This window comes from Muntiacus reevesi, chromosome 2, assembly GCF_963930625.1.
Source record: "Muntiacus reevesi chromosome 2, mMunRee1.1, whole genome shotgun sequence".
Taxonomy (NCBI): domain Eukaryota; kingdom Metazoa; phylum Chordata; class Mammalia; order Artiodactyla; family Cervidae; genus Muntiacus; species Muntiacus reevesi.
In genome coordinates this window covers 266,667,398-266,721,121 of record NC_089250.1, presented here as the reverse complement: position 1 = coordinate 266,721,121, position 53,724 = coordinate 266,667,398, and the positions used below count along the sequence as shown (strand labels likewise).

The 53,724-nt window shown below is 54.0% G+C and overlaps 2 protein-coding genes, 1 long non-coding RNA gene and 1 other non-coding gene across 6 annotated transcripts; all 4 read right to left on the bottom strand.

Annotated features, from left to right (window-relative positions):
* Positions 1 to 5,447: 5,447 nt before the first annotated feature.
* LOC136161500 (uncharacterized) lies at positions 5,448 to 9,507 on the bottom strand. The gene is made up of 6 exons (XR_010661736.1): positions 9,375 to 9,507; positions 7,615 to 7,639; positions 7,435 to 7,488; positions 7,174 to 7,248; positions 6,983 to 7,081; positions 5,448 to 5,846 (listed from the first exon to the last, which is right to left on the bottom strand). It is a non-coding gene; the product is annotated as an uncharacterized lncRNA (long non-coding RNA).
* A 13,740-nt stretch (positions 9,508 to 23,247) lies between these two features.
* NOP53 (NOP53 ribosome biogenesis factor) lies at positions 23,248 to 31,674 on the bottom strand. Of its 3 annotated transcripts, none has more exons than XM_065926408.1 (13): positions 31,444 to 31,674; positions 30,948 to 31,012; positions 29,245 to 29,353; positions 28,443 to 28,642; positions 28,003 to 28,073; positions 26,814 to 26,909; positions 25,482 to 25,586; positions 25,201 to 25,401; positions 24,706 to 24,881; positions 24,428 to 24,494; positions 23,722 to 23,798; positions 23,545 to 23,626; positions 23,248 to 23,307 (listed from the first exon to the last, which is right to left on the bottom strand). In XM_065926408.1, the coding sequence occupies exons 1-12, from the start codon at positions 31,665 to 31,667 to the stop codon at positions 23,566 to 23,568; spliced, it is 1,452 nt and encodes a 483-aa protein (XP_065782480.1). In that variant the 5' UTR covers positions 31,668 to 31,674; the 3' UTR covers positions 23,248 to 23,307; positions 23,545 to 23,565. The 3 variants fall into 3 exon arrangements, with proteins under 3 accessions (XP_065782480.1, XP_065782478.1, XP_065782479.1); XM_065926406.1 differs by having other exon boundaries at positions 23,570 to 23,626; XM_065926407.1 differs by having other exon boundaries at positions 23,248 to 23,626.
* LOC136162330 (small nucleolar RNA SNORD23) lies at positions 24,280 to 24,389 on the bottom strand. The gene has a single exon (XR_010662131.1). It is a non-coding gene; the product is annotated as a small nucleolar RNA SNORD23 (small nucleolar RNA).
* Positions 31,675 to 33,945: 2,271 nt separating the features above from the next.
* Positions 33,946 to 52,525, bottom strand: EHD2 (EH domain containing 2). Its single transcript, XM_065926405.1, has 6 exons — positions 52,396 to 52,525; positions 49,739 to 50,197; positions 49,110 to 49,207; positions 44,211 to 44,623; positions 38,574 to 38,738; positions 33,946 to 35,768 (listed from the first exon to the last, which is right to left on the bottom strand). The coding sequence occupies exons 2-6, from the start codon at positions 50,140 to 50,142 to the stop codon at positions 35,217 to 35,219; spliced, it is 1,632 nt and encodes a 543-aa protein (XP_065782477.1). The 5' UTR covers positions 50,143 to 50,197; positions 52,396 to 52,525; the 3' UTR covers positions 33,946 to 35,216.
* Between the last annotated feature and the right edge of the window lie 1,199 nt (positions 52,526 to 53,724).

The following is a 53,724-nucleotide window of genomic DNA, read 5'->3' as shown; positions in this document are numbered from 1 at the left end:
CTTGGATCGGGGAAGATTCCCCTGGAGGAAGACATGGTAACCCACTCCAGTATTCTTGCCTGGAGAATCCCATGGACAGAGGATCCTGGCGGGCTACAGTCCGTAGGGTCGAAAGGAGTCAGACACAACGGGAGCGAGTTACCACGCATGAAGCCACTATTCTACCACTGAGACAACCCCCCGGCCCCCATCCCCATGCTTTGCCTCCTCTGACTCACCCATTTCCCATCTCTCTGCCCTGTGGGCTTCCCTTCCTTCTCCCTCTTTCTGGCCTCTCTCCGGCCCCTTCAGGTCCCTGAACTCCTCCCCAGCAGGTTTCTTTGGCTTTGACCTAATCTGACTCACCACATGCCCCAACCCCTCAGGCCAGTCAGGCCAGCATCTGGGGAGTATGGACACAGGCATGATCAGAGGTGGGCTGAAGGGGACATGGGACTCACTGGCAGATGAAGCTCAAAAGTTTCTCAAACCCCCACTCACATCTTCCTGTGTTTCCTTGGTGACGAGGAGATTTCTGTTTCTGCAGTTGGTGCTGTTGGGGTCTCCGGGATCCCCTCCCCAACATAAGTCCCAGGGAGATCCTCTCAGGAAGGAAAGATGAAGCTGCCCAATCTCCTCTAGCCCTGACTGATCCTCTGACTCGGGCAGTGGACGGAGCACGGTGTAGATCTTCACAGACATACTTGGTTGCATTTGCATTTTTATTCAAAATTTCAGTACACTTATCTCCAAACTCATGCAGCTGGATACATTAAATATATATAGTTTTTGTAGGTCCATAAAAGAGGCTTATGAGGAGTTGATGTAATTCTAGTCCTTTGCACAGTGACTAGCGCACACTGCTTGAAACTCCAGACAATGTTTCTTTTCTCTCTCAGTTCCTCCATCCCCCTCTTGCTCACACCCTCTTCATTTATAGCTTCTCTTATTTATTCTTTAAATATGCAGCCAGTGACCCTGCAAAGGGCTTCCCAGGTGGTGCAAGTGCTAAAGAACCTGCCTGCCAATGCAGGAGACTGGGGTTCGATCCCTGGATCAGAAAGATCCCCCGGAGGAGGGTGTGGCAACCCATTCCAGTATGCCTGTCTGCAGAATCCCATGGACAGAGGAGCCTGGCGGGCTACTGTCCGTGGGGTCACAAAGAGTCGGGCATGACTTAGCATGCACGCACGCACAGCCATGCAAATACTGCTAACCGTCACAGCCAGGGAGCATGTCCTCTCTTAAAAGCTTCCCTCTCCCTCTGTTTCGTCCCATCCTACAGCCCTGTCCTGGTCCCATTTAGCAAATGCTCCAATCCTCTTATGCCGGGCCGGCCTCAGGAGAGCAGAGAGAAAAATTAGATCAGATTGGAGAGAGAGGGAAGGGAGTCATGTGACCGGTGACGGAGGCTGGGGGTGGGGGTGGACAGACATAACAGGATGGACGGCTCTGGGGGCTGCCAAGATGTAACAGAAGCTCCTCCCGCTTATCCAACAGACCCTGTTAGGGATCGATGCAGAAGCTGAAGAAACAGGGGCAGAGGACGGAGACCCAGAGGCAGAGGCACTGCTGATTGGAATGAGTTTCTCCCACTCACAGACATGGAGAGTTTCCCCCACTCATAGACGTGGGGGGTCTTGACCCCTGAGGGGCTGGAGATTTTGATATCTCTCATCTAGATTGCTAGGAGCACAGATTATCGTCTCTAAATATCATTTCCCTCTGGGAGTAACCCGAGTTTTGGCGTAAAGACTGGATCCAGGTCTGAGGCAGGAAAAAATGAAGGTGAACTGAGACCATCTCATCATAGAGAAAGCATAAAGCTCTCAGAGGTGACGGGGTTTCTGTCCAAATGCTCGGGGACCAGCCTGAAGAAACCGAAAGTGGGAAAGTGGGACCATTCAAGTGTCAAAAGAAGAACGTCCACAGCAGGTTGAAAGATGTCAGATATATGTAAAAACCCATAGGTTCATAATGGTCCCCAAAAATAGAAGGGGAAAAAAGAGAGAGAAATTGGTTGAAGCTCTGATTTAAACATTGCCATCTTGCCACCATGAGGCATAAACCAAGCACATGAAAACCCAAAAGCTAAAGAAAGGAAAACATGAAAATACAGAAAAGTTCTGGGAGACTTCCCTCGTGGTCCAGTGGATATGACTCCACTTTGCAATGCAAGGGACACCGGTTAGACCCCTGCTCCGGAAAGATCCCATATGCTACCCAGCAACAAAGCCCGTGCGCCGCAACTATGGAAGCCTGTGCACCTAGAGGACAAGGATCAGTAGCAAGAGAAGCTCCGCAATGAAAAGCCCACGCACTGCAACTCTGGAGTAGCCCCCATTTGCTGCAGCTAGAGAAAGTCCACCAAAAGCAAGGAAGACCCAGCACAACCAATAAATAAATGTATCTTTAAAAATAATAATAATAATAATAAAAGACTACAAGTTTCCAATTCAGGGGGTGTGGGCTCGATCCCTGGTCGGGGAACTAAGATCCTGCATGCCGTATGGCAAAAGAAAAAAAAAAGTGTCATGTCACCAAGCCTAACATGGTGATTCACTTTACAGCAAATCTCGTGGAAGTGATTCCACGAAGTGATTCTACAATGCATACGAGTGATCCGAAGGGATGTGGGAAGCTGCAATTCTCCGAAATGGCCACATGGTGTCGCTGTTGGAAAAGAATTCAGTGTTTCTCCTAGTTTGGGCTTCCAGAGACAATCCTGAATTTTTTTTCTTGAAGACGTGAATTGTCTTGGTTAAGCCACAATAGGGTCATGGTATTTTCTCCTCCACGCATAGGCAAAATCAAAAGGAGCCTGGTAGATATTTCCAGCGCTTACTATTTTTTCGGGCTCCCCTCCCTTTCCTGACCACCGTTCCCAGGTGTGTTCTACAGGTGGGTGGAGCTTGTGACCGTTCTGGCCAATGGGCTGTGACTAGAAGTGAAATGCGTGTCACTTCCTGGCCAAGGTCTTTAAGAGCTAGTGCGTCTTTCTTTCCCCAGCCATGCGGATTGAGGATGCCGTGGGTCCAGGTGCAACAACAGGAGAAGAGAATCTCTATCTGTCTAGATCTGCACTGTCCAATAAGATAGCCACGAGCCACCCTTGCCATGAATTTGAATGTCAGTTAAAATAAAGTAAAATAAAAACTCAGTTCCAGATTTGCCTGGTGGTCCACTGGCTAAGAATCTGCCTGCCAATGCAGGGGACCCAGGTTCAATCCCTGGTTTGGGAAGAGTTCACATGCCTCGGGGCAACTAAATCTGTGGGCCACAACTACTGATGCCTGCATGCCTAAAGCCCGTGCGCCGCAACAAGAGAAGTAAGCGCAATGGGAAGCCTGCGCCCCACAGCTAGGGAGTAGCCCCCACTCATCACAACTAGAGAAAGCTGGAGCACAGACATGAAGACACAGCACAGCCAGAAATAAATGAATTAATTAAAAATTCAGTTCCTCAGTCACATCCACCACCTTTCAAGCTCTCCATCGCACCACGTGGCATGTGCCCAGTGGCCACGGTGTGGAACAGAGCAGATACAGAGAAATTCCATCATCACAAAGACCTACCGGGGAAACGCTGCTCTAGGTCCCTGAATGGGTGCAGGGAGACACCTGCCCTGAAGATGGCTTTGCATGTACTAGGTTAACCCACTGAGATTTGCGTTTGGTTTTGTGTGTTTCCACGGAAGCATAACCCAGCCTGGCCTGACCCCCTAGATTTCTTGCTTAAACAAAGGACTTGAGAGTCTTGTGTTATTTAAATTACCAACTGGTGGGAAGCTGTGTCAGGGCTAAACCAAAGGCAGAGCTGAAGGTAACACCACGCAGGCTCCAGAGGGGTTAAGGTCAAGCTTCCTCGAGTCCTAGACCACCCACCTGCTTTAGATCTAAGCCGCCAGAATTTACTGAATTGTCAGAATTGTTACCGGTGAAGATGAGTGAGGGCTTTGCTTCTTGTTGGTGCTATTGATGGTTGTCATGGGAGTTTTTCCAGATGATACTGCGTATGGATCCATGGAGCACAGGTGCATTTGGCTCAGGGGGAGAAATGACTTCATTTCTGTCCTCCTAGAATGAGTGACATTTTTTTAGTTCATTGGGTTAGAATTATATTTGAAAAAAGTGCAGACTTTGTGGCCACCAAAAGCATTAAGATTTTCTTGAGGGAATCTTCTGGTGGTCCAGTGGCTACAACTTTGCGCTCCCAAGGCAGGGGGGCCCTAGTTCAACCCCCGGTCAGGGAACTAGATCCCACATGCTGCAACTAAGACCCAGTGCAGCCAAATAAACAAACAAAAGAAGAGTTCCTCAAACAAAAGGAAAAAAAAGTTCCTCAATTCTGAGTAAATCTAATGGTCTTCACATGACCTTCTGCCAGGAAAGTTCTTTTTTTAAAAATCATTGCTGTTGATCCAGCTGTTCCACTCCCATCTGCCCAAAGGAACTGAGAACTGGTGTTTAAACAAAAACTTGTACACAAAAGTTCACAGAAGTACTACTCACAGTAGCCAAGGAATATAAACAATGTAAATGTTCATCAATTTAGGTGGTGAAATGGGGGTCCAGAGTGGAAAATCATTCAGCCATAAAAACGAATGACGTGCCAATCATCACGACATGGATGAACCTTGAGAATATTATGCCAAGCAAAAGGAGCCGGACACAGACCACACAATGTTGTATTGCTCCATTTTTACGCAATCTCCCGATAGGGAAATCTACAGAAAGCAGATTAGTGGTTGCTCCCGGGCGGGGGGCGGCGGGGAGGAGTCGGTGCTGGGGACCAGAGGGGTGCTCAGTACTGGAGGGGTGCTCTAGAGTATGAGGGTTTCTCCTTGAAGTGGTGAAAATGTTCCAAAGTTGATCATGGTGGGTCTTCCCTCAAATTAAATTGAGGTTTGTACACAAGGACATCAGTGGCCCGACTCCCACATGAGAGATTTAAGAAGTGGGCCTGTGAGACTCCCAGGCCCTTCCCAGGGTCCTCACACTGGCAGGAGCACCAGGCCTCCCAAGGTCCAGGCTCAGACCTGATGTGGTTACGTCTGCCTCACTCCACTGGCCAGAGCAAGTCATGGGATCACACTCAAAGCTAGGAGGTGAGGACAGCTCATCTCCCAGTGTGAGGACAGTAAAGGGGGCAAGGCAGACGTGAGGAGGGGTGAAACGTGAGGGACACGGTCCAACACACCACCCAGGACTTTTCTCCCAATCACTGCATTTACCTCCTGAACACAGGAACCAGGAACCCGCTTCACCCTGGAGGATGCACACCCGTGACGGCTCCAGGGAGCTCCAGCGGGCGTCTAGAGACCACCTCCACCTTGGCTGGAGGGACCACTGAGAAGTCCAACCCTGAGTTGGTCCTAGCTCCGTACTCCCAAGTCACTAATTTCCTGGAGTGGAGACCAGGGGGAGGAGGTTCCAGGAGCAAAATGGACACACGCAGACACAGGCCTGTTTTGTTAACCTCATCACCATTTATTGAGTTGTGAACTGTTGCCATCACTGCTGAAATCTGAGACTCACTCATCCTGATCCTCCTCTCAGCTTCCCCTTGAAAAGGAAGCCTGGAGAAGGATCACCCCAAACACCACGGGGTAGAAGGGAAGACAAGGGCCGGGTGGGGGGTGGGGGGAGATGCAGGGAGATGAGGGACGGGGAAGGCAGCAGGACCAGCGTGCGGGGACACACACGCACTCCCTCACACACACACACAGAGGCAAAGACCAGGGGTGTCCATCTCTGCTCCAACCGGCGGCCGGGAGAACATCAGGGAAGGACCAGGCGTCCAAGAGACATTTCAGTCCTTCCTGTCATGAAGCGTCTGCCGGGAGGGGCTGGGCCACAGTTACTGGTCTGTGCGGAGAAGAGGCGGGGAGGGGGGTTCAGACTACCGGGAGAGGCTGGATGAAAGCCAGTCACTTCCCTGCCCTTCATCTCTTAAGCTTTCCCTGTAATAAACTGTAACCAGGAGTGGAACAGCTCTGCTGTGTTCTGAGTCCTGCAAGAATCGCTGAGCCTGAGGGGGGGTTTCGGGGCTCCTGAAATTGCACTCAACCTGTGAACAAGAGTCACTCCTTCCCCTCTCTTTTATATGAATCCCATCTTGGCTTATCTTAGATAAAATCATCATTGGAGGACTTCTCCAGAATCCAAGCAAACCTCATGCTGGTTTAAGCAAACACCTTTGAGTGACTGACAGTCTGGAGGTGGCAAATGGTGTGTTTCTGCAAGGGATGTGCTCCATTTAAGAATTCAAGTCCCCCTCAAAGGGGCACCCCCTCCCTTCTGACAGCAACAGCCCACACGTAGCCAGCTCATGCTGCCCTGGAATTATGGAATTCTTTTTTTTTTCCTTTTTCTTTGTGTATCTTTTTTCTTTTTGGAATTATGCAATTCTTGATTTTTTTTGTGTAATTTGGGGAGACTCCCTCCTTTTCAGACCTGCATAGGAGGCAAGACATTCGTATTTTTGTACTGCATTAATTCAAATCTGCAGGTCAAATTTCCCACTGAAAGCGGCCTCATTCTGCTCCGGTGAGGATGACAACAAACAGAACTCGAGGTCAAAGCATTTGAGAACCAGGTTTCTGGTGCAAAGTGTGCTGGGGGCAGGGGGCTGGGTCCACAGGCTCCTGGGACAGACGCTCAGTTCTAGCACAGGTGGGGCGGGAACTGGCACTCAAGCTTAGACGGGGGTGGAAACTCCTTCCAGGATCTCAAAAGCCAGGAGTCAGAGCTTTGTTAGGGACTAGGTTAGTGACCAGGGCCCAGTTCTAGAGTAGGCTTGGGTTGGGGCCCATCTGGAACACAGAAGCTCGAACACTGAAAACCAGCCTCAGAAGATGCTGAAAAGCAGTGCTATGGTCCAGAGAACAAAGTGGAGATTGCTACCTGTTCTGGAATGTACTGGGCTGGAAACTAGTCCTTGGGTTTGGAGTCCACTGGGAACCAGGGGTCAGCTCTGTGGCCTCGGGCAGGGCCCCCCTCACCTTTGCCTTCAGGGCACATCAGGCCTGAGCCAAAGCAGCTTTGATGGCGGCCACCAGCTTCAGAAACTTGCTCTCCGTGTCCACGTAGCCATCGCCTCCCTGGAGAAGGGAGGACCAGGAGAGGGGTGGGCTGGGACCAACAGGCCAATCCCAGTCCCAACCCCCCAATGAGGCAGGATGGACAGACATACCTTCTTGGAGTGAACCAGCTTTCCTGCTACGAACACTTCAAAGAAGCCGGTGACCTGGGGAGTCCCCTCACCGCACTGGGGAGAAGGAAGAGACGCTGGAGGGGCGGAGACGCCACCTTGCGGACATCTGCCCCTTCCCAGGGAAGGGAGAACACGGGGGAAAGGGGGGGCTGACCAAACCACCCCCGCTGCCACCAGGGCTGAGGGACAGACAGACAGACAGGACCCACGTATGACCCCTTCCCCTTCCCCGAGACTCACGATGTCCAGACGGTTAGGGAACTCATCTTCTAACTTCTTCTTGAGCTGAAGATACTGGAAAGGGGTGGGTGGTCACACCAGGGCCCACAGGAGCCACGTGGGCGCCCCACCTCCCCCCACCCCGGGGCTAGCCCCCCTCCCCCACTTTCCAGGGAAGCCTCTTGGGACCACATCGCTTACCTTGGGCTTGTAGCCTCAAGCGCCACTGGTGGGAGCGTGTCCAAGAGAGTGGGTTCCGGGAGAGAAGGAGGGGGACAGTGGAGATCCGGGGAGGGGAGAGAGAAGGGGACAGCGGGGATCCGGGGATGGGAGGGGAGAGGCAAGGCAGGCAAGGAGACGGAGGCAAATGGGGGGAGGAAGCAGGAAGAGATGACGAGGGACGTGGATGATACGAGGAGGAGGAGACAGACACTCTCAAAAGAGGAAAGACAAGGGGGGCACACGGGGCGAGGCGGGGTGCAGCCCAGAGATGGGGAAGCACAGGAAGAGAGCCAGCCACACGAGGAAAATGCATAGAGCAAGGGAGACAAGAGACAGCATGGGGGGCGGTGCACAGAATCAGGGGCGACAAGGAGAGACCACAAGCGCGAGGCAGAGGGGAGAGGGAGGCAAAATGGGAGAGCCAGGTCAGGATGAGAGCTGCCCAACTGCAGCAGCCCCACCCACAGCAGGGAAATCATTAAGGCAGGATTCCCAAGGCCCTCCCAGGCCTGAGGGTGAGCGATAACCGCCTCCCCACCTCCCCACCTCCCCCCTCTGCAGACTATTTCGGGACCAGAGTCTGGTGCTCAGGCGAGGGGCGGGGAAGGGGAGGTGCCTCAACATGTCACTCTACCCTCTGCTTGACTCAGCGGGCAGGAACACTGCTCACTAACGCAGGGGCAGATCTGAACCTTTCAAACCCCCAGGCAGGGACCCTCCTCCCCCGCCCCAAACGGACATTTCAAACAGGACAGCCAACAGACCCAGGTGCGGGTTACCCGTGTGATCCGCCCTTGCCCCACTCCCAGCCTCGGTTTCCGCACTTGTAAAATGGAGCTAAAATCCCTGCCCAAGGAGTTTCTGGGAAAGGAAATTCAGGGAACATGTATTTATTAAGCGCCCACAAGACCAGCATGCCTGTGCAGGTCAGTACAATCCAAGGCGCCAGGGCTATGACACCGTCCAAGGGACGGAACACTTCCTGCCGAGCAGACACGTTTTCACCCTTAAAGCGGGCAATTAGATCAAATGTGTAACACCCAACACACCGCACTCCCTCCGCCATAACCATTAAGACGACAGGCTGGAGGGGTGGGAGGGAGGTTCAGGAGGGAGCGGACATATGCACACCTACGGCCAATTCATGGTGACATATGGCAGAAACCAATACAATATGGTAAAGCAATGATGTTACAATTTAAAATAAATTTTTAAAAAATCGTTCCCTCTACGGATGGGAAAAGTGGGGTCAGAAAACGAGGAGGGTTAATAGCAAAAAAGCATCCACCGTCTGGGTTTGAATCCTTGCCCAACCCAGGCCGGGACGATCTGGAACCTTCTGACTCTGGCCGGCCCCACCCGGGAGACCGAAGCGCCCAGGGAGGTCCTCTTGCATTACAAACCGACCCCCACCCTGAGCCCGGGAATCGGAGGGGGGGAGGGGTTAAAACGACACACACGTGTCTCAGTTCTACCTTTTAGGACCTGAGACGTCTAGAATGTCGCAAATTGGGGACGGGGGAGGGGGGGACCGAGAAATCAACGTCCTCTGTTTTCCGCCTCCTCCCACGCCCACCGCACCCACACGGAACCCTCCCTGGTGCAAGGCTCTCCAAGGGTCCTGCCCGCCACCCCACCCCCCCGCCGCGCACCCCCGACTCCCCCAGAGCCCAGCTCCGCCGGGACAGGGCGGGGCCCGGGCGGGATTCGAAGAGGGCACCTCTGGCCCGCGTGCTCACCAATAAACCACTCGGACGACTACCGCCATCGCTCCGGACCGCGGTGCCCGCTGCGGCGCGGACTCACGATCCGAACTCGGGCGCGGCAGGGCGACGTCTGGGCCCACGGCGGGGCGTGCGCACACAGCCTGGTTCCGCAGCGCGGACCAACGCCGGGGGAGGGGGGATGAGGCGAGGCCCCCGGGGCGGAGGCGACGGGCGCCCTGCCGCCCACCTCACTGAGCCCCCCACGCAAATCTCCCCCTCGCCTGCTGTGAGGCCAGGGAAAACCCCGGCAGAGGGGGTCCTCAGGAGAGCCCTCTGCGCACCCCGCTCCCGGGCCCCCCCTCCTCCGAGCCAGAATGGTACGGTCTCGTGGGGCGGGGGTTCAGGCCCAACCGCTACTGGTTGCAAACGGAATTGCAACTGACCTTGCTCGTTTCGCTGCGAGGACCTTGAGGGCGGCCTGAGAGCGAGAGGGGGCCGACTTCGAAAGGATTCGGGGTACACGTGGGCGGCCCCTGAAGCTGAGGTTTTTTTTTTCAATGAGCGGCCCGGCGAACCCGCTGCCTTATTAAATAAAGCCTGGCATCCAGACCCGGGCGCCGCCTGATCAGCACTGAAGTCCCCGCCTCGCCAACCCACGCACCCTTTTGCGCCTTCCAGACCTCTTCGAGGCAAGGGGTTCATGGAAAGTGCTAGAAGTTGGCAGCTGAGTTATAAGGGCTTAGAAAGCCGATGCATCTCTCTGAGCCTCAGTTTCCTCTTCCGGGCATGAATGCCTTCAGAGAATGTTTACCCATTTAACAAATACCTATTGGGTACCTTGCTGCAGTCAAAGGTTCTAAAGATACAGCTCAGTTCAGTCACTCAGTCATGTCCAACACTTTGCGACCCCAGGCTTCCCTATCCATCACCATCTCCTGGAGCTTGCTTAGACTCATGTCCATTCAGTCGGTGATGCCATCGGAAGATACAGCAATGAAAAAATAGCCAAAGTCCCTGCCCTCAGCCCTGCCCGAGCTCTTCCCGCCCCAGCTTCCGTCTTTGACCCCCTGATCGACACCTGCCGTGATCCTGATATCTCGGGGCTCGTGGCAGACTAGGTTCAATTCCCACCCCCCATTGCTGCCGGCTGTGTGATCTTAGTGGTCTTGGGCAGGTGTCAATATAACCACCCTATGATGCCGAGCAGTTAACACGCAGCCGGGCATAATCAGAGTCCCATAATCAGGTGTCTTTCAGGCTCCCAGGGTGCTCAGAACAAAAACCCAAGCCTTCAGAAGTCCCTGGTAGTCCAGCGATTAGAATTTCAGGCTTTTACTGTGGTGGCCAGGGTTCAGCCCCTAGTGGGGAAACTGGTATCTCCTAAGAGGAAGCTAAGATCATGGCATCTGATCCCATCACTTCATGGCAAATAGATGGGGAAACAGTGGAAATAGTGATAGACTTTATTTTTTGCAGGCTCCAAAATCACTGCAGATGGTGACTGCAGCCATGAAATTAAAAAAGACACTTGCTCCAGGAAGAAAAGTTATGATCAACCTGGACAGCATATTAAAGAGCAGAGACATTACTTTGCCAACAAAGGTCTGTCTAGTCAAACCTATGGTTTTTCCAGTAGTCATGTATGAATGTGAGAGTTGGACTATAAAGAAAGCTGAGTGCCAGAGAATTGATGCTTTTGAACTGTGGTGTTAGAGAAGACTCTTGAGAGTCCCTTGGACTGCACGGAGATCCAACCAGTCCATCCTAAAGGAAATCAGTCCTTTATATTCATTGGAAGGACTGATGCTGAAGCTGAAACTCCAATACTTTGGCCACCTGATGTGAAGACCTGACTCACTGGAAAAGACCCTGATGCTGGGAAAGATTGAAGGCAAGAGGAGAAGGGGACAACAGAGGATGAGATGGTTGGATGGCATCACTGACTCGATGGACATGAGTTTGAGTAAGTTCCGGGAGTTGGTGACGGACAGGGAAGCCTGGTGTGCTGCAGTCCATGGAGTCGCAAAGAGTCGGACGTGACCCAGTGACTGAACTGAACTGAAGGGGAAGCTTGGCCCCCCCCACCAAAAAAAAAAAAAAAAAAACTGCAACAAAATAACCCAAGACTTAGCATGCTTCACCCCTGATTGGTCCCATTATTCCCTCTGGTCCCTCTCAGTGCCCAGTCACAAGGAATCTTGGACCTCACCCACTCACTCACCTCTGGGCCTTTGCACAGCTATTTCTACCCTTCCCTGCTGCCTGATCCTGCTCATCCTCCAGGAATCAGTTCCAACATATTGTAGGAGAATTTTTGTGTCTCGGTAAACTGCCTTCTCCATATTATTAATACATCTGTTGCTGTTGTTCAATTGCTAAGTTATATGGTCACTCTTTGAGATCCCATGGGCTGCAGCACACAAGGCTTTCCTGTCCTTCACCATCTCCTGGAATTTGCTCAAACTCATGTGCATCAAGTAGGTGATGCCATCCAACCATCTGGTCCTCTGTCTCCCCCTTCTCCTCCTGCCTTCAATCTTTCCCAGCATCAGGGTCTTTTCCAATGAGTCAGGTCTTCACATCAGGTGGCCAAAGTATTGGAGTTTCAGCTTCAGCATCAGTCCTTCTAATGAATATTCAGGGTTGATTTCCTTTAGGACTGACTGGTTTGATTTCATTGCTGTTCAAGAGACTCTCAAGAGTCTTCTCAAGCACCACAGTTCGAAAGCATCGATCTTTTGGCACTCAGCCTTCTTTATGGTCCAACTCTCACATCCGTACATGACTACTGGACTGAGTTTGCTAATCATCACTGTCATCCCTAAGCACCAGAAACCAAGTGGCTTAAACCACATTTATCTCATGGTTCTAGAGGCCGGAAGTCAGCAATCAAGGTGTCAGCAGGATTGTTTTCTCCTGAATGCTGTGAGAAATAATCTGTTCCTGCTTCTCCCCTAGCTTCTGGTGTTTGATTGGCAGTCTTTGGTATTCCTTGGCTTATAAGCGCATCACCCAGTTTCTGCCTGCACGTTCATATGACACTCTCCCAGTGCGAATGTCTGGGTCTGTTTCCCCAGTTTGTAAGGACCCGGTTATTTTAGGTTAGGGCCCGCCCTATGCCAAATGACCTCCTCTTCACTCATTACATCTGCAACAACCCTATTTCCAAACAAGGTCACATTCTGAGCTGCTGGGGGTTAGGACTTCACAGATGAATTCTGGGTGGGAGATAATTCAAAATGTAACCAATCATTCAGAGTTACCTGATTCTATGGGGTCTGTTTTACAACTCCATAAACTGTAGGTAAGTGATGGCAACACAAGATATATCTTCTGTTTTTGTTTGCTTGTTCGTGTTTTTTTTTTATTTTTTTGGGGGGGGGGTGTTGCCGTGCCATGCAACTTGTGGGATCTTAGTCTTCCAACCAGGATGGAACTCGCGCCCCCTGCATTGGAAGCTCAGGGTCTCAACCACTGGATCACCAGGGAAATCCCACGATAAATCTTCTGTAGAGGTATGCACATAAATTCTGTCTGGAAGGAAAACCCTACCTCCCTTAGTCCATTTGGGTTGCTATGACCAGAATACTACAGGCTATATGCTTATAAACAACAGATATGTATTGCTCCCAGTTACAGAGGCTGGGAAGTCCAAGATCAAGCTGCCAGCATGGTTGAAGGAGGGCCTTCTCGTGGTTCATAGCTGGCACCTTCTCACTGTGACCTCACCAGGTGGAAGGGACTGGGGATCTCCCTGGAGCCTGTTTTCTAAGGGCACTAATCCCACTCACAAGGGCTCCACCTTCATGACTTCAGCACTTCCCAAAGACCCCACCTCCTCATACCATCACCTTTTGGGAACAGAGTTTCAACATATGAATTTGGGGGAAACACAAATTTTGAGACCATAAGCCCCCCCCGCCCGATATCTTGCCTCTACTTGCATTTTTGATTCACTATCTCTGATCTATAAATGCGTCCATTTTTTTTTAACTTTTTATTTTTTGGCCACACCCATCCAGGAATTGAACCTGCAACCCTGCACCAGAGGTGCGGAGTCTTAACCACTGGACTTCTAGGGAAGTCAGTGTGTCTGTTCCTTGAGTCTCCTCTGAACCAGTTGTAACACTTCACAGTGTTAAATGAAATCTTTAACACGTGTTCACTTTTAGATCTGTATGAGTCTTGGTTTCCCCGAAGTCTCTTCCCCAAGTCTTTTCTCCCCAGAATTATCTTCTAACAATGCTGTCCTCAAGGAAGCCCACCCACACCCCTCAGGCTGGCCAGGGTCCCTGTAGGGCTGCCGTATCACCACCCCAACCACTCTGGTTGTCCCCAGTCTGACATTCTCAAACACACAGCAAGTGGCTGGGCACACGGCAAGTGCCCAGAGGCTGTTCTGTTGACCGGACTTAAGGCTGAGAATTCGCCAGGGGCCTGAAGAATGAAGCACCCCCTCTCTGCCACTGAGAACAAAGAGGTCTCTGTCGCCAAGACGTGGGGGAGGCTGGAGGCATTAGTCATGGTTCTGGGGCTGGGAAACCATTCCTTGCTTGCTAACTCTCCCTCACACACACACGTGTACACACACACACACAAATGGTAACACACGGCTCTCACCCCCATCTGGCTAAAGCACTGCACATCCAGACAAACCACAGCCCAACCGGAGACGCAACACAGCACGCGCCTCTCTTCTGCTACACAACGACACAAAAACACACTAACTCTCAACACACAACAGCCCAGCCCATACCCAGCGGGATCACAGCATGAACACCTCCAATCGCACAACTCACAATGACTGCCACCTCTCCTCGGCCATGCGGCAGAACACACAACTGTACCCTGGACGCACAACGACACAACACGCCCATATCCAGCCAGAGCCACAACAGCCCACCCTGAGATCCTGCCCACGGGGACACATGATTATATATAGAGCAACACCGCTGGATTTGGTCACGGACGCTGATACACAACCGCACAGCTGCACACACACGCAGGATCATTAATGCCCCCCGACGTACGCAGACAGCAACAGACAGCTCCACCTGCTCCCAAGAGACAAAGGCACACAATTACACAGTGATGCAACAACACACGTCACCATGGCAGGGGCAAGACACACAATGAGACCATACAACCACAGTGCTACCCTGGGAGGCAGACTCCGGCACACAACTGTACAACCACACACACACACACATTAACTAACCCAATAAGCCAGCCCGACTCTCCCTGGGATGCGTCTGGACTTGAACACCATCGCACAACCACACACCACCCCAGGGACACAGTCAGGCAGAGACACTGCAGCCCAATTACACGGCGCAAGGCTCCCACCCACAGCCTCACAGTGACCCACACCCGAGCTCCGCAGGCCCGGGGTCACACAGTGAGCAGACATGGTCCCTGCCTTCTGGGACTCAACGTTATGTTCAAGGAGACAGACACAGGAAAACAGAAATAAACAGGGATTTCGAGAGGCTGTCGCGAGTGCTGGGAAGAAAAATAAAGCCAGGAAGGATGGTGGGGAGTTTCATAAACAGATCAGGGAAGGCAGCTCTGTTATTAATAAGGGCAGCCAGCCCTTGAATATACAATGACATAAAATCCTCCTTTGGGCCCTAAAAGGCAGGAACTGTGATCATCCCATTTTACAGATGGGCAAACTGAGGCACTTGGCTGAGGTCACACCAGGCCTTGTCTGACTGTGGAACCTGTGCTCTGAACCAGCTTCCTGCCAGCATGATGGATAAAAGCGGGGTGGGGACTTGTCAGGGACCTTGAAAGCTTCCCTGGTGACTCACACCGTAAAGAATATGCCTGCGATGCTGCAGACGCGGTTTCGATGCCTGAGTCCAAAAGTCCCCTGGAAAAGGGAATGGCTACCCACTCCAGTATTCTTGCCTAGAGAATCCCAAGGACAGAGGAGCCTGGCGGGTTACAGTCCATGAGGTCACAAAGAATCGGACACAACTGAGCGACTGATGCTGAAAGCTCCAAGGGGGTGAAGGAGGCCTGGACGTCTGAAAAGCCAGGAGATCCAGCCTCTGCCTCGTCCCTGTCCCAGGGAAGATGCTACCCGAGGCTCTGTGTCAGGGAGGGCTTCCTGGAGGAGGAGACTTCTGCCACACAGAGGTGGGAACTTGGCAGCGGGAAGAGCAGGATCTTCCACACCCGGGCCAAGCGGGGCATCATGCTGCACCCCACCTGCGTCTTTGCCAGCAGCCCCGACGTGTTGCACACGCAGGAGCAGGCAGCCAGGGGCGGCAACGGGAGCCGAGGGACCAGGAGCCCAGGCGGGGGTGGGAGAAGCCCTCTATCAGGGGAGCGGGGGGGCACAGTGATCTCGGGGTGCCCCTTGCCATCGGGGGTTACCCCTCACTCCTCCCCACACTCCGCCTTCCCTGGGGATGCTGACCGGGGACCCGCAGGTCCCAAGAGCCACACCTGGCTGGGTGGCCTTGGGGGGTTCACCCCGCTCCCCACATGGTGCTGGCTGCCCCAGCCTGGAGCTTGTCCCACGGCCTGGAGTATTAGTCGCTCAGTCGTGTCCGACTCTCTGCCACCCTGATGGACTGTAGCCCGCCAGGCTCCTCTAAAATCCCAGTTCATGGGATTCTCCAGGCAAGAACACCAGAGTGGTTGCTATTTCCTTCTCCAGGGGATCGTCCAGACCTAGGGACTGAATCTGTGTCATGCGTCTCCTGCACTGGCAGGCAGATTCTTGACCCCTTGAACCACCTGGGAAGCCCAGCAAGCTCCCCTGGCTTTTCACAAACAAAGCTGCTCTGTACTTTCATTACACACGTCTTTGCACGGCCGTAGGCTTTCCTCTGTCTGACACAAATACGTAGGTGTGAAATTCCTGGATCACAGAGGGGTATATGGTTCATTTTTTAAGGAAACTGCCAAACTGTTGTCCGTAGAGGTTGTAACATTTCATATTCCCACAAGCCGGGTGCCAGAGCTCTGGTTGCTTCATCCCCATCCTAACCCTCACCAGTATTTGGAAGACTCAGTTTTTTTTTTTTCATTTCAACATTCCAACGGGCCTGGGGAACTATCTCATTGTGTTAACTTTGCGTTTGTCGGAACTTTTCTGGTGGTTCGGTGCCTATGATTTTGAGCTCCCAATATAGGGGGCCTGTTTTCCATCCCTGGTCAGGAATTCCGTATGCCACATAACAGCTCACCTGCCACAACCAAAGATCCCGCCTGCCACAGTGAAGATCAAAGACCTGCAAGTGCAACTAAGACTCGGTGCAGTCAAATAAATAAATTTTTTTAAAAAAAGAAATGCTTTAAAAATTAAAATTGCATTTCCCTAAAGGTTAATGAAGACTTTCCATGCCCTTAGTTGCCAGTCTTTTCTGATGAAGTGTCTACTGCCTCAAATCTTTGGCCCATTTTTTATTGAGCTATTTGTCTTCTTATTAGATTGTAAGAATTCTTTATAGATTCCAGATATAAGTTTTTTTGTCAGATATCTGTCTTGGAAATATTTTCCCAGTCTGTGGCTTGCCTATTCACTTTTGCAACAGTGTCTTTTGAAGAGCAAAAGATTTTCATTTTGATGAAGTCCAAGGTACTTTTTTCTTTAATTATACTTCATGATTTGTGGCTATATAAGGTGTTCATATCAAACCTATGTACACGCTCAGTCGTGTCTGACTCTTTTTGCGACCCTGTGGACTGTAGCCCGCCTGTCTCCTCTGTCCATGGGATTTTTCAGGCGAGAATACTGGAGTGGGTTGACATTGTCTTCCTCCAGGGGTTCTCCCCCCAACCCAGGGATCAGACCCTCCTCTTGTGTGTCTCCTGCTTTGGTGGACGATTCTTAACCCATGAGCCTATATTTTCTTAAAGAAGATTAATGGTTTTAGCTCTGCTTTGGGGACTTAGGCTTTCTTTTTCTTATCTGGCTTCTTGTCTCGTTCAAATCCATCACTGCTAGTGGAGAGATACAGATAGCCTGACAGCAGGCGTCAAGGGGTGGGAGGTGGGCGCGACTGGAGCGCCAGAAACAATTACTAGCGTTAGAAAGGACTGCAGGCAAGATCCGCCCTCCCCGTGTATCAGGGAAACTGATAAGCATTTCCCTCCCCTAACCCTAAACTTTCCTGAAGTTACGAACCGCTCACTCTGCCTAGACTGCACAAGCAGTATGGTTTATGCTCCTGGTGTCTGCTTCCATTCTGGAAGTCTGGAATTTACGTACATGCTGGGTAGACTGTGCCTACGTGAACAGCCTCCCCCAAATTCTTGGGTGGGTCCTGAGTCTCTAACGCGCTTTTCTGCGCGGAAACGTCGAATGCACGTGGTCGCATTTTTGTTGCTAGGGAAACGTGCTGGGGCAGCCCTGCTGGGAGGAGCCAGAGGCAGGAGGCTCGCCTGTGGATTCCCCGGGACTCTCCCCTTTGATCCGCTGCGTGTCCTACTACATCTCCACAGTATTGACTATACTGTATCAACTCTATATTGACTCCTGTAAGACCTCCTAGCAAGTCGCTGAACCCGGGAGTGGTTTGGAGACCCTGACTCAACTGAAAACCCTGGGTCAGACCCAGATGGAGAGGGGGCGGTGCCTGAAAGAAAAAGTCTAAAATGCAAACTACACCATGCTGTTCGCTGTTCCATTGTGTGTGGGCTGCCAGGAATTGCTTTATGAAATTTAAATTCTATTGCACTGTGAGCAGAGTGGTGCAGCGGAAGCGTGCTGGGCCCATAACCCAGAGGTCGATGGATCGAAACCATTCTCTGCTAGCTGCAATGTTTTGGGGCTTCTCCGGTAGCTCAGCTGATGAAGAATCCGCCTGCAGTGCAGGAAACCCCAGTTCGATTCCTGGGTCAGGAAGGTCCTCTGGACAAGGGGTCGGCTATCCACTCCAGTATTCTTGGGCTCCCCAGGTGGCTCAGTCGGTAACAGAATCCGCCTGCAATGTGGGAGACCTGGGTTCTACCCCTGGGTTGGGAAGATCCCCTGAAGGAGGGCAGGGTAACCCACTCCAGTGTTCTTGCCTGGAGAATCCCCATGGACAGAGGAGCCTGGCGCGTTGCAGTCCTTGGGGGGTCTCAAACAGTCGGACACGACTGAGCGACGAAGCACAGCCCTAAGTGGGGAGAGATTGGGCATTTTTCATGGGTATGGGATATAATTAATGCAGATTCCAAATGCGTATTTCTAGCCCCTGAATGCTAGGTTTTTACATCCAACTGCCTACTCGACACAGCCAATTGGGCATCGAACGGGCACCAGCAATCTGAACTCCTGATTTGCCCACCCCACCTCTGCGCACCTCTTTGTCCCGTCTGCCCCCATCTTGAAATGACAACTCCAGACCAGGCAAAATAACTTGGAGCCCATTGGCTTTTTTCTTTGTAGGTCAGCCATTGATGGTGGCTTCACTCTCAAAATGTATCCTGGATGCACCCACCCCTCTGCACCCCGACCTGCTGGCGCTGATGGAGCGGCCACCACCTCCGGGCCGGACTCAGGGAGGCCTTGCTTTCTTTGTCTGTTCCCCACACGGCCGCCAGGGGGCGCCGGTCCGCAACCAGCGGCCGCTCACGCCTGGCTTCATCACCCACAGTCAGCGTCGCGGAGCAGAGACTGATGTTCCTCCCTCTTACCTTCTATCTTACACCCTCCTCACGACGCTCCAACTACACTGCGCTCCTTGCTTTCCGGGAACACGACCGACACACTGCCTCTTCAGAAGTTTTTTTTTTCTTTTGGGGAGGGGCGGTTGTGGGTTTTTTCCTTCATTAAAAAATCGAGGTTAAATTCACATCACATAAAATTAACCATCTTAGGCTGTAGGATTCAGTGGCATTTGGTACATTCACAGATACAATGATCTTTTCTTACAGGAAAGTCATCATTTCGTACAGGAAAGAATGGCGATGGGAGTTATGTGTTTTAACTGTGGTAAAACACACCCTAATCTAACCTTTATCCTTAGAAGAACTAGGAAGACTTCCCTGGTGGTCTAAGACTCTGCTCTCCGATGCAGGGGTCCCCGGTTCCAACCCTGGTTAGGGAACTAGATCCCACATGCCGCAACTAAGACCCTGTGCAGCTAAATACAAATATTGTAAAAATTAATAAACTGGTCAGAGTCATACTGTTTCCTTTCCCTATTTTATTTTATTTTTTTTTTTAACATTTATTACTTATTTGGCTCTGCCAGATCTTAACTGCAGCATGTGGGAACTAGTTCCCTGACCAGGGATCGAACCCAAGACTCCTGAACTGAGAGCCTGGAGTCTTTGCCACTGGGCCACCAGGGAAATCCCTCCTTTCCCTATTTTAACAGTTCTCTTAGACCTTAAGTGTATTCCCCTGATCATTAAAAATTCTCCCCAAAGATGGTGTTCTCTTAAATGGTGATGAAATATCCTGTTGTGTAGACATCCGACTTGTAAAGACCCGTTTCTATTGTCTACATTTAGAGTCAGTTTCTAATTTCAACTGTTTCTGTTTCCAGTTTTCCAAATAGCACAATGGCTGACATCTTTGCATCCATCGAGGCATCTCTGTCCACAATCTGAAATCCTTTTGAAAAAAAAAAAAATGTGGAAAAGCTGGGAAAAGTCTTAAGAAGAAAAAAGAATCTCCTGAAATTCCCCCAAGAGAGTCCCCCAAGAGACTCTGGGGTTAGTTCAGTGAACCGCAGCGTGGATGCGGGCAGATCCTGTTTGCTTTATTCCACAAAGAGCAGAACACAAGCGCATTCCGGTTATCACACAGGCTTCCGACCCTGGGTGACGGCCTCCCTCCCCCGAGGGGCCTGCCCGCCCCATAGCCATTACCACGCTTCCTTCCATTCTGCACAGCCCTCTGACCAACCTGTCTCTACATTATGTTTTTTCCCCCAAATTTCCGGTTGTTTCCTTCGAGCATGTTCCCAAGAGTGCAATCAGTGGGTCAAAAGGTAAGAACATGTATGAGGAGTTTTTGGCACAGATTACAAGTTTCCATACTTTTTTTTCCCCCAACCATTTTCGTTTTCCCTAACATTATTATAATAACCAAGACTCCTCTAGGGCTTACTCTGTCCCAGGCCCTTTTTCTAAGCACTCTTATGTACAGATTCCATCCTTGGAATAACCCACACTTGCAGACAGGGACTCGACACAAAGAGGTGAAGTAACCTTCATGAGGTCACACAGCTAGTAGGTAATGGAGCTGGGATTTGAAATCAGAAGCTGGCTCCCAAGTCCACCCTCCTAACCACAATTTAAGGCTGCTGCCTACAGGTGGGTTGTTTTTTTCTTTTTTTTTTTTTTTGCCACACTGGGTCTTAGTTGCAGCATGCAAACTATAGCACGTGGGATCTAGTTCCCTGACCCGGGATCGAAACCACGCCCCCTGCAGTGGCAGCGCGGAATCTAACTTACCAAACCACCAGTACAGTAGTGGGAAAGGATGGAGAGAAGTCCCTAGTAGCTAAAGCTTTAGAAGGCCAACTCACGGTCCCTCTGCAGTATCAGTATACTATCGTTTATTCAGTCAGCACCCAGCTGGTGGGTTAATTCCATTTTTATACCACAATCAGGCAGATACAGTTTCTGTGGTGCTGGAAGCTTTTTACAACTGGGGGGACTCACTGTAGGAAAAATAGCAAGTTACAAGTTCAAAAGGAGGTGTAGGACCTTGAAAGGGACTAGTGCAAGTAACTGGCCTCGAACCTAAGCTTCACCATCATGCTAAATCCTAATGTATTTTTTCCCAGTAATTATTAGGAAGATTTTCAGACAGTAAAGGCAAGCGAGTTTTCCCGGGACTGCCACCTAGATTCTACCATCACATTTCCCTGAGCTTGTTTGATGTCGAATCTAGATATCTATCCCTCCCTAATCTGTCCCCCACCCCCCTTTACTATTTTATTCTTTTCAAAAGGAGTTGCAGATCACAGGGCTGTCATTGCAGCTTGCAAATCATTTAACTAGAGTTCAGCATTTTCTTTTCTTTTAATGTAAAAACCAGAAGTGAAAATGTAATTCATGTGCAGGAAAACCCACAAATGTCTTCCCGGCCGACCCTGGTTGTTTTTTTTTGCACAGGCACACACACATTCCTGAGGACTCAGGACTCAGGACTTGGGGCCATTAAACAGCACTTCCTGACGACTCAGCATTTGCTCTGGGGTAGCTGGGACCACCGCACCCCGAAGGTGTCCCAGGATCTGGCAGATGCTCTGCTGGCCATCTATGGACATTAACAATCTCCTCCCTTCTTCCAGCAGTTTAGCTTCCTTCAGACTCGCTCCCCAGGATAGACTTACTGGGTCAAAAGGCTGGGGCTTAAGGCTTTACTAGACGTGGCTTTTGCTTTCACTTCAACTTACCCTCTTCTGACCCCTACTGCATATACGCACAAGAGTTGTTTTCTTGTCTGTACAACAGTCTTTTCTATTTTTAAGATGGCAGAAGGGGAGGAACAGCAGAAACAGTCCCTTAAATCATGATGTGGGGGGGAAGGAGGAGGCTCTGACGTTAGTCTCTCCCTTCAGCCATTTGTTTTATAAATTGCCTGCTCTATTTTTATAAGCATCTTGTCCTGGAGCAACCTGCCTTAAGTCTGTGGTTTTAAAAAAAAAAAAAAAACAACAAGAGAGGAAGACTAAAGGAAAACCAAAAAGCAATAAACATTTCTGGCAAGATACCATGCATGTCAAAATGAAGAGCCTGGGAGAAATGTCTGTAACATGTATGATAGTCTTCAGATCCCTAATAAACAAGCAGCTAACTACAAATAAACAACAGTCCAAGAGGAAGACAGTCCAAAGGTTTGGAGAGACATGGAAGAAATTGCCAGTGATCATTTGAAAAGATATTCAACCTCACTGGTAATCACAATAAACTGAAAATTCATGAGACCATTCAGTAATGGAGCTATGAGCAAGCAAGGGGGCTCCTCGGCTGTTGGAGGGCAAACTTCAGCACAGCCCACTCACAGCAATTTGGCTGAATCCAAACAACCCTTTAGGTACTATCCCTGCAGCCCAGAGATCCACTTGCAGGCACTTGTCCTATAAGCTCATCTGAAAAGGCACAGGTACACAGGTATCCCCTTCCAGCTTCACCAGGAGTGATATGGGGCTGGGTGAGTGGAATTCTATGCAGCTGTGAAAGACTAAAGATGCAGCCTACACAGATGCAGGAAAAAATTCCCCAACATGCGTATAGGGCAAATTATAGAACCACATAATATGATCCTATCCAAAATGCAGAAAAATGAAAGGACTTCTACTTTCTGATGCCCCTGTACATAATTTAATAGACTCACACAGGGTACATGATGGAGCCATTCACAGCAAACTGCAGAGACAGCTAGCTACCTGTGCAAAGGGGTTTGGAATGGACAGCAAAGGTCAAGGGCGAAAATTCACCCGTTCTCTGGTACTTTTATGAACCACAGTGACGACTTACAATGAGACCACAACGCTTTACTACTTGTAGAATAGATTTGAAAAAGTCCTTTACAGTGGAGGGGAAGGCGAGAGGATTAACCCCTACCAATGCCCATCAGTTTCCCCACTTTTAAAAGGAGGGCATTCCTGCCCTCCTGACTGGTGGCTGGACAAGGCGGGACAGGCAGGTGGCAAACGTCAGCTGCTGCTCCGGCCTGTGATGGGGGTGCCGTCAAGGTCTGCCTCCCCACCACTGGATGGCCACGCCCCGCGTCAGAAACCCAAGCGCAGCCGCCCACTCCGCAGGCCTGCCTCCTCTGCCCTTGCCTCTGCCGGCCGGGCCCCGCCCTAGCTTCCCACCGGGCCCCAGTGGAGACGACGGTCCTGCACCCACATCCCTGTGTGCTAAACGGGGCGGGCAGGGGGACAGCTGCCCCCAGGAGGGAGACGAGTCATGAGTCACACGCAGCGAGGCCCAAGGAGCTGGTCAGAAGGTGCTTTATTGGGGGGTGGGGGCTCCGGCGTGTCTCAGCAGCTACAACCTGGGGACAGAGGGGAGGCTGAGGGAGGGCCAGGGGAGGGGGCCCGACACCCTTGTCCACGTGACACCCTTCTTCCAGTGTGGCCCTCCCACGTCCCCTGGGGCGCCCTCCCTGCCCCGATCCTGGGGTCCGGTGGCTCTGGCGGGCCAAGCCTCTCCTGGGCTTGGCCAAGGCAGCATTGCTCCACCCCAGCCACAGCGACTGGGTCTGGGACGGGCCCTGGGACTGGCTGGAGACCCTTGGGGAGAGGGGAGCCACTCACTGGATCTCTCGGAACGCCCGCTTCTCCACCAGTTTCACTTTGTACTTGCGCTTGAACCTGGAGGAGGGAGGAGACAGCAGTCAGCCAACCACCAGCCCATCCCTCGCGGGAAGGTCCCGGATGCCCGCCCCCACCGTGGCGCCGGCTCTTACTTGGCTCGCTCCCGAGGCTCGATCATGTTCCTCCTCTGGAAGCTCTTGAACCGGTCACGGAGGATGTTGCCCTCAGGCTGCGAGACACGGAGAGGCCTCAGCGGGCGCCTGGCAGAAACCCTTGGGCCCTGACCTCTCCACGGGGGTCAGTGGGGGTCAGCCTTGCAGTTCCCCCGTGAGCCAAGGCACCCAGTCTGGCCTCGTGTACACCAGGGCCTCGGCCTGCTCCTGAGCTCGTGGGGTGACAGGTACTGACCCGCGGACCAGCCCTGAAGAGGCGGCTGGAGAAGTGGGAATGGGCGGGTCCGGCAGGACCACACAGGGCCCGTGGCCTTGCGGGGAGCTGGGCTTCCGGGGGGGTGGGGGGGACCAGGGAGCCACAGCAGCTTCTGAGCGAGGGAAGAACAGACTCTGCTCTGAGCTTTAGAGAGACCCCTGTGGGGCCGAAGACATGGAGGGTGGGGCTGGGGGACCAGGCACAGCCCAGGAGGAAAGACCTTCTGAGGATCCCAGGCTCCGACCATCGCATCACCCAGCCCGTCACCCTGGGGGACCCCGTGCCCTCAGCCCCCAGGCAGTAGCCCAACCGGCCCCGCCTGGGGCAGCCGTGATGTCGCCCACAGTCCCTGGCGGACACGGGGAGCAAGGATGGGTATCATCACTGGGCACAGGCGTCTCCCCTCCAGCACTCTAGCCGGACAAGTACCTTCAGGGTCCTGAGCGAGTCAGAGAGCTCCGAGCTGAGCTGCACGTCGATGTCGGGGTCCTGGTACCTGGAGATATGGGGCAGGGTGTCCAGGAGGTCAGCAGGGCCTAAGGCCGCTCCCAGGAACAGCAGGCCCAGCAGTGAGGGTTACAGAACCTGGGGCTTTGGGGAAAGAGGGTCTCCCGGGAGGAGCCCAGGCTGAGCAAAAGTAGGAAAGCGCCCGCCAAGGGGTGGGGACCCCTCCCGGCCTCCCGGGGAGTACCCAGGCCGGGCCTCACTTGAGCCGCCCCAGCCGCCGGGGCTTATCAGCCTCTGCTAGCCGCTTTGCCTGCCGCCGCTCCCGCCGCCGGGCCAGCTCCGCCAGCCGCCGCGCCACCTGCGCCTTGATCCCGCGCAGCCTGAAGAGCTCCTGGTGCCGGAGGCGGGCGGCCCGCACCGCGGCCTGCTGCGTCCTCTGCGGGGACAGCGGGGTCAGGGGCCCGGCCAGACGCCACCCGCCCTGGCCACCCACTGCCATGTCACAGGCCTGTCTCCACGGTGACTGTTCCCTGAGCCCACCCATATGTCTCTACGGCTCACACACCCTTCCCCAGCTTCACCCCAAACATCAGCCCCACGGGGGCCGGGGCTTGACTAGAATGTTCCCCACTGTGTCCTCCGAGAGGAGGTTGGGAACTAGTCCTCCGCTGACCAAGTGGCTTCAGGGACCCCAAACAGCCCTGAGAGACAGGCTGTGGGCCTCGGAGAGGCAGGCCTGGGCCCGCGGTGCTCACCAGCATCCGGGCGGCCTTCTCCCGCCGCCGCTGCTGCTCTGTCTTCTTCTCCAGGGCAGCCGGGCGGCCGGGCGCGGGCGAGGCCTCCGCTCTTGCGGCCGGGTCTCCAGCCTCGGGCCCCTCGTCCTGGCCCTCGCCTGGTTCGCCCTCCCCGTCCGACTCCTCCAGCAGCCCCTGGCACATCTCCCGGAAGGCAGACTCCTGGGGAGAGGGGGCGGGTCAGGCGCTGAGCATGGGGCCGGCGGGTGGGGCGGGCGGGCTGCTGGCGGGTCTACGCTCACCTGGGTGGCGGCCTGCTCCGAGGCCGGCAGGGCCAGCTGCCGCTCCAGCTTCTCAGCTGCCTTCTCCCGCTGCAGTTCCACCTCATGGGCCGCCCAGAGCAGGTTCTGGGAGGGGGCGGGGATGCGGGTGAAGACCCAGATCTGGGGGGCCTCTCCCCGAGTCACAGACCTGGGCCTCCCATCTCCCACCTGCGCCCCCACCCTGGTATCCAGCACCCTGCGCTGGCTCCGACCCTCCTCCCAACCCTGGCCTCCCTGCAACATCCAAGGGGCTTCGAATCCTTAACCTCACACCTGCTCTGACCATTCTCTTCAAGGACGGTGTGCTCTTTATAAACTGCTACGCTGCACACCCATGAAGCCCCCAGTACACGGAAATTCCTAAGACAGGGCGGAGCGGGGGCTGTCCAAGGCCAAGGAAGACAGGGCACTGGGGGGGTGACGGCTGACCGGCATGAGACTTCTTTCCGGGGGGAAATGGTATAAAACTGACTGTGCGATGGCTGCACATCTCTGGATACACCTCACACCACTGAATTGTGCCCTACGAGCGGGCAAATCACAACCGCCTGGGAACCAGACCTCAATTATTTTTTTTAAAAAAACAAAGACCATCTGATCTCTCCGTGAGTAACAGCCTTAGCAAGCAGCCTCGTCCTCTGCGAGTTCAGCACGGGTTTGCTCCCAGAGACCCCACTCCCCAGGTGAGGGCCGCAGCTCCCGCCCCACTGGCTAGGAACCCATCTCCCAGTAAACGACCCTGGACGGCATTCACGGAGCACCAGTGTCCACTGGTGACCTGGGTTTCCCTTGGGAAATCTGTGCTCCCCGAAGGCAGGGGATTGTCCTCTTGGCCCGTGACACCCGTGCCTAACAGACACCTATGAAGCACACAGTGACTCTCGCGACCAGCTTCTCCTGTCGCTAAACTCCCTTTGCCAGTCCCCAAGGCTCATACGGTCACGTGGTTTGTTGCTAACAGTTGAAGGCTTCTTGTGTTTATGTCTGAAAGGTCTCCCATACCTCTGGGCTCTCACACACGCTGCTCCCTCTCTCTGGAACACTCCATCCTTTCTTACCACAGCAAGCTGCCCCCAGCCTCAGTGCTGATGCCTCCTCCTTCAAGAAGCCCTCCCTGATTCCCACGGCTGGATCCGATGCTCCCTCCGTGCCCCGCCCCCCCCCCCCCCCCCCCCCAGCCCTGGCCACTGTGGGACATCATAGTCCAGGAACAGGTCTGTCTGCCCGACAGAACTGTGAGCCCTGGGAGGACATGCTGACCCACTGGCCAAGCGCTGACCAAGGAGAGGCCTGGCGGGGCGGCCCGTGTACCTGGTGGTCCTCAAAGGCTGGGTTGTACGAGGCTCCCGCGGGCGTCACCTCCACGGCAGGCGCCTGGGAGGGCCTGGTGTGCAGATGCTGCGGCCGCTGGAGGAAGACAAGACCAAGGACGGGTGAGGCCCAGGAGTCCCACGACTCAAGCTCCCGCAGGCACCAGCACTGGGACCGCGGGTCCGGGAGGCAGCAGAGGCCTCAGCACAGCCCACAGCCTTCAAGCTGGGAGGGGCCTGTGGCATCTGAACGATGCAGAGAAGGGCTGGCACCCCGGGTACAGCATCCCCAGGACAAGCAGGGGCTCTGCTCGCCTTTCCTGAAAAGAGTCCCTGTCGTCCAAGTGGTAGAGGACACTTGCAAAGTCGTGCAGCAGTCATCAGGCCGCTACTGAAATCGGCAGCTGTGTTGGGCAGAGGGTACGAGGGGCCCTGTCAGCAGAGGGCACAGCCGACGAAGAGCCGACAGACCCTCAGAGCAGGCCTGAGGAGCCTGTGATAAAGGCGTATGGTTCCCGGCTCAGCTGAAACCTACTCGTGGGAACGGCACTCTGACACTCTAACAGGTCCCGGGGCACCCGAGCACCGGCTCAGCTCTGAGCAGAACCTCCCCAGCCAGATCCCCGTTTCCCTGCTCAGCTGGCTCCCACCCCAGCGAAAGCCTGGGGGTCACCAGGTTGCCCCTCCCCAGCCCCCACTGCCCACCAGGCTGGGTGCTTCCGCCTGAGGACTTCTCCTGGGTCACCCCCCATTCCTCTCCATGACAGGGTGCCTGCCCCACCACAACCCCACCTCCGCAGAGCACCCCATGACACCGCCGCTCTCCTATGCAGAAGCACTTGAGATAAAGCTCACAGCCTGAACTGGGCTCCCCGCTGCCTTCTCCTCCCAGCTAGCCCCATGGGCCTGCCCTCACCGGGAGGCTCCGCCCTTCCATCTCCAAAGGCTCCCTAGCTACCCCAAGACTCCAACCCATTTGCACGCAGCATCTTATTTCCCTGTGACGGTCTTCCCTCGTCTCCCTAAAAAGCGTCCCACCACTCTGCTACCTCCCTCGGAGGCAGCGGACTCGCGGCCTGGCTCCAGCCTGTGCGTTCATGGTCCCAGGATGCTCGGGCTCTGACATGGCATCTCTATGGCCCCATCCTCTGACCCCTAGCTCCAAGGACGCCCTGCTGATGAACTCTCACCTTCACGCCTTTCTTCTTGGTCTGCTCCAGGAAAAACTCATCCTGGCCCTCCAAGGGCTGGTCCAGAGGGTCTGCGGAGGCAGCGAGGGGCGGCTGCTGGGGCAACAACGTGGTCCCCAGGGGCTCCCTCCTAGCCCTCCTCCCTTCAGACAGATGGCACCAAAGTACTTATGCAAAGATAGCCAAGGAAGGGCTGATTCTCAGACCCCAAAGGGCTTCGAACGCCAGGGAAGAGAGCACGTGAACGGGGTCCAGAAAGGAGAAAAGACCCAAGGCCGAGGGACAGGCATCAGCCCGTTCCAGAAAGCAGAGCAGGAATGAGGACAGGGAGCCACTTCGACACACCAGACTATGCCGAAGACCCTCAGTGACACCCGCAGGGTGCCCCCCCGAGATCACTGCCCAACCCAAAGCGCTGGGCCTGGCGCAGGGACACTCACTGCCTTTGGCCCAGAGGTCGTAGAAGGGCCGCTGGACGGTGTCGTGGGGCCCAGGCTTGGCTCTGGCCGCTGGCGGGTTGAGGAGCCGGGCCTGAGCCCTGCGTACCTCCCCGGGCAGCTTGCCCTGCTTCGCCAGCCTCTCCCATAGCTGCTCCTTCCGCTTGAGCTTCCTGGCGTTGGGAACCTGGTGGGCGAGGACGCTGGGTGGGGGAGAAGCGGCACGGAGCGGTGGGTGAATTGGTCCCTGCCCCTCAGGCACCCCCAGTGTCTCCTCCCTCCTTAAGGGGCCTCCTCAGGCCCCTCCTACTCCTCACTTGGTCCAGCAGCTTCAGAGCCGGCCTCCCACACCTGTCTCCCTGCTGAGACCTGGGGGCCCTCGCCCGGCATGTCCCCAGGGACCTCACACAGCGCTTCAAAACCAACCTCAGTCTCCCTCCATCCCCTACCCCATCACTCACCCAGCCCCCTCCCACTCCTTCAGGGTCAGTCACTAAGCCCTGCCAGACCCTGCTCCTGACTGGGGCGCCCGCCTAGCCCTGCACTCTGGCCCCAAAGCCCTTGGGAAGGTCTAGGCTCTTCTTTGCCTGCCCCAGCCCAGCCCCAGCCTCGCTGCCTCTAGTCTGTCCTCCAAAGCCCCTAATCCAACCCCATCTTCCCCACCAGCACCCTTCACTTGTCACCCTCTTTCCCTAGAATTCCTTCAGGGCCAAGAAGTGAGTGGGGGCCCCACAGAAAGGCATGAGGCCAGACCTGGGGGTGGTGGGGGAGGGGAGGAGGGTCAGGGGGGTCAGGGGACACTCACTCTTTGGGAGCAGGGACCTTGGAGGTGTTCTCTAGGATGAGGTCGCTCCGGAGGGGCTTCTTGAGAAGCAGTGACCTCTTCTGGCTTTTGGTCCTCTTCCTGTTCAGCTCTAGGGGTGGCAGAGAGTCAACACTTCAGGCCTCCTCACTACCCAAGAGGGACTTCCTGCCCTTCCCACCCCACCTCCCCCCCACCCACTGGAGCCATCAGACCTGCAGGCCCCAGGCTTCCACCTGAGGAAAGAGGCCCCAAGGGCAGAGCCCAAGGGGCCCGAGCTGTGACCACCCACCACACCCATTTTCTGGGCCAGCTGGAGGCAGCCCTGTGCTGGGGACCCAGACCCACAGCCATGCAGACAAGGGGCTTCCTGAGGCAGCAGGAAAGTGGCCACAGAAACTTCAACACTAAAAATAAAGCAAGTGACGAGGTCACATGAGGCCCAGGGAGCTGGACTCAGGACGGACCCAAGACCATTGATTCTCAGCACAGGGTAATTTCCCGCCTTTACTTCTAAAGCATAATAAGAACTCCAGGGCAAAACATACTGGGACAGAATCTGTATCCTTCCATTTGCTACGAAACCTCACGAAAGTGACTTTGCTCCTATGCGGCCAAAACAAGATTGTTTAATGCCTACCCTAGGGGTCAGGTGAAGATATGATTACAGCTGACCACTGAACAACACGGATTTGAACTCATACCCAGATCTGCTTCAATACTAAATACTACAGGAATCCACAGATAGAACACCAAGAATAGGGAGTTGATCACAACCCCTGTACTGTTCAAGGGTCTGTTGCATTTCAAGATCCCAACAGCAGTGATCACCCATGAAAGCATGTAATCACTGTCATTGTTTAAAAAAAAAAACTAAGAATCTATAACTACTTCCTTGCCTGTTCACCAAGGCAGCTCCCTGCCTGACCCTTCAGTTCACAGAACAAATCTTCCTTCAGTAAAAGCCAACCTCTTTAATAACCCTTTCTTAGCTGCTCAAAGACTCCACCCACCCACCAAAGAGGGCCCTTCATCTTCCTTAGACCAGATCCCCTGACTGATCTCATACTTGCTCGCAAAAGGTACCCTCCTGTGACAGCAACCTGGTGTTTTGCTTATTACAGCTATTGGCTTTCCAATTAAAATGCACCTCTTAGTTTTTCTATCCTCTCCTTAAAGAAGGCCGCTTATTTGTTATCTTTCTAGGTATTGAGAGTAAACCCTATTACTCACTGACGCAAACCCTAACTTGCTTCTCCTCCATTTGTTTTAGCAGGTCCCAACCCTGTATTTTGACAAGTTAGAGCAAGCAGGCCAAGACAAGTTTCTTACCAACTCATTGATTTGATCCTTTTGTTCTCATTAAAGCACATCTTACTGACTAAAACAGGGCTGATTCCTTACAAGTCCTTAGTTTGCTTTTCTGCAAATTAACGGAGACCTCCTAAATTATGTCCTATCTACTCATCAAGGCAGATCCCTACTGGCTGCTTTTCCAGGCACTGAGATCTCTCTGAAACTTCAGAAAGAAAATGAGTTATTTAGATTAGTCTTTAGCTTGCTTTCTGCTCATTTCAGGTCCTCTTGTTTATAGCAGAGATCCTTTTCTGATGGTGTTTGCCATCCAAGCCACGCCGTTTTTTGGAGGCCAAGGTGGCCTAGGTAACGACTAATCGCCATACACCGCCACTGAAACCCTTCCTCACCTTTATCCTTGAAGCCAGTGTCCACGAAGAAAAGTTTCTCATCGGGGGCCTCTGATATCAAGCCACTGGGAGATGGAAATGCAGAATGTCAGCCATAGATGGGAGGGGGCTGCGGAAGGAGCAGGTTTAACCTCTCAGGCCCAGGTTTTCTTATGATGGTCATTCAACCACGCACTAACCGCCTGGAGTCCCCTTCAGGTGGGCGTCCCTCCGTCCAATTTGCAGAATTTAATACGTAAAACGCACTAAACTACGGTGGGTCACTGGACGCACTGACATCAGGAAAACTATTCGAGGTTTACCTGGGAGTCTCGTATCTGGTAACCTGATCAAGTCTCCCAGCCTCTCGCCCAGAGTCCCCGGGCCACCTGCTTGGGTTTCTACGGCTGTGCCCCAACAGGCGCTCCCAGCCCGCCGGAACTACCCCCAGGCAGCACGGCCTCCCAACCGTCCACACACAACCTGGTCCTGCTGCCGGAAGTCCGGCCCTACGCACCCGCTCGTGCGCTCCTGCAGCCGCACGTCCTCCAAGAACTGATCGACCTCCAGTCCCAGAGGCTCTTGAGCGAGCCGCCGCCAGCCTCGCTTCTTATTTCTTGGGCCTCGCCGCCGTCTCCTCAGCGCTGGATCCACTGACGTGGGTCGCAGCCCCAAGAAGCCGGTATCGGCCTCGCTTTTCGAGCACTGCTCACTACCACCACCATTACTTCCTGCCGCCATCTTGTTAAAGAAAGAACCAGGCCGCCGGCACCCGGAACTCCGGTTTGGGGCATGCGCGCGCCTAAATCCTGCCCCTTCTCGTGACGTACTTCCGTTGACCGCCATCTTGGTAGGGTGGCTGGAGCCACAAAGAGGCGTGAAGGCTGCCATCTTGGTAAAGGATAAATGGCTCCTCCCTCTCCTGCAGATTCGAGCTGGGCCCGGGTGGTAGGTTCCGGGTTCTAGCCCTAGGCGAAATACCTTTCCCGACAACCTACTTTTTTAATCTGAATGTTTTAATTTGCTGAATATTTTTTAAAAGTCTAGTTTAAAAAAAAAGATAAAAAATAAAAGTAGTTTTCTTTAAAAAGTAAAGTTAGATGGGACTTCCCTGGCTGTCCTGTGGTTAAGACTCTGCGCTTCCACTACGGGACGTAGCAGGGAACTTAAGATACCCCACATGCCCTGCTGTGCAGCCAAAAACAAAACAAACAAACTGTCAGGACAGATTCAGGACAAGGCACATTCCAATCTCAGAACGTTTGACCTGTCAATGTTCCAATTCTAGAATCTTGGAAATTGAAGAGCTTTCAGAAGTCGAGGTTGGGAGCACAGAACGTTATGCATGCCATACGCCAAATGTTAGCAACATAAAATATTAGAACCCTAGAATAGCAGGCTCAGAATACTGGTTCCTCTGCCTCATAGGTTATTCTGGAGATTAAGCAAAGTAATATATACAAAGCCGTTAAGATGGAGCTAAACGTTTGCTATTGTTACTGCCTTGCCCCTTGAGACTTCATCTTATAATTAACAAATCTAGTCTGTTTACTAATAAGGAAGGAAGCTCAGAGGCCCTGGGGCCCTGGCAAGCATCCATAGTGATCCAGAGCCTCATAAACGCACAGAGAGGGAAAACACCACTCTGGGATTCACACCGCAGAACCCGGCATGGGAAAGGTGACGGGCCCCCGGGTTGTGACCCTGGAGACCCGTTTACCCATCACCTGGGACTGGGAGGGGCGGGGGGCGGGGGGTGGCGGCAGTGTGAGAAGCGGGTTCAGGTTTTAAAACTTTTAATTTGCATATTAAAAAATTGTGCATTTCAATAATTAAAATAATTTGAACAACAACAAAAAAATGGCACTCTGATTAAACTGCATTTTACAGCCTGCAGAACACCTTGGACCAGCTTTTTACTCTAGATTTCACCGTCGTCCCACCCAGCTTCCTCCTTCACCAACATGCAAGTTCTTTTCCTTCCCTGCCAGCCACACAGGCAGATGGGAGAGCCAGGCGCGGCCTACGTTGTCAGTAGTTCTCCATTCTTTGATGTGAAAAGGGGCAGCACAGTCATTTAAACTCGATCCAACCTCTCTGCATCTTACAAACTTAAACAGCTAAAAGAAGTAAAATAAGAAGGCAATGCTTGTGGAATGTACAGTGCATACTGGCGGCGCACGCTTCATGACGACTCGCCTGCTTGCTTCTCCTGTTCAATCGTTTCTTTCGAAGGCAGTGGGTTTTTCTCTTGCGTTTCCGTTTTCTTCAATTTCGACTTATCGAACTTCTCAATCTCCGCCATATCGGGCTTGTCAGACGTTGTTGCAGAGGGCGCGGAACGAGCTGCGAACGAGTGAAGTCTGGTCTACGACTCGCCAGCCTAGCTCTCGAGCGTCCACCAGGGGGCGCCAGGAGCCGAGCCACTGGGCGCGCGTGGGCGGGGAAGGCGCGAGGACAGCGTGTCCCCGGGCGCCGTGGGTGTGGCCTGGGTGTGAGTTCGCGGAACCAGGAGCTGGGTCCGCTGCGTTGCGGAGGCTGAGCCCCCTGGTGTGAGCCAGCGCGTGCGCACACTTGGTGGTCCTGATGGGCAGCATCATCGCCTCTCCTCCGGGAGCCCGCTGGTGTTACTTGTCAAGAACTGTGTACCCAGGTTGTGTGGGTGGACGTTGGAGGAGGGCAGGGGTGCGCGCGCCCGCGCGCACACACACGCGCACGCCCCAGGGCTTGGTTCCCAGGCTCCCAAGGCAGGAGGTAGGAGGGAGGGATGTCCCAGAGGGAGGGTCCCAGAGTAACTTTTCTACGGAAAATATGTCGGTCTGGCCCCCAGCCCAGGCCTGAGTCATCAGGCTCCCGATGCATTGAGTCATGGCCTCCACCTCCGCCCCTGAGAGCTTGGAGGGGACCCCCTCCCCCCAGCCCCTGCACCGTGAGGTCCCGCCCAGGGCCCTCCTTCCCCGGGGGGTTTGGGCGGAGAGCGATCCCTGCCCTCATCCCATCGCTAGACAGCCAGACTCACTCTGGGAAAGAAGCCTTGGCTTTATTTGCACTGTGGGAACGCTATTCCGTTCACAGTCCCCTCCGGGGCATGGGGTGAGGGGTGATGGGCGTGGAAATCCCAGCGAGCTCCCTGGAGGGGGCGTCATCCCCATCTATTTCGCTCTTCGCCCCATCTTTTTCCGTGGGGTCCCCCACCAGGGTCAGGCACTAGTATGTGGTGAAGGCAGGGAAAGGTGTGTGTAGTGGGGGGTGAGAGTTCCTTTTAGGGGAGGGGAGGGAGGGCTGTAGCACCAAGAACCCCTCCCCCCACGACGTCCCTGAAAAGGGGACTAAAATGACATCCTGGGGCTTTCCTATCTGGCAGGGGCTCCACTTAAATATGGACGGTGGGCGGAGAGGCCGTGCCCCCCGCCGTCTGAAATGCAGACCATCAGTTGTGGGGAGCCTGGCGGGGGGGAGCAGGTAGCAGGCCAAACTTTCATTCCAGAGCAGGTGAGCCGCGGAGGACAGAAGGCCTCAGAGTGTGCGCGGGTCTGGGAGGAGCAGGCGTGGAGGGGGCTTTTCGTCCACGGAGGATCCTTGGTCAAGAAAGGGGTGTGGCCGGAGCTGGGGGGAGGGGCTGAGAGGGGTCCCGCGGAGGAAGGAAGTAGGAGGTTGCATCTCCCCGCTCTGAGCCCCGCCGTGGTCCCTAGGCCTGAGGACCTGATGGGGTGGAGGGGCCTTGCCCCAATGGGCAAGAGAAGTGGGGCGGTGGGGCCCCTGTGTTAGTCATTTCAACCAAGAGGCGGCTCACTTATGGGGATCGGCGAGGGGTCTTGCTCAGAACCAGGGATCAGACTGGTTGCGGCTGGGTGTGTGTCTGAGTGCGAGTGACCCTGGGGTGTGCCCTCTCCTGAGAATGTCAGCTCCATGAGAGCAGCAGATAAATGTGTCTGCTTTACTCCCCAGTGTCTAGAAAGAACCCTGAACACCGAAGGTGCTCAATAAATACGTGAATGAATGAGGCACGGATGGGTGCTTCTGTGTGTTAAGTGTCGGAATGATGTGCTAAGTGTAACGTGAGGGTAGAGGTGTGAAGGGTGGGCAGAGAAGCCTTGCCCCTCCCCTGGTCCCCACTGTCTGACAGTGAGGGGTGGGGGCAGCGGGACCCCCATCCTTACAGCTGGGAGAGTGGGCAGGCAGCGCGCTTGTGGGCCAGGGGTGGAGGTGTGTGTGCAGCCATCCGGAGCTGGGGAGCCACAGCAGGGCAAGAGGGAGGAACGGGCAGGCAAGGGTGGGGCGGGGGCTGGCTCACTCGGCCGAGCCCTTGTGGCGCCGCTTGGAAGGTGGCACCAGGCGGCGGGGCAGGTTGGTCGGCAGCCCGTGGCCCTCGAGCTTGGCCTCGATGAGGTGGCTGGCCAGGGCGAACTCCTCATCATCCAGCATGCCGTCGCGGTCAACATCACTCAGCTTCCAGATGCGGCCCAGCACGGAGTTGGGGAGCTTGGTACCCACCATCCAGGTCTTGGCCTTGGTGCCGCTCAGCTTGCCGTCGGCCGGCGCCAGGTTGTAGAAGATCTCATCATACTTGGACTTGTCCTTGGTCACCACCCACTCGGCGTCATCATCCGAGCCCTCCTCGCCGTCCTCCAGGGCCTCGTCGGGCCCCCGCTCCACGAAGGGACCCATGTGGGTGCCCTCGAAAGCGCCCCCCTGCACACCCACATCCGTGCTCTCCAGCTCCTCCTGCCGGAGCAGGGGCATGAGCTTGGCGATGTCGTGGGTCAGCATCTCATCCAGGGCCTCCAGCAGCTTCGGCTTCAACGAGTGGAACTTGGTGAAGTCATGAGCCATCAGCAGCTCCTGGTTGCAGGGAGGGGGGGGACACAGACAAGTCAGGAGGCACCATCCCCAAGCCCCCCAGCCCCGTGCTGGCTCCAGGACACTTGGGCAGCTCTTGATGGAGACGGACAGAAGTATCTGATTATGGGGGAACACCCCAATTCACCTGGGTACCCACCACTCAGAAGAGACTTGGCAGTGAGGTCCCATCGCCCCGTGACTCACTGGGCGAGAGGGAGAACAGGGACCTCTGACTCAGAGCAGCAGCTGTCCGCCAGCCAGTGGAGGAGGATTTCCACATGGTGACATGAGCTTTACCAGAGCACAGCCCTCGGCCCTGCCCACCCGCTACGGCACCCCAGCCGCCCAGCCAGCACCCCCGACCATCATGCAAGTTAAGAAAATGCAGTTCCTGCCACCCTGCTGGCTCTGTTACCCCACCACACAGAAAGGGTTAAGCAGCTTGCTCCCTATTTGGTGGTTTAGGTTTGGGATGGACAAGTCATCAGGAGATCCTGGGACCGCCCCCCCCCCACCCCCCACCCCGGAATCCTGGCCCCAGGCAAGAAGTCAGCTGGTGCAAGAGCTGAGCCGCTGCTGGGCGGAGTCTGTGGTCACCCTGCTTCTCACATGCGCTGTTGCCAAGTCAGTTGCACCAGGAGAGTCGCTGCAAAGACTGATCCACATTCTGGCGCCAGGTTAAATTTCCAGAGCCAAGGCACAAAGATCACAAGAGACCATAAAGAGACAGGGGTGTGGGGCCTTCCCTGGTGGGGCTCAGTGGTAAAGAATCTGTCTGCCAATGCCGGAGTCACGGGCGTGATCCCTGATCTGAGATGATCCCGCATGCCTCGGAGCACCTAAGCCCGAGTGCCACGCTGTTGAGCCTGTGCTCCAGAGCCCGAGAGCCGCAACTACTGAACCCAGGCGCAGCAACGACTGAAGCCAACATGCCGTGGAGCCTGTGCTCCGAAACAAGTCACCACAGCGAGAAGCCCACGCGCCACAACCAGAGTAATCCCCACTCACCACCATTAGAGAAAAGCCTAAGCAGCAACGAAGACCCAGCCCAGCCCGAAAAAAAAAAAAATCATAATGACAAAAAAGTGACAGGGGTGTGATGGTTGTGAGTGAGGAGGACTCCAAGGCCAGACTGCCCAGGTTCCAGCCCAGCTGTAACTTGGGAGCTGTGCATCCTCAGGAAAGTGACTTGACCTCTCTGGTTTCCCTGTCAGTTTTCAGATTTGTAAAACAGGTTGAGAACTAGCACTGCCCTCATTGGGAGGTGGCAAAGGCTAAATGAATTCCTCTGGATCAAGTGCTCAGTAAACATCAGTGTAATCTTCACGGCTGCTCTTTATTGAGTCCAGCAGCTCTCAGCCAGGGATGGTGGTATCCCCAAGGAGACAGTGGGCAATATCTGGAGATGTTTCTGACTGTCGTAATTCGGGAGTACTACTGACATCTAGCGAGTAGAGCCCAGGGATGCTGCTAAATCCAGGGGGCTGCAATGCACAAGACAGCCCCCTACAATGAAGAATTATCTAGTCCTAAATGTCAGTAGCTCAGAGGTTGAGAAACCTTGATCCAGCCCTAACTCAGTGCCAGATACTGTCCTGAGGAAGTCACTAACACCAGCCAATTCAGCATCCAGGGTAGATACAATCAGGATGATGTCCATTTTCCAGTTGAAGAAACTCAGGCTCAGGAAGGGTGAGTGACTTGCACAGGTTCACGGAGCTAGTCAGTGGCCAAGAGGAATTTCACTGTACTCTAATTCCTCAGTCTTGGAGTAGAAACATTGCAGACCCAAAGGTCACAGGCTTTGAGTATCACCCCAACACAGCCTCAAAGCAAAGCCTGGGCCAAGGGGCTAGTCCTCGCCTCCATGCCTGAGCTTGGACCTCTGTCCCCACGTCCACTGGTTGCTCCTGCCCCTGCTCACCTCCAGCGACTCTTCATTCACCCCAGGCTGCCACACCCAGACCCAGGGCTTTCCGAGTCACCGGCTAATCCTAGGCCTGAACAGGGGAGGAGCCTTCAGTGATCCCCCAATATCCATCTTCCCTTCCTCCTCACTATAGAATCCCCGAATGTTACCTGGGCACCTGGAGGAAAAACTACACTTCCCAGCTTCCCTTACAGCACTGTGGCCATGTGACTATGCTCTGGTCAACCAGAAGTCAGCACAAGCTGTGCTTGCAACTCCAGAATTACCCTATTCAATATAGTAGCCACATGTGGTTATTTAAATTAGTTAAAATTAAAACCTAAAAATTCAGGTTTAATGTGGCTAGTGCCCACTACATTGGACAGCAAAGCATAGAACATTTCCATCATCATAGAAAGTAGTATTGGATGGCACTGTTCTAAAAGTTGTTCTTAGAGAGATTGTACCATTAGCTCCCCCCTCCCCCACGTCTTGCTGGTTGGAATGCAGACACAATGGCTGGAGTTTCCACAGCCATTTTGTACCATGAGGGGTTCTTGGGCCTGGAGGCCAGGCATGGAGGAGAATGGGCCAGGCATGGACAGAAGAGAACTGGATCCCTGATTCTGTAAAGCACCAAACCAGCCCTGGACCATCTCCCAAGATATTTATGAAGGAGAAAAATAAACTTCTATCCTAATTAAGCCACTATTACTCTGGGTTTTCTCTTCACTCCCTTATCCTAACTCACACAACCATACTCTCACAGAACCATTCGTGGGAGGTACTTTCAGGAACCTGCCATCCATCCCTCTAGTTTTCGAGGCCCCATCCTGAGCCTACGGAAGCTGACCTTTCCATCACCCCTTGTCCCTCCCTCCTGGGCGCCCACCCACCTGCATCTTCTGGCAGTCCGGGAAGTCACCAGGAGATATGTGATGCTCCAACTGAATCTTGGCGAAGATGACAGGCAGCTTGAGGATCAGCTGCTTCTTCTTGTTCTCCTTCCCAAACACGGAGGGCATCTCCTTCTTCAGGTAGCTGATAATGTAGGCGTGAACCTGGAGGGAGGAGAGTTCTCGCCTGAGCCTGCCTCTGTCACCCGGGGTGGGGAGCTCCTTAAAACATGGGTTGGTTGGAGTTTCTGATTCACCAGGTCCAGCGTGGGGCCTGAGAGTGTGAATTTCTAACAGTCACAGGTGAGCTGCTGCCGCCGCTGTGAATACAGGGGCTCGCCCTCTCTTCTAGGTCATCTCAGCCCCTCCTGTGGCTTCAATATCCCTCCACGTCCACTGCCAAGTCTACATACCAGCCTCGGCCTCTCCCTGGAGCTCAACTCAGCCGATTGCCTTGTCAACATTCCTGGACAGCTCCAAGTCAGGACGCCCGCGGTGGAATTCAGGCCCCGCCCCCGCCGCGTCACCCTCAGCTGTGCCCATCTCTGGAGGCAAATGGCAACCCCCCCACCTCTGCCTGCCCAACGGAGCCCAGAGATCTGGAAATTACTCCTGATTTGATTCTCCCTCCTCATTGGTCACATCCATTTCATCAGTCGTTCCTTTAAGCTCCTAAACCTCTCTTACACTTTCCCATTTCTCTCCACCTCACCATCTCTTGCCTGGTGGGGGACAGACTTGTCACCCCACTGGACTCCTGGCTCACCCTCTGGCCCCTTCAATCCTTTCCCCATGAAGCAGCAGCTGGAGGTTTTTTTTTTTTTTTTAGGAACAAGTGCCAGACCATGAGACACTGCTCCCAAGTCTCAATTTGCTTCTTATCCAAGTGCAAAATTCCTCCCACAGCCGCCAAGGCCTTATGGCAGCAATTCTCCAAGTGTGGTCCGGGGAATCCCCAGGGGGGTCCCCAAGACTCTTTTAGGGGTTTGCACACTCAAAACTACTTTCACAAGAATGCTGAGGTGCTATGCGTCTTTTTTTACCTTCATTTCCTCCTGAGTGAATCGTGCAATTGTTAAAGGCTAAAAGATCCTGCAACTAACTGAATGTAGAAACAGATGTTCGAATCCAGATGTTGCCTTTGAAGCCAGACATTAAAGAGATTTGCAAACATGTAAAACAGGGCCACTGTCCTCTCTAAGTTGTTTTTTTGGGGGGTTTTGGAAAAGTTAATTTTCATAAAACATCTGTTGTGTGTTAGCGGGCTTAGTCGCTCATCATGTCCAACTCTGTGACCCCATGGGCTGTATAGCCCACCAGGCTCCTCTGTCCATGGGATTCTCCAGGCAAGAATACTGGAGTGGATTAAAAAAAAAAAAAAAATACTGGAGTGGGTTGCCATTTCCTTCTACAGGGGATTTTCCCGACCCAGAGATCAAATCCAGGTCTCCTGCATTGCAGGCAGATTCTTTATCATCTGAGCCACCAGGGAAGCCCAAAACATCTGTTATTTAGGTTAACAGGCAGTAGGTTTTTCTTGCTATTTTAAATGATTTGATAAGACTATCAATATCTGTTAATATACATTGACATGATCAATAATGTATTGATAACATTTATAATAAATTGTTATCTACTATTAAGTATGTAAGTATTTTTTGGGAATTCCCCAGTGGTCCAGTGGTTAGGACTCCACACTTTCACTGCCAAGGGCTCAGGTTCAATCCCTGGTTGGGGAAGTAAGATCCTACAAGCCTCATGGTGAGGCCAATATAAGTATTGTTGGTTAATTAATATTATGAGAGAAAATGAAACGTTTTCTCAGTTTTAACTTTTTCTTTTTTGGGGTGCAACATGAGGCTTGTGGGATCTTAGTTCCCTGACCAGGGAGTGAACTCAGGCCATGGCGGTGAAAGCGCCAAGTGTTAACCTCTGGACCACCAGTGAATTCCCTCGGTTTCCTAATATGGTTAATATAGAAAGATCTAATCTGTGTATATACAAACTCTTTGGGGTCTTCAGTAATATTTAAGAGTGTAATGAGGTCCTGAGATGGAAAGGTTTGAGAAGCACTGCTCTGCATGCCTTGCCCCCTGCCCCCATCTGCTCCAGCTTCCTCAACTGCCTTCTTTTTTTTTTTTTTTTTCATTTTTATATCAGCCTGCAAAACTCTTTCCTACATCAAGGCCTTTGCACATGCTACCCTCTGCCTGGAATTCCGCCCTGGTCTTCCAACAACTGAGTCCTTCAGCTTCCTTTTTCTTTTTTTGGCCGCACCAGGCTACATGTCGATCTTAGTTCTTAGTTCCCCAACCAGGGATTGAGCTTGTGCCCCCTGCACTGGAAGGCAGAGGCTTAACAGCTGGGCCACCGGGGAAATACCACCCTTCAGCTTCCTTTTGATGTCACCTCCTCCCAGAGACCATCCTGTGGGAAGCAGGTGCCCCAAGCACCACCATCCAATTTCTTTCAATCTTTACTTTCATTGTTTCATTCACAGCACTTATCCCAATCCATCATTATTTACTTATTCTGTCTCCTTCCATCAGAACGTGCGCTCCAGGAGGGCTGGGACCTTCTCTGTTTCCTCTGTCCCCAGCGTTGGAACAGTGTGCAGAGAAAAGACTCAAGAAATATTTGTGAAGTAAACCAGTGAACCTGAGAACCTTTGGGCCACAATCTCGTATGTTATCAAAAAGTAAACAGGAGAGAAAACCAGCATTCACATGTCCTGTTTTTAAATGAGCTGAGCTTAGTCGCTCAGTCGTGTCTGACTCTGAGACCCCATGGACTACAGCCCACCAGGTTCCTCCGTCCATGCGGATTCACCAGGCAAGAATACTGGAGTGGGTTGCCATGCCCTCCTCCAGGGGATTGTCCCAACCCAGGGATGGAACCCAGGTCTCCCGCATTGCAGGCAGATTCTTTGCCGTCTGAGCCACCAGGGAAGCCCTATTTTTAAATAGGAAGCTCAATAATTAAATGGACATGCTTAAGTAAAAATAGAATGTATCTGGAAAAAGAAGAAACTACTCTTGGGGGTTGTCTGCAAGAAAGAGAACCTGAGGGCTGTTGGGGTCAGGGGTGGGAGGGGGCACCTTTGACAGTACGTGAGTGCTTTCCCATGAGATGGTCTTAAATGTTCAGTTAAAAACACTCACTAAAAATTCCTTTTAGTGAGTCACAGATTTAGAACGCTAAACATTCTGGTGGCACCTTGGCTGGCTTTGAATCCTCATATCCTTTCATCTCCACCATCCTGTCTCCTCCAGGGCTCCATATTCAAGCATGTCCCGGTTTCAGGGCCTTTGCACTTGCTGTTTCCTATGCCTGGGTATAGTTTCCCCCATATCTCCACTCTGTCCACCCTTCCCCCTCCTTTAGTTCTCTGCTCGAGAATCACCTCCTCCAGGAGACCCTCCCTGATGCCCTTAGTCCCTTAAATAGCCCACCAGTCTCTCCTCTGCTTCATGTTTCTTCATAATCCTTATCACATTCAGTTATTAGAGCTGAATTTAATACTCACTTCCCCATTAAAAAGCAATTCTACAAGAAAAGAAACTATCTGCTTTTGTTTCCTGCAGCGTCTCCAGGGTTTAGAACAGTACAGGAGCCCACTGTCGGCCCTCGGTCACAATTTGTGGAATGAAAGCTACTGAGCTGCCTCAGAGAGCTCCGTAGGAAGGCTCAGGGAATCCTGGCCTCTTTAGAATCAGAACCTCCCAAGACCCTGCCCATCAAGGGTCTTGACCTGTGCTCAAGCATCACACAACCCATGGAAATTGACCCTTCTAACAGCAGCTGTCGCTTCAAACAAAGGGCAGGGCCAGAGGGCTCACCCACATCCTAGATCGTTACAGACAGGGAAACTGAGGCATAGAGGGGTAGTTACCAAGAGAGAGGAGAGGCCTTGTACTGTTGGGGGAAAGCAGGTGGGGAGGTGAATGGTGTGGGCTGCTGTTTGATGGCTGGACCAGGTGTGGCAGAATCACACGTGGGGGATGAGCGGGTGACACAGGGCAGGAAAGGGCGCCGAGGCTTGGTCACAGCAGACCCCGTATTTTCAGCAGCGCGGGGGAGCCACAGAGGAGCAAGGGGGAGGCGTGGTCTGCAGGTCTGAGAGGGCCAATCAGGGCAGGGGTGTGGCCAGCCCAGTGGGTGGGGCCTGTGAGAGCGGGCCAATGGGGAGAGGGGGCGGAGCCTACGGGTCGCTCTTCAGCAACCCAGAAGACGGGAGGAGGGAGGGCGCTAATGGCTTTTCCAGAGAGGAAGCGGGGGAAGGTGCCAGGAAGAGATAAGGTGGGTGGGCGGGCTGAGCCGGGGCGCGGGTCCGGGACTCCGGGGTTTGTCTGGGTTTCCGGAGCCGCCTCCTGCTTGGTGGGGGCACCAGGTGTCCGGCCCCACCCCGCCCCTCGCTCCCACGGACCTTGGAGTTCTAGCTCAGCTGCTGTCGGCTTTACCGAGGGGCCTGCGGGGCCGGGGTCCGTGGGGGAAGCGGGTGAACCAGGGGGAGACCGAGGGAGGGAAAAGATGAAGAGAGAGGAGAGAAAGAGAAAAGAGAATGATGAGGGGAAAAATAAGAGAAAAAAACCAGAAAGAGGTAGAAATGAGATCTAAAGAGAGAGACAGACAGAGACAGTCCAGGACCTGGGCAGAGGAGAGAAAGGTGTTTTCTGGAGGCTTCAGGAGCTGACCACACTGGGCCGCTCCCTCCTAAGGAGGATTCCTGGGGTGGGGGGTGGGGGCTCTGACTCACCCCCTCTGCTGCTCCTTAAACCAATACCTCAGGCTCCTCCACCCCCATAACCTTCCAGGCCTCCTTGCCTGCTCGACTTCCTGCCCCACCTCCAGCCTGGCTGGCAGCCTCCCCTGCGAACGAACGTTCCATTCGGCCTCCAAAAACGCTCTTAAATCAGTGCTCCCCTCCCCTTCCCCGAGGCTATGTCCTGATCCAGGCTCCTCCTGGTTCCTCGGTCCCCCAGCCTCCTCCCTAGTCTGGGAACCCAGTCTTACTGCCCTTGGATCCACCCTCCAGAAGGCAGCAAGGGTCTGACCCTGTCCCTCCCCTACCCTGAGTCCTTCCGTGGCTCCCCAGTGCCCTTGGGACAAAGCACAGGTTCCAGACCACGGTCCCGGGTGATCTGACTCTCACCCACCTCACTCCCACCCCCATCCCCCAGATGCCTTTACTCCCATCATCTACACTGGCTTCCACACTGGCATTTCCCCTCTTCCTCGAACTGGCCATGTTCTCATCGCCAGTCCATGCACTTGCTGGCCCCATTTTCTAGAATCCTTTTCCCTCCTCATCCTCATAATCCTGCAGTTTGCAACTCAGATGCTCTCTCCTCCAAGAAGTTCTCCAGGGCTTTCCCCTGGGCTCCCCAGTTCTCAGCCCTGACTATGCCGGATGGTCACTCTGGGGATGAAACGGTCTTCTCCCCTGGACTGCCTTGGTCAGAGCTCCCTTCCCAGTACCACCTGGCAGAGGGCCAGGCACAACAGGAGAACTTTCTCAGATTAGAGAACTAACTCACCAGAGAGCTGATGCCAGATCAGGGACCAGCAGCCAAGCAGAGGAGCATCAGGGAAAAGGCAAGAGCGGCCGCTGCCTTCCCACCCCCCATCACTGCTCACCCGCACCAGCCGGGCTCTCTTCACCAGGTCATTGAGCTTGCGCAGCGCCGCATGGCGCGGCAGGCCCTGGATGTCCCGGAAAAGGTCTTGTTCCTCCAGCTCGAAGAGGCGCCGGTTGTCCGGTACCAGCAGGGGCTGGGACCAGAAGGAGCCGATATAGACGCGCAGCACCTCGGGCGTGCCCACCACCTTGCCCAGCGCCCACATGAGCGCCCCGTAGACACGCATCAGCTGCTGCGTCTCCACCATGTCGGCCTTGTTGAGCACCACGCGGATCTTGTCCTCGTGGCCTCGCAGGGCGCCGATGGCCTCCGAGAACTCGTCCGAGATCTCCAGCTTGTGAGCATCGAAGAGCAGTATGATGAGGTCCACGCGCTCCGCGAACCAGCGCAGCACAGCCGGGAAGTCGTAGCCTGCAGGGGAGGGGTGGTACGGGGCGTGTGCCTACGTGCTCGCTTCAGTCGTGTCCGACTCTGTGACCCCATGGACTGTAGCCCCCTAGGCTCCTCTGTCCAATGGGGTTCTCCAGGCACGAATACTGGAGTGGGTTGCCAGACCCTCCTTCAGGGGATCTTCCCCACCCAGGAGTTCAACCGTCTCTTGTGTCTCCTGCACTGTAGGCGGATTTTTTACCACTCAGTCACAGAGGCTCCAGTCCCCCAAAGCAGAGGTCAGCCCCCAGCCTTCGGCCATTGGGACACATTCATTGTTTTTGGCTCAAACTGGACTGTACAGATGTTCAGGTTGTTAACCACTGAAAATTTTGTCTGTGGGGAATAGCTCCAGGCCCTCAGCCTCCAGAATTTCACCATCACTCTGGCTGGCCCTCTAGCCATCCAACTACGGAGGACAAATCACCCCCTCACCTTTCCATTCATTCTTTGGGCAAATATTAGCAGCTTGCAACGGTCCCCTTATTAAAACACTGAAATGTTTCCTAATAAACTCCCTATGCTTCTATGGACCTTTGAGTCCCCCAAATGCCACCATCAACCCCAACTCCTCCCCAGGATGTGTCAGATCGCCCTACCATCCAGCAACTGAAGATTTTACATGGGCCCTTATTAGAGTCTTGCCATAGCAGATGTTAAATATTATAAATTTATTAACGATAAATTACCAAGAGTCTCCTGTGTACTGGGCCCTGTCCTGGACACGGGATCCCACAGAGAACACACAAAGTCCTTGCCTTTGTAGGGCACCTATCCCGCCAACAGCTGGCTCCTGGGCCCATTCATTCATTCCTTTCACCATTCATTTCTTCGTTCACTCATCCATTCAGCAGCAAGTGATGCCTGGGAGAGCAGATAGGAGCCGTTGAGACCCCCTGACTTGGCAGTCGGGGAAGGCCTGGGTTTCAATCCTGATTCTGCTTCTATCGCTAGGTGACCTTAAGGAAGCAAGTAACCTCTCTGAACCTCTGTTTCCTCTTTGGTAAAATGAAAATCATCATAAAACCTACCTCCTAGGACTGTGTGAAGATGGAAAGAATACACATGAGCTAAGCTATATGAAGAGCTTAAAGAGTGCCTGGCTGTGAACTATACACTTAAAAGGAGTGAGCTTTAGGCATGTAAATTATACAATAAAACTTAAAAAACAAAACAAAAAAACAAGGATTTCCCTGCTGGTCCAGTGGCTGAGAATCTACCTTGCAGAGCAGGGGACACAGGTTTGATCCCTGGTGGGGAACTAAGGTCCCACATGCTGTGGAAGAGCTAAGCCCACTCAGCGCAGCTACTGAGCCCGCACGCTCTGGAGCCCACACGCTGCAACTAAGACCCGATGCAACCAAATGAATAAACATTAAAAACTAACCAGAAAACCCCAAGGAGCTAGGCACACGGCGATCAATCCTCAAAAGTTCCTCACGATGCCTGCTAGGCACTGCGGTGGAGCCCTCCAGGAGCCGCCCTCAGAGCAGCCTGCTCTGTGCTGGGCACACAGGGTGGCTCAGACAGCCCCCGTTCTGTCTGCACTGGGCTTACCGTCCAGAGTGGCCAGTCTGGGATGGGAAAATCCAGGGAGCCGCAGGAGCCCGGGCGGGGGGGGGGTGCCTGCCCACCCAGGCTGGGTGGTCAGGGAGGGCTTCCCGGAGGAGGAAACATTGAGGGGTGATCTGGAGGGCGAGGAGTTAACTGGTGGGACAGAGAGCCATGGCCGATTCACCAGAAGTCACTGCATGCCCTCTCCGATTCAACTCACTGAATCTTCGAAACGACTCCAGGAGATAAGCACTCTTATGACCCCTATTTTCCAAAAGGGGAAACTGAGGAACAGAGTGGTTAAGGAGTCCACTGGTTAACTTGCTCCAGACACAGAAGCACAGAGCCGCAGCCCCGGGGGCCTCCATGCTCTGCTGGGGAGCTGGTGCCGGGCCCATCCTGCCTGGGCGCAAGCAGAATCCTGTAGTCACAGGGGACTGGATGGGATGGGATGGGGTGGGGGACGCTGTTTTGCGGGGAGGGCGGGCCAGGTCAACAGAGGGGCCAAAGCTAGGGCCCCTCCTCTGTCCGCAATGTCACACACACACACACACACACACACACACACACACACACACACACACATCCAGATTTGGAAAGTGTGTCTCATGCAGGGAGGGAGGGAGGGACGGAGGTTGAGTCAGCATGGGAATGGGAGACGTGGCAGGCAGACACCCCAGGTGCACAATGACAGGCTCACAGACGAAAAGCAGTCATCACAGGACCTTCCGTAGCACCTCCTGTGGGCCACATACTGCTCTAAGTGCCTCACACATTTTAACTCTTTTTTTTTTGGCCTTGCCACGTGGCATGCAGGCTACAGGATCTTAGCCCCCTGTTGGAGTTGAACCCACACTCCTGCAATGGAAGCATGGAGTCCTAACCACTGGACCACTGGGGAAGTCAATGAGGTATGTCATGAGACTTCATGTTCCCATTTTACAGGTGAGAAAACTAAGGCACGGGGAGATTAAGTGGTTCAGCAGAGGTTTCACAGCTTAGAAGGAGCAGAGGCCAGATTTGAACCCTGCCAGAAGGCTCCCCTCTGCTACAGTCACACACCTGTGCATTAACAGATATTCTACAGAGGCTACATACACACATGCACATACACACGTGCACTCAGGAGCAAGCATACACCTGGACACCATCCGAGTCACACGCTACAAGATGCAGACCCTCACACACACCCTCGAGAGCAATCTGGAACCTACACAGATATCCAAGGTCACACAATGGCAAAGATGTTGTGAGACCCACACAACGTAACAGATAGAGAGGAGCAGGCAAGCAACGTGCCTGTGCACACCTGCACACCCACCAAAGGACACAATGATATACAGTTACACAAAAGATACACTCATGCACACACACACACTCTCACTTGTACACACAAGGGCACAACTGTATACAGAGATGCGGTTACACCCAATCTAACAAAATCATCTCAGTCCTACAGGGCCACACACACAGGTACAACACACACAGGCACAGCGCTGACACCTCAGAGTCACACCCACAGTCACACGGACGCAGGCTCCTCTGGCCACAGGATCCTCCAGGCAAGAATACTGGAATAGGCTGCCGTTTCCTCCTCCAGAGGATCTTCCCCACCCAAGGATCGCGCCTGCATCTCCTGCATTGGCAGGCGGGTTCTTTACCACTGAGCCACCTGGGAATCCCACACACCTTCCCAGACACACACTAAATCATCCACAAAGTCACAGAAAAGTTCCCCTGCACAACACACCAACCACACGTTTCACAAGACAACTACCCACGGAGACGCGGTCAGTCACAGTCACACGCAGTTCCACAAGCGCCGCCCCGCCCCCCAGGCCCTTGGAGCTGCCCGAAGTCACACCTAGCCACCCACACGGGCACAGACGCTCATACACACACTCACCCTCAAGACATACATACAGACAGACAGACAGACAGACACACTCTCCTCCTCCCGCAGCCACAGAAAGAGACCCCCGTTCTCTCCCCGACTTCCTTTGGGCCTCCATCTGGCATCCCCGCCATGACTCGAAGTGGCCCCCCTCCGACTCTCCCGAGGGACCCCCCCCGCCCCGCCCCCTGCCTCCCCCATCGGGCTGGCAGCTCCCCTCCGCCTCCCCCATGTCCTATGCAGCTGTCTCCTGCCTCTCTCCCGGGGGACAGGCGCCTGCTGGGCAGCCGCCAGGGACACCGGTAACCCTCCGCGCCCTCGCCGGAGCGAGGCCCAGCCTCCCTGCCTCCTCGCCGAGGCCTCCCGGTCCCCTCTGCCCCACACTGCAGCCTCCTTTGCCCCAGTTTCTGGCCTCCCAGGCCTCGCGGGGCAGGGGTGGAAGGGGCTAGAAATGAGGGGGGTGCGGCGCGGAGACCGAGCCAGGCGGGGCAGGGGTGGGGGCCGGGCTCACCCGGAGGCCCCGCTGGAATTCACCCCTCCCCCCGCCGCTCTCCCCGCACAGCTGTTTATAAATTCCTGGCCGCCCTTGGCCCCTGCCCAGACTCCCCGTCCCGGGCCCTCCTCAGCCCCATCCGTGGCCCAGAGGTGGAGCCAGGCGCTGACAGCGGCCCAGGGCCTCCCCGCCCGGCTCTGCCTTCTCGCTGGGTCTCCCATCTCTCCGGATCCTCTCTGGATCCCGGCCTCGCCCTCTGAATCTATGTGCACCTTTGAGTCTCCTTCTCTCTCGATCTCTACCCCCCCACCCCCCATCCTCTGGACCCGCGCAGACATGCAGCCGCAGCGGGTTCACACGTGTTCATCCACACGCCTCCCCCACCCTTCAGCGCGCGCCAGCTCCGAGGAGTCACAGCCTTCCACCAGCTCCCTTTGGCTACGCAGCCAGCTCAGGGCCGGCCCACACAGTCCTAGCAGCGACCCTGGGCCCTCCTCCCTCAGACCCGGGGGTCCAGCCTCACTCACCACGGCTCACTCTCTGCTTGGCCCCCGACAGGATCCCCGGGGTATCGATGATGCTAATGCTCTCCAGGACCTGATTGGGGAGCTGGGCGCACATGAACCTGGGGCAGAGGGAAGGTCAGGGGTCAATGCAGGGACCGGTAGGAGGAGGGGACACATGAGAAGGGAACCCAGGACTTGCACGGAGGAGAATCAGGTTCGGAGAGGGGAAGAATCTTGATAGAGAAAAGGAAGATCAGGACAGAGAATAAGGACTCTAAAAAGAAATCAGAGCTGATGTTAATTGAGCACGTACTTTGTGCGGGGTGCTGTTCTAAGCACTTTGTACGTTTTCATTCATCTAGTCCCCACAACAGGCCTATGGAGGGAGGACTATGGTTATCCCCATTTTCCAGATGAGGATAAGAAACAGAGAGGTTAAGTTGCTTGCCCAAAGTCATCCAGCTAGACAGCCAGACAGGAGTCGAACTCAGGCGTCACTGGCTTAACTGCTCCCCAAGAGAAGGCAAGAAGAGGAAGACTCTAGTAGAGAGAAGGGGATTAGGACTGAAAAGCAGAGAGACACAGGCAGGGACGGGACAAAGATGGGGCCCAGGGAGAGGAAGACACCCTCCGGGCTGCTGGCTGCACACCTGTTGAGGAAGGTGTTCCCAAAGGGGTTGAGTTTACGGAAGGGCTTGTCCGGGTCAACGACCAGGGCGTTGCCAGGCACGGTGCCCTCCGTATCACCGTGCATGACAGCCACGAAGCAGTCGGTGGTGGGCTCGGGCCCCACCCGGGAGCCCGGCACCTCCTGCTCCAGCAGGTACTGGATGAAGCTGGTCTTGCCCGTGCTGTACTGGCCGGCCACCAGCACCATGGGCTTGCCGTCGAAGTCAGCGTCCTCCAGGGCCGGAGAGTGGAAGGTCCCGAAGCGGTAGTGCTCCTCCAAAGGCAGCAGCTTTTCGCGGTACAGCTCCTTGAGGGCCGAGGTCACCGTGCGGATGGCCTCCGGCTGCTGGCCCCGAGCCCCGCCCCGCTTCAGCCAGCTGAACATGGTGGCTGCACACTGCCCGCTGAGCTCGCTGACGGAGATGCACAGCGAGGGCTACCTGTGGGAGGAGAGGATGTTGATGGGGGACTGCCTGGAGGAGGAGGTGGAGAAGAAAGGGAGCCAGAAGGTAGAATCGATGGAGAAGGGTGGTGGGATGAGGTGGGGGGGGGGGGTGCGGAGAGCTTCTGAGAGCACTGAGAGTGGATGGCAGGTGTTGACGGCTGAAGGAGGAAGAAGGTGATTATTCCAGCTGGAGGAAGAGAAAGAGAGAAACAATGGCTTGCTGGAAGAAGCGAGATTGGTGGTGGAAGCCCAAGAGATAAACAAGGGGAAGGATGCAGAAGCTGATCTGAAGAAAAGGATTCCTTCGTCTTTTTCTTTCTCCATCCCCACCCCTTCCATTATTTTGCAGTTTTCACTGAAATCGCACCATGTGTCAAGAGGTATGGGTCCAAAAATAGACCAGAGGCCAGTCCCCACACACTCAGAGCCTCCATTTGGAGAGAACCGGGGCACTGAGCAGTCAGCGAGGCCTGGGAAAAGCTGGGTGGTGGACTTGTAGGCACCAGAGGGGGACGGGGTGAACCAATTACAGGATTAGGAAAGCTCTGGCTAGGCTGACTTTTTTTTCTCTCCACATTTATTATTCATTTGGCTGTACCACATCTTAGTTGTGTCGTGGAATCTTTTCCCATACACACTCTCCAGGCCAGAATACTGGAGTGGGTAGCTGTTCCCTTCTCCAGGAGATCTTCCCATCCCAGGGGTTGAACCCAGGTCCCCTGCATTGCAGGCAGATTCTTTACCAGCTGAGCCACAGGGGAAGCCCCCCAGAATGACTTTTGAGCTGCTCCCTGAAGAGTGACAAGGGCATTTAGGCAGAGAGGATGGTGGGTTTCAGGACCTGGAACTGTAAAATGGATGGACAGAGTGGCTGAACATGTGGGCACAAGGATGAGAAATGAGTCTCAATACTGCCTGGATCCCCCCCAGATCATGATGTTATCATTCACAAGAATAGTAACATTTGTGATTACTGCATGCCAGACACTGCTTTAACGCATTTAATCTTCACAACAGCCTTGTAAGGTAAGGCTATTATTACCCCCACTTTTCTGACAAGGAAATAGAGGTTCAGGAAGATAGTATAACTTCCCTGAAATCACTTTGTTAGCAAGTGCTTCAAGCTGGGACTCCAGGTAACCTGACCTCAGAGCCAACACTCCTATCACAGATCTAAGGAGTTAGGGAGAGAACGAATTACCAACCCAGCAGCAACCAGCACCCCCAGCACCTAGACTGTATTCTCTACATCCCCTTACTAGCCTTCCATTCACTGTAGGATCCATAGTGATGTCCCCCCTCCCCCTTTCATTCTTGATTATCATTCATTTGTGTCTTTGCTTTCTTTCTTTTTGCCCTCTTGATCAGTCTAAGTGGATGCTTATAATTTTACTGATCTTTGTACAGAACCGACTTTTGGTCAGATGGGAGTCTCTAGATACCATTTTCCACTAAAAGAGAAACTGAGGCTTCTGGGAGAAATGGCTAATTCCAGGGCTGAGGCAGGGAAAGAACAAGTGAGTCTGGGTCAGATAGTGGGGAAATGCTCAAACCAGGATGGGGCATGTCACAGTCTCGACAGGACTCCCACTGGCCAAAGATGGGACAATTTGAGCACCAAAAAGAAACTGTACATCCAGTATGTTAAAAGTCCATAAAATCATAACCATGCTTTAAAAAAAAAAGTGTGCTTGTGTGGGAGGGGGAGGATTCAGGGAGGGTGTGCCAGAAAGGTGAAGGAGAGGCTGGAGCCAGGACCTGGGACTTTGGCAGAGGGAGGGGGCCCTGGGCGGTGTCCTACACGGGGAGGGACCTGGGGGACATCTTAGTGAGGACGCTTTGGGGTGGCTGGACAGGCAGTGGGGTTGGTGAGGTAGGAGAGGAGCTTTTGGGGTGGGAGGAGGAATAGAGCAGAGGGGTATGAATGCGGTGGAGGGAGCCCGCAAGGACCGACGCGCGAAGGGAGGAGGAGAATGGGGAACACAGTTACAGATTGAAGGGGCTGGTGTGGGGTGGGGGGCAGCGAGGGAGATAGGTTTCCGGAGCAGCTGGGGAGAACTGAGACCCCTGCACACTGCCTGGGGTGGAGACTGAGGGTCTTTGGCGAGCAGGGGAGTGATCCGAGGCAGGGCAGGCTCGAGGGCTCCGCGGGCGGAGGCCTGGAGGCGACAGCCTCGGTTGGGGGTCACTCACCGAGGGGGCGCGCAGACTGCAGGGCCGGGAAGGGAGAGCTGGGCGGGGGTCCCGCGGGAATCGGAGGCGCCCGCGGAGCGGCCTGTGCTCGCGGTCCCGTCCGGAGCCGTCTGAGCCGGGTGGGGCCCAGAACGGGGAGGAGGGACGGGAGGGGCAGAGAAGGGGGGGGCGGGCGGGACGAGGCGCCCCCCCATCCCCAAACCGGGCGCCCGGCCTCTGACGCCCCCTGGTGGGGACAGGCAGGGTGCCTTTGCGAAATGGGTGCGCGCGCGGGTTTCCCGTCCTGCATTCAAACTCCACCCCCGTCTCCCTTCCTGACATGGGAACAGCAATAATAAAACAGTAACACCACCAACAATAAGAATTTTAAGTAATCATAATAATTTTTTCAACGGAAACGAGTGCATGACACAACCCTCCATGGTTCTTTCACTCAAAGCAGAAGCCAAAGCCCCCAGTGTGGCCCAGAAGACCCTGAAAGATCTGCAGGGTCCCTGTGTCCTCTCCTCTCCCTCGATCACTCAGCTCCGGCCACACTGGCCTCTCCACTGTTCCTCAGACAACCCTCTAACTTCAGGGCCCTTTGCATTTGCTGTTCCTCCACCTGGAAAATCCCACCCGGCCACTCCCATCCTCACTCCCTCCCTCCCCTCCTTCCGGCCTCCACCCAAATGTCACCTCCTCCGAGAAGCCCTCCCTGATCTCCCTGTTTAATGCAATACCCACCATCCATCCATTCTGGCTGCTTTATTCTTCTCCACAGCCTTTATCACCATAGTTTACATTTCTCTGCTTCAGGGAGGGTCTCCCTCACGAGAACATGAATCCTGTGAGAGCAAGGATTTCAGACTGTCATCAAGAGGAATCTTCAATGTTCTCACACTGCTTTTGGAATTTCCAGTGATTGCTTACTCATCACTGATTAGACCCACTGCGAGCTAGCTTTCTAATCGTGCACTGGTACACCAGACCCTATTACCATGTCACAGCCTTGTCGATATTAAAAAATACTGATAACTGTATTTCAGTATAATTGGTTCCCTTGTGATCCTGAGGGTTTCATTTTGTGCATTAAACATAATATTCTAGGAAGGGGTCAGTGGAGTGAAAAAGCTCCACACTGATGTATTCTGCTCCATTAAATACCCTTTGAGCCCTTAACAACCGGGGTGGCGGCTGCATCTTGCTGCCTGCTGACCTCCGAATCAGGGAGTCTCTGACATATGTCCCCAGTGTCATCCAATTTCCTTGATGCCCTTGCAGTCTCTGGAGTCCCCACTGCAAAGCTCAAGCTCAGATGTTCTTTTTTCCGCCTCCCCCCCAATCTGT

Excerpts from the sequence above, each read along its gene's own strand:
- NOP53 (XM_065926406.1), bottom strand. The coding sequence starts at position 31,667 with ATGGCGGCAGGAAGTAATGGTGGTGGTAGTGAGCAGTGCTCGAAAAGC. Across the intron at positions 29,354-30,947 it reads CACTGGCTTCAAGGATAAAG|AGCTGAACAGGAAGAGGACC; the intron begins GTGAGGAAGGGT and ends TGCCACCCCTAG. Across the intron at positions 28,074-28,442 it reads CGACCTCTGGGCCAAAGGCA|ACCCTCTGGACCAGCCCTTG; the intron begins GTGAGTGTCCCT and ends CTGCCTCCGCAG.
- EHD2 (XM_065926405.1), bottom strand. The coding sequence starts at position 50,142 with ATGTTCAGCTGGCTGAAGCGGGGCGGGGCTCGGGGCCAGCAGCCGGAG. Across the intron at positions 49,208-49,738 it reads GGGAACACCTTCCTCAACAG|GTTCATGTGCGCCCAGCTCC; the intron begins GTGTGCAGCCAG and ends CCTCTGCCCCAG. Across the intron at positions 38,739-44,210 it reads AGAGAGCCCGGCTGGTGCGG|GTTCACGCCTACATTATCAG; the intron begins GTGAGCAGTGAT and ends TCCTCCCTCCAG.